Here is a 72089-nt window from a genome sequence, read left to right on the forward strand (position 1 = left end):
ACATCAGTCAGACAGGTCAGCAGTTTTCATGTGAAGGAAGACCAGTCTCTTCAGAGCTGATGCTGCCACATTCCAGTATTGGTAGAAAGCAGAAGATTGAGGAAGACTCCAGAATAATTGACATGTAAAGTACTAGGTAGTCTTGATCCATAGAAATTCACCTCTGCCTCTGTATTCTTACAATTACTCTCCAGGTGGGATGAAGATACTGTCTTTGAAACTTTTGACTTCAAGTGCAGCTGGAAATCAAGTTCCAGTTTCCTGAAGAGAATAAGCCTGAACTGTAAGTGCAAAGTAATCTGTGTGTATAAATTTGCTGGAGATAAAGTTCATACTGGAAACAAAACCAGTAATAACAACAACAAAGGAATTAATCCAGATTTCTGGTAATTAGTTATTTCCATAATTTTTTTTTATTTTAATTTTTCTAAACTAGCATTTTTCACCAACTGACAAAAATTTCAAAATCTCCTAAAGGTGTATGAAATTTCTTATACATTGCATACTAAAGATTCTACAAGCTAAATTTACCTGTTATGCAACCCTTTTGTTTCCAAAGTATTCCCTTATTTAGTTATGCAGTTAGTAGCTCTACTTTAAACATGACTGATTGCAACACTGTAAACAATTCTGTTGCTAAATCTCTCAGAGAGATGGAATCCCATTTACTCTCTCCTAGCTGCAATTTCAGAAAGAAAAAAAGAAAGAAAAAAACAAAACCTAAAGAAAAAACAACCAACCCAAAACAGGTAATGAAACTGTCTTTGCCCTCCATCCGAAAAGTTCAGGGACACAACTAGGAATAAATTATGATTATTAAAAAATCTGTTGAGTAAAGTGTTACATTTGTATGCCTTTTAAAAGGGAGCAACATCTTTAGACTTTTTGTAGGTGAAAACCTTTCTTTCTCAGCTTACACATCTATTTGAAACCAACCATCCAGTTTTGTTCCTGCTAACCCTTTTCATTTGTATACTCCTGTGTGAGCTCCAGCATAAACAAGACTTGTAAACAGCAGACTACAGATAAGCTTTCAAAATGTTGTGTGGCATTTTGCCCACATATCTGTCAAGTAAAAGGTTAGAATCTTCACTTTTTAAAGAAAAACATACCAATTAGCATCAAGGCAAGGCTGTCTAGAGCATGAGGTTTTCAAAGTTTGACACGTCTGTAGGTGCAACACAAGCCATTTATTTGTACGAAACTCCCTTTCATCTCCTGATGGCAAGAGAGAATCCAAGCAGGGGCCCACCTCTGAGGAATGTGCTCTCAGGAGTTACAGAATGAAGTCCCTTGGCCAATGTGTCCAGCATATCTACAACTGGGTAACGGGGTAGGAGATGATTGTTTTGCGTTGTTTGACTACCAAATTGGGTCTCAATACTGGTTTCGGTGGCATAATCACCAAATAGGATTGTCAAATAGTCTTATCCCCACTGTGGAGGAAAATAAGGGAGACTTGAGGGCTTGCTTCCTGGCATGGGCTAGTGTGACTTCAGGTCACAGCAAAAGCTGGAGAGTGATGACAGCAGCCTGTGAGGGGCCACTGGTCCCTGTCCTGATGGGGCATTGGCAGCTGGTGCTCAAGGCCATGCAGGACTTTGGCTTCATCCCCTCGACACATTGGCCATCTGAGATAAGCTGAACTGACAGTTGGCTGCCAGCACAGAGCAGTAGGGGTTTGTGCCCCCCTTAGAGCCAGAGGCAAGCAAGAGAGGAAATAATGTTTCTAAAAGTCATAATTCCCTTCTCTGTTTGCTCCTGGGATGGTGCTGCTATACATCCCCCTTTCTGCAGGCAAACTGTTGTCTTACAGTCTTGTCATAAGTGATTAGTCAGAAGCCAGTACTATAAAAAAGCCTGAACAGAATGTAATAACCAAGGTGCAAAATTAACATTTAAAAAATCCTATAACCTGCTGCAAAAACAAAAACAGATCCTAAAATTAAAATATGAATACTGTATCCTTGAGACCACTAAAAATGCATAGTGAATTTTTCTGTCTTTATGAAAGACATTGAACAGGCTTGATTTTTTTAAATTGTGAAGTGTCCATGTCCTGGAAATTAGGTCCTTTTAGGCATCTTAATAATAAGTACATAAAACAATTTTTTACTCTTTAAAAAAAAATGAGTATTTTGGATAAATGATGCAAAAAAATAAAGAGAAAAAAACAAATCTATGCAAATATAAATCTTAGATAGTATTTCTGTCATTAACATTGATGTGTTAGGTACCAAAACAGATTTAGTTTTATATAAGAAAGTGTATTCATCATGACTGCTGCCCTGAGGAATTTAGTGTCAGTAAATTAACATAAATGAATGGCTACAAATTTCTGTATTATTATAATTTCTAAAATTGTTAGCAGACTTAACGGTTCTACATACATCTAGAGATAACATCTGAATTGCAAATAAATCACTACAAAATATATGTTGCTGACAGTTTTATTTAATGTGCAGAGGCATTAAATATTTAAAGGGCTAACTTCTGCCATTTGCCTATTTCATTAAATGTGTCCACTGTGGTGTGTAAAGGAGGGTGTACTATATGGGGAGGAGTAATATTTTAAGGTAAGATTTGATTTACACTATGGGTATTTAATCTAGAGCTAACCAGTTGGTTATGTTACTAAAATAGCATAATTATTTTAAATACATTTATTTAGATGTAGAGAATATATATTCAGTTTTTTATCCATTTTTTTCTCTGTATTTCTTAATAGCTAGTTCCTGTTTAACATGTAGTAACTTGTATCAAACCTAAATGAAATGCTTTTTGGAGGATTGCTCTTTAAAGTTTTACTAAAGAAGTAAAAATGTGCTTTTTAAGTTAAAAACTTACCTGAAAAGACAAGTTAAGGGTATGTAAGCATCTCTGAGGCACAAGAACATGCCTTTTGGTTATGGTGAATGACGATCCAGGATCACTTATATCCTCTTTTGTGTAATGGTGAGGCCACGAAGCTTCACTGCCTGGGAAACTCTGTCTGCTGGGGTGCTTCAGTGCAGCCCCTCCGTAATGCTCGCTGCCACCTGATGTGCGAGGGCACAAAGCCTGTCTCAGAGCACACCAGTCAATTTCAACGTCTCACCCTTATTTGAAGGTGCTTAATGACTCAGAGTATGAAAAAGACTGAGTCCTTTGTGATGACTGGTTAACAGTTTTGGGTTTTTGTCCCATTAGAACAGTCTGGAATAAATACAGTTTATCTGGAGAGCGACTGACATCTTTGGTGGACAGTCTCAATACAATGGAATGAAATCCCACAAGAAACAATGACCATTTTACACCTCAGCAAGTTTCTGCTTCAGTTGCAAAGCTTTTCTCTTTACTTAGCTTGCTTTAACGGAAAGATATGCAAAATTTGTATGTAGGTAATTTAATTTATAAAGATGAAACAGGTCACACACCTCTCTTTCAAGAGAGGGTGCCACAACAAAATTAATGATTAATTTGTAGTGATTGGTACACTAATATTAGATGTTGTCATCATACAGTGACAAATGTCTATCAAAAACCCGATGTGTTGGACAAGAAAAGACCACATATGAGCAAAAGAAAGATAAAATAATTACTAATATGAGGTGTCAATCTGTATGAAATATATTAGGTCACAAAAATATCTGAATTCTGACATTATTGAGCTCTTATTCCAAGACATAATCATATAGAAAACTGCTCAAGAAATGCATTTTAAATTGCTTCGCTGTTTTCTTCTCTAAGAAAATGTGGTGTTCCTGATCATTGTCTCTGATCTTGAAAGGCTGTAGTCATGTTAGTATAGCATTTGCTTCTTCAGCAGACATAAATTGTCTCTATGGTATTATGACTGAAGTCCTGATCCTGCTCTCTTGCAGAACTTTACCAAGTAGCTGCTTGTTGCATTTTCCTACTAAAGGCTCATCAAAGCATAGCCAGATTTCAGCCTTCACCTACATGATCATGCAGTTATCATTTGGCCCATGTGATGCAAAAATCACAGAAGTCCCCATGCAATTGCATTTCTAAAGAAAAACAAATAATTAATTAACTTTTAATAACAGCTTCTTTCAGGGGATTTTCGTTTGGTTGGGTTTTTTTTTAACCAATGAGGAAAATTCTAAAGTTTTGCTTGTTACTTCTCTAAAGCATTTCATGTAGCAAGGTCGTTGGTTTACAGACTTTACGGGAAAACATTCACAAACAGGGGCCATTGTTTACTGTCTTGTAGTAAACAGCAATTCTCTCAAACAACTGGCTACAGTACCCTGGGAATTGGACCCAAACCTCTGAAAAGCCACTTATCATAGAATAAATGCATGAAAGAAAAATGTTAAAAATTCACAGGAGGATTTTGAAAGACCTCAAAGATCAAATTATTGTCTATGCTGTCTAGCTCAAAGAGTTTAAAATAAGATATAATACAAAATTACACCTGGCAGACCTAAACAATACATTACTAAGTGCCCACATACACAAGGTGTGTGGCCTCTACTAAAAAATGAAAGTAAATTTGAATAGTAGTACTTAATCTCTTTATTCTGTTTGGAGACATTATTCTTTTTCAGTATGTTCATTTAGAGTTGAAGCTGTGGATGCTCTCTGGTAGATTCTAATACATGTCCTCCTTCAAGTCAGTGTACCAAAAAAGAAAAATGACAATTAGTGCTCACACCTTATCTCATAAAGGGAACAAAGATAGTTAATACACAGTTAGGCAAATACCAATATGTTGGAGGATTTACTGTTGTGCATAAATGGCATGAATTTAAAATTACTAAATCATTTCATAGTTGGCTATAGTATAACCAAGGCCTAGCACTTACCCTTCTGAACAGAACAAATTCTCATTGGGTTTAACAGGTCTTTTCCAGTATTAAGCATATTTATGCAATTAATTAGGAAGAAAGAGATGATAAAAACATGACCTTTTTTCCTTCTGTGAAGTAAATATCAGGTGTCAATATTAACAGTAATGCAGCTAACATTTCTAATGTATCAGGAAAACTATTTGGAATATTGACCTATGGAATAAACAAGTATTGAGGTTTTGTCATCCCTTCTAAATGTCACAGCACTGAAAATCACACAGGGAGAAAACTGGAATGTTAAATGGAAAGATGCTGTGTTCCACAGCAACAAGGAAACTGACACCCATGGGCTTAACACCAGTGCTTGACTATTGTCATACCCTAAACAAAGACTCCCTTCCTTCCTGCCTTCCTTCCTTCCTGCCTTCATGTAATTTGCATTGAATAAATGTGTTCTGTTCATTAGGAAGGAAAGATTAGGACACATCCAGTTTCAAACATGGAGAATTATCTTCATCCTTCTGAAATCAGATAGAATTTTGCTATTCACTACCAAGGCAGCAAAAGTACACACTGTGGTACTGAAAATAGGGTGGATTTTTTTTTAGTCTTAGTATAGGTGAGCACAACAATGATTTTAATTTGGGGTTAATAATTTGGAAGATTTCTACCACGCCAGCCAGGGGAATACTATCCTATTAAAAGGTAATGTAAATTATTTAAAGTTAAGTATGTAAATATACTTGGCTACCACACTGAAATTGTGCTTTAATTTGGTTCAGAGATATACTGGAAAGGAACACATAGTCTGTTTGAGTAAAATTTGAATTTTTAATTTTTTTTCAAATACGGTATGTACAATCAAAATATTTAGATTTAGTCATTGTCAACACTAACTCACTAGCACCACAAAGTGGGAGTAGAGTCTCTGGTACATTTTTACTAAAACCAGGTCAATTACACCTGACATTAACAGGTATGGTTGAATTTAACGTTTTAATTATAGGTGTCAATATTTCTAGTATTGTTGGTGTATTTCAAAGAGAGAACAATAAGCAGACTTCTACCAACACTGTTAGAGCAGATGGATGAACGGCTGGCATGCGTCTCCAGATGTGTGGAGCATGTGTCACAAATGTGAAAGCATGTCTGAGTTTAAGCAGCTAGTGACCAGTATTGTATGTTGAGCTCTCAACCAGATTAATTCCTGTATCACTTTAAAATGACACATTTTTATCTCTTTTGCTGTTCAAATTTGATAATTTGGAGAGGGGGATTGTTTTCCCACAGTAGCATCAGATACAGAAATTTTAGTGGATTTTTTTGTTTCTCATTTATCTACATATAACAGTTTAAGAAGCATACTTCTAATTAATCAAGTTAATTGCATATCAAGATGCAAATCTTGTGTGGCCAGAATTTTTTTGTTATACTATTCCTTTTGTTAGTTCATTTCATAGCTGAACTACAAGAAATGTATCACATACACTGCATTTGCTTCAGAGTTACTGATTTGCTGCTGCAAGTTTTTCTTTCCATTTCCCACTGCTTCTATCAATAAAGCTGATAGCAGTTGCCCTTAGATACTTCTGGTATTATAATACCATCAGCAATAAAGATTTACAAACATTAATTTAACTGACAATAGATTATAGAATCTTGTTGCTTAATAGCTGAATTATGGGAAAGATTTGTATGATAAACAAGCTGAAATGCCCCTTGCCTGAGGAAACTCCTAGGAATAAAAGGTTCTGTTGTGTCTGTGGCTTTTTTCTTCTTCTTTTTTTTTTTGTTTGTTTATTTGGGTTTTTTTGTTTGCTTTTTTGTTTTTGTTTTTTTTAAGGAGAAGAGAAATAAAACTTCTGCCATAAACTTTTGCCCAGCAGTTTTAATTGTTGTATATAGGTTTTGCCTATGATTTCTTTACATTATCCGCTTTATTCTTTTTTTTTTTTCTGTTTTACAGATTTAGGTGTACCTGTCTTTTTTCAGTAGGAGCTGTTTTGTTGAAAAGCAGCATATATTAATCAAAATTAACCGTGGCTCAAGGCTCTTGTGAGAAAGTCACAGAACTCATATCATGCTGTCAGAGGTCATGTCTTAATGAGAATCAAACGTATACTTTACTCCACCATAAAGTCCAGGCTGTGGTTTAAATATGTATCAGCTGGTTGTGGTCAGCCATCAAAGGAAAAGCAATCTGGTGAAAGAATGAAGTTTGTCAAGTATATATTACTCACACATGGTAACCACTATTCCTTTCCCTTGCTGCACGATAGATCTGGAGAAGAAGAGAATTGGAGACATTTCTGTTGTTTACTTAGTATGAATATATTTAAATGCTACTTTGTATGTTTATTTACAGTGTGATGCAAGATGATGAAGTAAATTTCATAATTATTTTGTCAACTCATTGTTATACCTGCAACTTTGCAAACACTTCATATTTTCAAAAAAAAGCCTTTTGCTCCAAAGCACTCATAAACAGATTTACAGAGAATGCAGGAAGCAACATGAAAGAGGAGTGTTAAGTTGGTTGGCAGGTTAGAGAAGAGAGGATATTTTAGGCACTATAAACAGTTTTGGGAATAGAAAAAGGAAGTCATGCATTAGATATGGATACACACAGTAAGCAGGACTGTATCAGAGCCAGGAAAGACTAAGGGCTCAGACCACTGGTAGACTAAGGCAGACTCTTGCAAAGCCTCAAAATTGCAGAGGAGAAATTTGACCTTGTAGAGTAATGAGACAGAAAACCACCTGAGGGACTGAGAGAGGACTTGACATGATCAGAGTCGTGAACAAGAAAGATAACCTTGGCTGCAGTGTTTGGAGTGGACTGGAGGAGGGAGATTAGAGGGAAGAAGGTTACAGTGCCTAAGAGGTCACAGCAGGTGAGAGATAATGAAGGTATGAAGCAAGCAGGAACAGAAGATGAATAACTGAAGATACTGTAGATAGAGAAAAGAGATGATTTGTCCAAGGAGCCCAAATTCAGATATTTGAAAGTTGATTATGTAAAAAAAAATGTAGTCAAGACTCCTGCTGTGTTTATTTACTATTCTATTGACATGCTGCAGCCAGCTTACTAGAAAAAGTCACAAAGCTTTCTAGATAATCTATATTGTTATCTGTCTCTATACAGTTATGTGTATTGATAGCTATTTTTATATTTTGACTGTAGAGAAGAAATATGGAAATCAGGTGACAGAAGTTTATTTTGCTGACTCTGCCACTGATTAGGCTTATGATCTTGGACAGGTTATTTCTGTTTTCGGTGCTACAGTTTCTCTGTCTGTACAGCAGTGAAAGCAGTTCTTTCCTTTCTTTGTAAATTTATAGATGAAAAAGGATAGATACTTTTAAGAAGACTTAGAATTCTCTGTAGAACTCAAGTCAGTAAGAGGGTGCCATCAAGCCACTCCACAGGGACACTTTCACAGCCACCACTAGGGTAGCAATGGTCCCTTTGTAGTGGCAGCTTCCCAGTGCCTGATACTGGGGTGGGTCCAGATGTGTTTGTGTTGCAAGAAAGTTGAAAATGATTGTGCCCAAGTAGATAGTTTTGACTGGAGGTGTCACAGCTCACCGGTGTCTGAAGCCATCAGAACCAAAATGTATTTGCAGACACACTTCATCTACCAATTGGCTCTGTGGATTACATGTGGCTTTGAAACATGTGCTGTCAAAAGACAGTGATTGTATTCTTCTTCCCTGAGAATGCTTCATTCAACATGCCAAAGGACTTTTTAATATATTGGTAAAATAAGACATAAAGCAGACAAAATTCTTGTTGGGAATTTCAGCTGGGAGTACCAATATATTTTGAGTGTCACAATTCTAGTTCAGTAAAACTGCAGACAACAAATGATCATGCCATAGAAGACAGAAAGAAAAAAATATAGCTAGCAGATTAACCATAAGGCTCAAAAGAAAGAGCACCTCAGCAGTAAACACAGACATAATAGTGACTATAATTTTTGCTAAATCACAGTTAGACTCTGCACTGATGAGTAAAAGCAAAAAAGGGTAGAAGCTGGTAAAGAATATTCTTTCCTCTGAGGCACTTCTGCCTTAACAGTGTTCTTTGTACCGCTGGTGCTGAAGCTAAGATCTCAAGAGGACGAGAAAAAGGGGCAAGGTCCTTCACTGTAGTGCTGAATGTGGCTATAGCTGCCAGCTTTTCACCAGCTGAAATTCTGAATGCCAGAATTCCTGTGGAGGTAATTTCTGTGGCTTATTCCTCCTGCTTTTCTCCCTGTAAGCTATGAGTATAGAAACCTGTTTGCAGCATCTGCTGTTCAGATAAATCAATATTTAGAAAAAAAATTAAGAGATTAATAGCATTTAAACATTTACTGCACATTAAAAGAATCCTATCTTTTGTAAATAATATCTTTTGTTTTTACTATAGGAAATCATGTTGTTAGAGAGCAGAAGATTCTTAGAGGAATAAAGATCACTTAGGAAGAGATCTTTCTAATGTGGAAGGGAATATAATACAGAAAAAAAAATCTGTTGAACGTACAAGATAAACTTTTTGACTTTCTAAATTAAATTGTTGCCATTTGCTGCTGAGACAATTAGCAGGTGTCAGTTATAAGACACAATAGATTATGTACCCAATTACTTTCTCTTTTTAGACAACAGTTTGCAGTCACAAGAACGTGTGAGGAGTTTTAATCAAAGATTAGAACTTTTTAATTAAATACGACCGTATGTGACTAGTCATTTGACATTAATTACTGTTTTAGTTGGATTCCTTTTGATTTGTAAAAGGCCTTGAGCACTGCAAAAATTATGTCACATCATAGAAACTGCTGATTATTAAAACAAAAAGTTTTCTTCATCAGCCCATCACTCTCCTGAAAAAGAAATGTAATTTCAAAAGTAAAATGGTTGGCTTAGAGGAGACCAATGAGTTCTGAAAGCAAAATAGCAGATGGTACTTCAGCTGACTTCCCTTAGAAGGGACAGTCTAAAGGCACTTAATTGTAATGATAGATAAGGTCTTCTGTCAATGCTCAGCAAAACTTTCAAGGGGCTAAACAGCTGGCATGAGGTTCATTTGGAGTTTTAACTAGCTGACTACCCTTTGGGGTGTCTTAAAGCTAACTAGCACCACTGATATTAATAGAGGACATCAATCAAAATGAAATGCTCTTGCAGAAACTGATCTGAGACTTCAAGTAATATTTTAATTTGTTGGCCTACAGAGAGAAGGATAAATGTTAACAGTGTCCTTGTGAGATAACTTTAAATTCAAGTCCAATGGTGGCATCAGTATTTGCGAGTCCTTTTGTGATATTGGCTTTCTCATACACTCCACTTATTCAGACTAGAGTGGGAACAATGACAATGAAAATCCTTATCTGGACAGCCTGCAGAAAGAGAAGGAAAAAAAGGGGAGAGAAAGATATGAAAGGAGCAGGAACAATTCTTAGCTCATGTAAAGATTAGAGGTGAACTTCACACAAACACACACACACTCGGAGTCACTGTGCCTTTCGTGGTGAACTTTTAGAGGTTTGTCTGTCTGAAGGTGAATTAAGAAAGCCCCTAACCCACAGTGGCACAGTGCAGTTTCTGAACGTGGCTCTTGAGTGTGTGTGTCTGCAGCTCTTTTCTTGGCCTACTGAAATGGTGCTCAGTGCCGAGCTACTGGGTCTGTCCGCCATGGAGCTTGTTCCTGGGGATGACAGCTTGCCTGAAACTCAGAGTGGGCAATTAATATCTCATGGAGAAAGTTTGGAAATGTTCAAACTAGTGATAGCCTGATTGCCAGCAATGCCAAATACAAATCTGGACTTGTGTTTCTCTGTATTGCCACAGTCTATTCACACTCATAAGTTTTAAATTGTCAAAGCAATTAAAAGCCTGTTTCGGACACCAAATTAACAAAGCACAGTGCACTGAGACTCTTTTGTGGGCAGAAGTATTGACATGATAGAAAGAAATAATATTACTTGGAATTAGCTAATCTCCACAAATTGATACCTGATTTACATGCAAGTCTGCTCTTTCCGACCATCAGCACAGGAGGTTAATCTTCAGTTTGAGTAATAGTTAAATTGAGTTAATTTACTCAATGGAAAACTGAAATCTGGTTTATAACTCAACTGATCAGAGTTCATTTCTGTGGCAGTCTTCCTATATGACTGTGAAAGAAATGTCTTTTGATTTCTTTCTAACTCAATTTTCTAACTATAGAAAGATGGCAGTACCTTTCTGCTTCACTTAGTAGATGGTAGGACTCTGAAAAGTTATCTGTTACTGCCATTGGTGCAGTGCCTGGGACAAACAGATGCTCCTAAATACTGTCATTATTTCTAGCATAAATTGTATTTATGCCTATTTTTCTAGTTCAGCCTCCAGCCTGCTACAGTCTGAAAATCACTATGGAAACTGTGGTAGTAAATGTGGTATTTAGCAACCAGTCTTCATACCATGTCTAGGTTAAATCTTTTCCTAAAATGATCTGAATCATTGTGTATTTCCTATAGGAGTGCAACCTCTCCTGAAATGGACAGAAGGGTTCACTCTATTCAGATGAAAAGATTCCATTTAAAGTGAAAAAACTATCAGCTGTGTGTGAAGACAAGCACTGTAGGAAACTTAGTTCTAGAATGAATGAAAATATGTGCACTTTATTATTGAAGGGATACTGTTTTTCAAGGGAAAAAAAAACACTGAGGAGAAACACAGAATTATCATAGCATTTTGTATTCACTGCATCAGTTATTTCCCAAAGAAAGCCTATCAGTTAAAATGATGAATTTTAACCTTTACCGATTCTTCTAGAGAACATTCAATTTATATTCTTCAGGCACGTTGCTACTTGTTCACCATACTGATGCAAAATTATTGTTTTTGTAATATTTATACAGATCTAGTTACAAGTTTTCAAGGACATATTTCACATATTTTTCCAAATCTAAACCCTGTAGTATAAGTTAAGAAACAAATGGAACGAAAGTTAACATATGGTACACTTATATGCCTTAATACATTAATATTTAAATAAAGTATTGTATTGAATACAAGTATGGTGGTCAATAGAAAATACAAAGGTCATATTATCATAGAGTACAGAAAGCTTTAAGAAATGAATACCAATGAATAAACATTTCTGCATAAAATCTTTTTTCTCATTGCTCCTATGAGATCCAGTAATGCCTATATGAAATCAATGGTTTCAAACTCCTTTTATGAAACCAATCCTGTAACTGCTGTTGGCAAAACTACACTTGCAATAACAAACAAGCTAGCAAACAATGAAACAAACAAAAAATAACCCAGGTTGAATATAGGTTCAAATATTGAGCTTTGTTTAATTTGTGTCTTAAACAATTTCTGTAGCCATGGAGTCAATTTCTCTTTAGGGCTCTGGGCACCCTTTTAAGAGAGAAGTAGTGTTAGAAATTAGTATTGCAGCTCTTGATTACTGCCGCAGTGTTGCAGCATTAGATGCTATCCTTGCTCTGCAGTCTAAGGATGTATTGGGTGATAGGCCTGGGATGCAAAACTGCCTGCACACTGAACAAGGAGATGGTGTGTAAGAGGAAGAAATGGGATGACCTAGATGTTTACTTGCCTTCTGTTAAGATCATTTTTGTAGATTAAGGTTAACAGTTGTAAATTCTTCAGAGAATTTTCTTTTACTTTCTTTTTCTCCTTATTTTCTATTAATTCGCTTTTCAAAATTATGTTTCTGTTCCTTCAAAATGAGTGGGCCTTGTGGATCTCTGTAGGGGATTTTGGATCTTTTCTGGAGAGCATTCTGAGCAAGCACAGAGATAGGAAGTGCAGGGATTTGCCAAGGGTGAGAGAGAAGTAGGAAGCAGTGAGAGGTATAGCAGTGAATTGGTATCCTGCAGGTCAGGAATACTGAAAGCATTGTTAGAGGCTTCAGGGATGACAGAAGCAGTGTCCCTACTAACTACAGGGGACCATGCCATTTGCTCCAGCTGGGAAGCCTCCATAATGACTGAAATAAAGTGTAGAAGCAAGGACCTACCTTTAAGATCAGGGAGGAACTAAAATGGAGGAAAATGATTTAGTTTATAAGTTAATTATTAATTGAACTTTTTTTTATCCTCCCAGTGACTTTGAGTCTTTCTGTCCAAAAGTTTAGCTATCCTAGTTCAAAGAACTGATGAAGCCTGTATTTTCAGTTTTTTTTCAGAGAGATCACTCTAGCGAAAAAATCTAGACTAGTCTTCTTCAAAGATTTGGCTGATTTAGGGTCCTACCAAAGTTCTCGTAGATATTCCAGGATATCTGGAATACTCCAAATGTGTTTCAGGCTTTGCTATGAAGCACACTGGGTAGTCTCTGTTTTATGAAATTTTAATCTAATTTTCAAGACACCTACCAGTTTAATGCTGTGAGAAGTTTGATGTTAATATGCAAGGCCTCCGGCAAGAGCTTAGTTGTACGGGGATATTACCAGTGGAAATGTTAGTCACCTCCTAAGTGATATCAGAGATTTGCAAATGTCACTGGTACAAAACCTTCCCACATAGATACCTAAAGCAGTTGCTGTAGCCTAATAATAAACTCCAAAGGAAAGCTTGTGTGCCAATATATGTTATTTGCCTTATCCCGGGAACTGAATTTTGGTGAATTAGACACTTAAGAACAGAATATGTGGCTATTGGAGTATTAAACAGAGATATTTCAAGATCAGTCAACTTGAAATTATAAAAACAGGTGTCTGAACACCCATTCCCTTCAAACTTGAGAAGGTAACTCTGAGATACACTTAACTGCCTGCATGAGGCTGGACCTCACATAGGAGTTTGCCTTTCATATGAGTAACTCAGTGTTTAGAGCAATTGCTACAACAGCTGGAGATTTGGAATAAAACCTAATTCTTCTATTACAGAAGGCTCTGCACTGAGTAGAGAAGAGCCAGATTTGCATTCCGGTCCATACTCTTGCTGCCACTATAACTTTTTTATCTAATGGTGCTTTAATGTAAATTGGGTAGGGAAGTCAGTGCCCAGTTCTCCCTGCTATTGAGTACTTCAAGCACTGTGCTGTATTCTCCCACAGCTGTTGTACGTGAATGTAGTATTCTTGCTTGGCACCCACCTTTTGAATTCACTCCAAGCTCTTCTGAAGAAAAAGTCTGATTTAAGTATGTGCTCAGTTCTTTCCTAAAGTTAGTTTATATTAACTTTGAGAACCTTCCTTAGAATGAACAGTAGTTGATTTGACTATCAATCATTTAAATAAATTTTTGAAAAAAGCTAATGTGTATTTTCTCTACATTTCATTATTGTGCAGTGGGGAAAAAAACCCTTTCTGTGACAATGACAAAAGTGCACAGATTCATTTTAAGCTTGGCTAACTGACACAGGAAATATTCTATATCTGTAAGTAGATAGCCAGCAATTTATTCATCCACATTAGGAATGAACAAGAAAATGAAATAAAAATTCCCCTGCAGAATTAACAAAAGTCCTCAGTTTGACAGAGGGGATGAAACTGTAAAACAATAACATTGAACATAGGGATTTTCTACTGCATTTACCTCAGGCAATAGCACAGTCATATTTAAACAAGTTAGTAATTATATGAAAGATGTCAAATAAAAAGCATTCAAAATTCAAATTTATATAAGACTCTGTGAGATATGTTAGGGCTTCTAACTTGTATAAGTAGGTAGCACAAATCCAAAGACAATTCTTTTTCAAGATGTCATAAGAGTTGTGGGTGTTACTGGTATATGTTTGGTAAAAAATGAAGAGTTCTTAGACACAGATTTACTTTGATGTCTCTCATTACATATCAAAGTCACTACATAGTAAGTCACTTTATCTCTAGGGAGATGTTTCACCCTATATTTTTGCCAGTTTTTGTAATTATTAAAGGGATGGATGAAGAATACATTTTAATCCCTCATATGGGGTACATAGAAGACAGGTGAAGAATTGTGCTATAGTAGCACACCCCCTGCACTTCACGGGGTGCACGTAAGACAAGTCTGCAGCTTTTCTAAAGTACCCCATCTAAAATGTTTGCACTGCAGATTGCTTGAATTAATGGTTTCACTCCACAGATTGACCCTTACTGTGCTATACTGCTTCCTAATGTAGACATACCTTCTAATCCCTAAGTCTTCCATCAAACTATTATAAAGTCATTCAATTTATAAATATTGTTCATGGGCTGCTACTGCATTTGTAACTTTTATTTAAAAATAAGAAATTAAAAAAAGGTTATATTTTCTTCCTTTCTTTCTTCCTAATTTGTGTCAGGTACAACTAAATAAGCAGGATATCTCAGTGACATCCATGCAGTGGTGTATCAGAGCTCCACCTGTTTGCACATCGAAGACGGTTTTTTCCTCAAGACAGTCTCTTCTGCAATTTGGATCATTGTCTGAAAATACTTCTGTGAATCAAAACAACAGGGGTTCATTCTTTAGAGAAAAGGGTTTATGTTAGAAGGAAAAGTATTAAGATCCAGGACCATCACTGATGGGAAATTTATTGGTATTCCATTGAGGACCTTGATATAAACATCATAAACAGCATTGTGAGGGATCACCATTTCAATGAAAGATCATGATCTGAGAAAAATAGAATAACATGGATGACTACAGTGTTGAAAGGGAATGAAAAATAGTTGTATCAAGTACAGTGTCATTATCTTAGAGGGCAATAAAGTGGGAGCTAAATCAGATGCAAGTGAAAAAAAAAAGCAAGAACTAGCTGTAATAGTCTATCAGGGAACAACACTCCCTAATCAAGCAATTACAACCCTACTATGTATCAGGTAAAATTACTTCAGCAGAAACAGTAGAAACAGATAAATAATAATGTCTCCATACAAGGACTCCAAAGTCTGAAATTTTAGTTTGTATTTAAATCTTACAAACTGCTGAAAATATTCTTATATTCTAAGACAATTTTCAGGATTATTTTTTCTGAGAAGCGGATAATTCGGAGTCTTGAGATTCTTCTTTTCTTGAAGAAGTAGAATTTCCCATGGAAATACCAGTTGAATTCCTCTATTAGGGTAAAAGAACTAGGAACATAAATATTTGATCAGTAGATTGTTGAAGACAAATAAAAACCACAGATCGTGTGCTGGAGGCAAAGGGATAAGAAGAGAACTGCTGATAGAAATTATAACTATCCTCCTTTGCTTTCCATCTGCTGGCCCAAATAATTTAAAACTGTAATAAAAAGTAAACGCATATGTGCTGATTGCATGTAGGAGAAAATCACCAAAAATGAACATAAATAGTGGTTAGGTCTCCTGTCATTGTTTGTGTATCCTTCTCCCTTAGCCCTTAGACCAGAAAACCCCTGTATGCCAACGAGTAAACAAAAGACACAGTCAAAAATACCTGGTGTAAAAATTAATTATCAAATTAGAGCTCTCATTATTCATTTGTAAACAAAAGACTTGGAGTCAAAAAGAGCTAGTGTTTGAATTTCAGTAATGAAGACACATCTAGTAGGAGTGACATCTTCCACCTACACAGCCTTGTCAGCCTTGGTGCATCTAGAATATGCATAATTCAGAGCTCTGCAATAGCGTTTCTCTCCAATAGGTCTCTAGTTTGGTCTAACATCAAGCCGGTATCAAGAGGTTAGGAGCTACTGTCATGCATGAGGTGAGTCATTTGCTGCTGAGATCTTGAAAGTAAGATTAGTCATTAACACATGTATTTTTGGCAGTCCTGTATCACAACCCAGAACTCTAGGAGATAGAATCTCAGCTTATTCAGCAGAAACTTCACTGCTCCCTGCATACTCACTGTGGCATTCCTCACAAGACAGAATGAATTGTGTTTGTTTAACAGACCAAAGCCTTCAGGCCAGCCCAAATTGTCAGTGTCTCAGAGAAATTCTTTGGAGTCATCTTGCCATGAACATTTTATATTTTTTAGAGGTAGGGGACTTTTCCTCTTGTGAACAAGTCTTACTGTTCCCTGATTTGGAACAAGGGTCAAAAAGGGAATATGTTTCAAAGAGCTGCAGACTGTAGGCAAGTGGATAAGCAATAAAACCCTGCTTATTCCCACCCCAACATCTGTTAACACTCGTTGAAGTCAGGCAGACACCCTACCCTAAGTGATTTTTTTAGACTGCGTATTATGTTTCATGCAAAGATAGAGCATTGCTACAAAACTTGGAAATAGTTTTCACTGATAACTTGTGAATAGATGATCACAGAATCATAGAATGATTTGGATTGGAAGGGACCTTAAAGTTAATCTGGTTCCAACTCAGGGGAGTTGGAACCCCACCTTCCCCTAGACCAGTTGCTCAAAGCCCCATCCAACCTCCTGTGTTGCTCCTAATCAGTTTCTAAAACCAGTTGCCCTTTTATGTCTCTATTTACATTTCTTTCTCTTTCATGTTTTTTTTTTTTATCACAATTTTTTGTGGTGCTTATTTTCTCCTTCTTCCCAGAATTAAAATTTCACTAAGCAGTCCAGAGAAGGCCAGGGTAAGTGCCCACCAGAAATACTGTAAAGAAATATTTTCAATCCAAGCAAGTAAATATTTTCCAGCCTCGAGGTTATATGAATGTATATCTACTAAAAATACTTTGTCAAACATGGCATGGAGTAGAAAAAATTGCATGCAAGAAACATTTTATTTGGACTCAAGTGTTGCGATATTTAAGACATTCCGCATTTTAGTTTAGTTTGTTTTGTTCTAAAATTGTCTAATACATTATTTCACAAGCATTAACATAAAACTTTTATTGGAAGCTACTAATTACTCTTTTTGAATAACCACATGCAGCCTTAATTAAAAATTGTAATCCATTTCAAAATGTACATGCATATAATGAAAGCACAATTCAAATATGTTGTAAGATAACTGGGTTTTATTACTTAAGCTTAAAGAAATATATATATTTTCTAAAAAAAACCCTCAGAAAGCGGGATATTTCTTGATGTTGCAGTTGTTCTCTGCTACCCAGCAGTGAAAACAATAATTATTATCAGTTCTTCATGTTCTTAGGGTTGGCATTGGTATTTGTTTGCATGAAGAATGCAGCCATGCAAAAGCACAGTAGCACTTTAGAGGAAGAGAGGCTGCCAAAGTCTCTGGTGAGGCTTGCCAAAAAACCACTCACAGTAGGGTGTCTCTACTAGCTTTGTCTGTGTCTATGGGTCCTGCTCTTAAGGATAATCACCTGCTACTGAATAGAACTATTCATTGAGGCTGAAGGAGTGTCTGAAACAGTCTCAAACCTTTCAAAATTGCAAAGTTGCCAACACTCTCTTTTTCTCAGGAGTCTCCTGATTCCTGATTAACTTGGTCTTGGTGCCATGTTAATACTACCACCCAGCCTTGGAACTGGAGTCAACTTATAGCCAGACAGGTGAAATTTGGGATAGGTTGCCATAATCATCTTAACATCTATCTATGGAGGTATGTCCTCAGTCTTTCAATGAATCTTAAAAAAAAAAAAGTCTTCACAGAATATTCCATTCTGCTCATGCTGTCATCCTTCTTTTTCATTTTACATGAGACAAGGTTAATTGAGCCCAGAATGAAAAAGGTATGGGGAAGTCAGATATATGTCACTCAGCTGAGAGTAAGTAGCTGGTTCCCATGAATAAATTCTTGTTCTGGTGTGAAAGAATTCAGATGAAAAGAGAGAGATGCTGATTTTGAGAGCCTACACACCTTGGGGGAATAGACAGCAATGGGAATTATTTTGAAAAGTGATAAATTGCACTTCCTGTCTTTTGAACCATAGGCTGGCAGTTAAACCATTGGTAGTAAGGAGTTTTCCAAATCTTGAAGCAATTGATGTGTCCTCTATACAACAATGGCCTAAATCACCAAGCTCTGTGACCACCTGAGACACAATCAACAATTTGGTGAGGACAGTTCTGAAAAATGTTTGCTTTGGCTCTTGAAATTAAGTCATTGTAACCAGAAAAGACCATAGAAAGTGTTCTCTACCTGTCCTTTGAGTAGGACAGAAATTACATTATTTCTCTATGTCAGAATAGAAATGTATTGCCTCCGCTTTTTGCTTATAAGGACAATAGTTCTAGGAATAAAGACCTGAAAAAACATATTTACCTCTTCCTGCTAAATGCCATAACAATTAGGAGGGAGTCAGTCATAAACTTTCTATCTGTTCTAATACTGTACCTCTTGCTTCATGGAGGTCTCACGTCCTCAGACAGGTGGAACATGCCCTTTCCTGTGGCTGCTGTAAAATTTATGGCTAATGGTGGCTCAGGGCTGGTAGCAGGCCTCCAGCTTCTGTGAAGAACAGTTCTGAGAATTAGGTAGATGTAAAAAAAAAAAAAAAACAAAAAAAACCCCAAAAAACAAAAAAAAAACCCAAAAAAACCATAGCAATATTTTCAGACTTTTCTGGAGAAGTAGATAGCTCACTGACTTACTATCCCCTGATTAAGCCTGGAATTTGACTGGGCAATGGGCATATATCTTCAGTAGCCAGGGCTGAACAAGTATGGCCACTTTTAGCAGTAGTAAACTTTAAGCCTCACAGGAAGGCATTTTATAGATTCAGGTATTGTAAGGATTAACAAGTGCTGGAAAGAGATGGCCTAGAAAATGATCTGGCCTGTAGTCAAGTTTGGGCTTCTAAATCCTAATTTAGACTAACCTTAAGAGATCCCTAAATTCTCTTAGTTTCATTTTAGGCCTAAATGTTATATTGAATCTGGCCCATAAGTTCTTTCTTGGATCTGGTTTGTGATGTTAGGCACTTAAAAAGATTTTTTTCATTTGAATTGGAACTTTTTTTTTTAATAAAATGTTTCTGCATGGAAAACATGTATGATGATTTATATATTTTTGTAGTAATCCCCTAAATCATTAGGAGCTGTTTTTCCATTCAGAGGATTACTATGTAAATATATGTGCATAAATCTAGGGAAGTTTACTTTTAAAAGGGATAGACACTTGGATTTTAGAAGCATTTTTACTTGTAGTGTTGTTTCCAGCTATGATAAATAAAGGTCTGAATTGCAGCAGCAAATGCGGAAATCAAGACCCTGATCCTGCTCTGAATTCCAAGTGGGCAGGAGGTTTGCTGATGGTTCAGTGCAGGATCAGGGCCCTAAAATCTGAACTTACAAGGGCTGAATTTTTTTATTCTGCAGTGTTCAAATGGACTGCTTAAAACCCCTATAAATGCTTCATCTAGACAGCAGGGCACCATTTCAGGAACTGATTGCCCATTATAGTACTGACAATAAAACAGGAAAATACCCCCAGGGAGAAGGAGCAGGGCCTTATGACTTTCCCATTGAACTTAATGTGAAACTTATAATTTCCTGGCCCCACTTTGCAGAATGTGTCAGTTTTCAGTAGCCATTGCATTACGCTCCTAAGTCTCTGTCAAGGAAATCTGAAATGAGGGGACTTAATACAGTGGAAAATGAGACAAAATCATGGTATAAGTCTGAGTTCATATATAATAAGGAATATATATTTTTTCTTTATATTGTCTTCCCTCTTGCCCAGAATTAATCAGCTAGAAGTAATACTCCTTTAATTTACATTTTCTGTGCTAGATTGTGAAAATGTGCTTGCAATACAGAGAAGTGAGCATGTCTGTTTAAAAGATCTTTTAAGATTATTTTTTTCAGAGATATTTTTAAAGAATCTCTGAAACAATATATTCAGGGAGAACAAATCAGACTCACAGACTCACACATTCTCCTTTTATGCATCACAGCCAAGAAACCAATATATATACCATGCCTCCCCACACTGAATCTTCTCCATGAAACTTGCAAGACTTTGGTAGCAGAGAGCACCTGTCTGGATAATGTGAAGGGATAAGGGAGTATGTTAAACAAGGGCAGAGGGAATTGGGGAGGGATGCAGGAGACACAGATCTAATTGAAGCAAAGCATTTTATTAATCTAGAGTGCTGTCTCCAGGCATGCCTAAAATCTAAATAATGACACTGAACTTCAAAGGCCCTATTCTCCATTCCTTGTTCACTCACTACTCCTGTTTAAGTCAATGGAACTTCTAAGTGTATAAAAATGCAGAATCATACTGTGAATAAGCTGTTAAGAATCAATTAGCAACAAAATGATGCTTACAAGAAAAAAAAAAAAAAAAGACAAAACCTCAACCTCTATTTGGTCAATTCTTTCCTATCAGTAGCGTGAGTAGCTTGAACATCAAGGTGTGTGATTTTTACCCTCTGGAGAACCATCTAAAGCCTGGATTGCATTTGAGACTTTATTTTTTTCCAAATGATTTATTCCACTGGTCTACTCTGCTCCTGTTGGTCATTCAGCTTTCATAGCACATCAAGGATAGTGTAGAACCCGACTACAAAGTTGTGCAGCTTCTCAGGTGGGCTCAGGGATTTAGCTTGTGTGTTTTAAAGCTCCTCTGTTGTTTCAGCATCTTTGCATATTGAATTATGTTAATTTCACTAATTAAACATTAATTACTTGATAGTTTCATAGTGCTTTGAAGCTGTAAGATATTCTGAAAGTGATCATTATTAATTATAATATGTACTATTGTTATTTTATCTTTACTTTTTTAAAGTCAAAGAGCCTTTTATCCTCTCTTCCTTAAAGGCATGCACTTACAGAGAGCCACAGGACCCAGTTCTCTGTGTGCCTTTTCAGGGCTGCATGAGGCTGTCATTTACTGAAACGGGACATGGTGGGAAATGCTGTTGCACCCAAAGCCTAGTAATTATTACTTTCAGAAACCCAACCCCAAGGCATTTCTCATTTTTGCCTTCCTTTAGCAATATCATCAAAATAAACAACCTGGCACTTGGCTCTCTGAACAGCGGAAAAAAGGTTAATGTCTACTTCCATGAGTAATTTCATGTATTAATGTAGGTAGGATGTAATCACTGAATATACTACACGCCACCACACTGAGCATGATGCCATACAGTCTGGAATGTCCCTTTGGTCAGTTGGGGTTACCTGTCCTGGCTGTGTCTCCTCCCAACCTTCCAGGCACCCCCTGCCCCCTCCCCAGCATGGCAGTATGAACTGCAGAAAAGGCCTTGCCTCTGTGTAAGCTCTGCTCAGCAATAACAAAAAAATCTCTGTGTTATCAGCCCTGTGTTCAGCACAAATCCAAACATAACCCTATACCAGCCCACTGGGAAGGAAGTTAACTACTCCAGCTAAAACCAGCACAGTGTCTTTCTCAATTGCATGTAAATATTAAAATTCTCATGAAAATTCTTGTATTGATTTAAATTTTAAAATTTATGTGGCAGATTGTTTTATAAGCCTTTTCTGTTATTAAAGAAGCTTAGTTAGCCTGCAGAGATTGGCTTAATACATTACTAATAATTGGCTGGTTTTAATAAGAACAACATTTCAGGGAGAAATGGGAGTTCATCCAAATCTATAGAATTCTGAGAAAATGTCTCTTTTAATTAAATTGATTAGATTTTGTGATCGCAACATATAGCAGGAGAAAGTATTAAGATTTATTTGCTTTGTTTTATAACTAAACCAAATTAAACCAAAATTGCTTTCTATATGAATCAATGTATTTTGTGTCCAGGCACAGGCAGCAGGGGCTCCAGGGACCTCTGTGAGGAGTGTCCAGGGCTGCCCCAGGCCAGACACAGCTGGATCTGGGTTGCTCCAACCCACCCATGCAGGGCATGGCTGGGCCCTGCAGCCAAAGGCTCTGTGGCACCTTGGGGAAGACATGTTTAAGAAAGGGTAAAAAGTGTTGCACAGCAGCTGTGTGAAGGTGAGAACATGTGAGAGGAACAGCACTGCAGACACCCAGCTCAGTGCAGAAGGAGGAGAAGGAGCTGCTCCAGCCACTGGAGCTGAGATTCTCCTGAAGCCCCTGGTGAAGACCGTGGTGAGGCAGCTGTGCCCCTGCAGCCTGTGGAGGACCACAGGCAAGAGGAGATCTGCATTATAGCCAATGGAGGACTCCGTGGCAGAGCAGGTGGATGGGCTGTGGAGGAAGCTGAAACTGGTGGAGAGCCACACCAGAGCAGAAGAAAAGCAGGAGAAGGAAGGAGTGACACACAGGAGCTGCTATGGGCTGACCCCCCCCCTTCCATTCCCCATCCTCCTGCACTCCTCAGCATGAAGAGGAGGTCCAATAGTCAGGAATGAAGAAGGAAATTTGTACATGGAAAAAAAGGGGAGTGGAAGGGAGGGGGATTGGTTTTGGTTTTGTTTCTGAGGAACTGAGTCTATTTTTAATTGGCAATAAATTAAACTTCCTCAAGTAAAATCAATGTTGGCTGTGGTGGTAATAGGTGAATAATCTTGTCTTCATCTCAACCCATGAGATTTTTCATCTTATTTTCTCCCCAGTCCTGCTGAGAAGAGGAAGTCAGAAAGTGGTTGTGTGGGCACCTGGCAGCCAACCAAGGTAAACCCACAATAAAATTCAATATTTTTGTCTTAAAAAAACATTTGGGGATTTGTACTGATTTCTGTGATTCTATGAAAATTTTTCTTTAAATGTTGTCATAAAAAATAAATTGTCCTCTTTTTTTTCTTTTTTTCTTTTTTTTTCCTTTTTTTCCTAGATGTCTCTTCTTTAGTATTCTCTAAACAGATTGTTATTCAATTATTCATGTGCCTGCACTTGGGAATTTCACTCTGGTTTTAGACCTTTGTTGCCTCCTTCACATTAGAGAGCAGAGGATCATATCTCCAGTCTTCAAATTTCAGTGTTCTTCTGTATACCATTCCAAAGAATGAAAATTAAAAAAAAAAAATCTTTTCCCTTTGCTCTCAGTGACAAAAGAGCAGCTATTATTTCACCAACCTGTTTCTTCTTAGTGTAAAACACACTGGAAAGATATTGGAAAGTGTTTCTTTACCAAACACTCTTCTCTGCAAACTTTTTGTCAGGGGAGACAAGAGAAGTAAAGAAGCTGATAATGCTAAATTTCTGAAATATTTCTGTCAGCAAAACATATAAGAATAATACAGCAGTATTTGTTAGCCAAAAAGGCAATGTAGAACTAAAACAGCCCCCTGAACTGAATATACTATTTTACTATCACAGCTGACATTTTTATAGTTGATGCATTTTGGGTACAACCTGACCAAAAATTTTTATGCAGTAATTAATATAATTCGCACATTTAAACAACCCTGTGAAGCTAATGAGTCCATTTCAATGGATGAACACATACTTTGCTCTGTGCTGCAGCTGAAGCTTATTCAATAAAAAAGACACTTCTTCTTTATCTAAAGGTAACTTCAGCTCCACTGATGGACACTGATTATTATTATCATGTGGTAGAAAACTGGGGAGGAGGAAGCAAAAAAATGATCATTACAGTTTAAACTACAAAGAATATAGAAGGAATGGCAGCAGGGATGGGATGGAGCTAATGGCACACCTGGAACTAACCAGTGCATCCAAAACATTTTAGCAACAGTGATGTATTCCTTGGCTATGTGGAGATTACAGTACAGAGAGAAGTTCCCACCAGAGTAAACTGGAGAAGACTGTATGCTGGGAAAGAAACTCCATCAGAGAAAAGTTCCCTTTGGGAGGTGCAATGCATAAGCAGAGACTGGTGTACTGAAAAATTGTAGCTAAGGTCAGCAGTTGGATTTTTTTTTGAAAGGTGGTTGGAGTTTTTCTCATGCAGCAGCAGGTCACCAAAATTGAGAGCAAGGCTGCTGGAGTCTGGTGCTGGGGGATAAAGTGGTAAGAGATTTTCACTGGAAAATTCTTGTGACATCTTTCAGAGCCAGTAAGAATTGGAAACTTAATCATAGCTGTTATTAGGCTGAAAGATTCACTGCAGAAGGAAAAAAAAAAATCAGCCTATAACACAGTTCCATTCCAATGAAATTTCTCTGGTTTTGATAATGTTTGCTTAATGTCTACTGGCACAGTAGATGTGTTGTAGAGTAACAATTACTTCAATTATAAGACATAATAGAATGTCAGTAATAGATTTTTTTAATGATATTTTTACGTTATTTATATATATAAAGAAGTAATACTTATACAGTTACTTTTTGGACATCAGACTAAACTACAACAAGAAGAAAACTAACTAAAGCTGATGGTCTGTTGTTTTTGCTGTGCATTTTCCTATTCATTTTCCTCATTGAGTTCTGGCCCAGATCTCTTTTTTTCACAGATTACCAGTCCGAAACAAGCATCTGTTTGGGGAGAGCAAGAAGAAACTAGGTATCAAAAAGGAGGAAGGAATTTAAATGCACCCAGTGATATAGGGCACTAAGTGCCTTAGTCCATATTCACAATTCTTTAAATTCATGCAAATCTGCTTCACAGGTTCTTTGAGTAGTTGAAGGTGGGCATACCCTGGCTTTCTAGCACTGAGCGCATTGACACTGAGGTCAGGGCTGAACTTCCTTGTGACTGTTGCTTTTTTCCCGAAGTTTTTCATGCAAGATCCTTTTAGATACTCAGTCAAGAGGAGAGGAAATGACAGTATACCCTAGTACCAGGCTGGGTAAATTGACACATTATACAGGTGTGTACAATTAGTGCTGAATATTAGATGCAGACACTCTCTGGAATGGTCTGGGGGTTCTCACCTTGCAGCAGAACATCCTAGACATTTGGATACAGAAACATATTCTGGTCCAAAATAGCTTCTACTCTGTGTTATTTGGAAAAATGAAGAATTCATCTTTTCAGAAAGTATATTACAGAATCCTATTAGACAATGTTGTTCTATTTTCCTCCCTTCTATCTTATAAAGTTGTAAAATATTTAATCTAATATTTAATTTTTGTGGCATGTCTTTTTTGACTTATGAGTTGCACAAAATTCCTGAGATGATGAGTGCTATAAAGAATGTTTATTTACTCCTTATCCCAGCTCAGGCCCTGAGAGAGGGGAGCTCTGCATTTCTCTGTAACATGTTGAGACAATGTACAGCCAAAGGAGAATTCCAGACCCTGGAGTTTGAGCCATTTCAGTGGTTCACTCTGTCAGCTGTTTGAGCAGTTTGCCCAGATTTGTTAGATTTCTTTGCTGTAGAATCCTTTTACAGATGGAGTAACAGGTTCCTTAATCTTTTCACTGCAAAGAAGTAGCTCTTTTTTAGAAAGATAGAATTGTAATAGCTTGATCTTTTCAAAGGCAAAGTAGCAGCGAAAACTTGAGTTTAAATTATTGGCATTTCTACAACTGGAGGTAATGGTAAGATCAATCATGATAGTTGAACATCAGAATTTATGCAGTATGTTTGATGTTCTACACATAAGCATTGTGCACTGACAAATACTATGGAAACTACACATATGACATAAAGTGCTCTTTATAGGAAAGGGTTTCAATTTTTTTCTTTTGTGATACAAAATATAAAAAATTACCATTAATTTAATAATTTTTCAGCCTGCTTAAATGTCTTTCCCATTTACTATTAGACCTGCTATGAAAAAGAATTCTAGATGATAAAAACATGTGTTCTGTTTTTATAAGGAATTCGTAATTTAGAACAGCTTTTATTCTAACTAATGTTGAATTAATACAAGTTTTTTAAAAATTATCTGAAATATAATTTTTTCAAATCAGCAATAAATATTTGACTTTTTTTCTACCTTTTATTATTTTATTTCTTTACAAGCCCCAAAAGTTATTGAAGATCATCTGTAGTTGAAAACACAAGCAGAAGCTTCTCCCTTGTCCATGCACATCAACTTACTGCATAGGAGTTTATCCCCAGATGATTTTATGACTCCATAGATGATTCCATATGACTGTCATATATCCCTATTAAGTGTTGAACTACTTAATCTAGTTAGTATTATCAATAATTAGGAGTATTTTTATGTGAAGTCTTTCTCACATCCATCATGATATTGTTGAATTAACTTATTCATCTCCCATTCTGTTTTGTATCAGCTTTTCATATTTGCTGATTTATTTTCTGATTTTACTCTTCCCACTGCTCATCAAAAAATACAACACTACATTTTCAGTAATAGCAGTGTTTTGTCTGCATTTAAGTGTTACTATTTATTGTGTTTGCCATAATTACTGTTGGAAGATAATCTTCATTAAAGTTCTCATTCCAAAATTGCTAAACTTGCTTATACATTGAGGAGTGTAATTTTCCATGTATAATTTTTGTTAAATGACCATACCTGGATTTCCAGCAATTCAGTGAATACAAAGAAAATATGAACATTATATAAAAGTAAATTACTCAAAAGCTGGAAGAAAAGCAACTATAGTTTTAAGGAACTGCTCACTAGCAGAAATTTACTAGAAAAATTATATTCTTGATCCAATTTATTTTCAATAGAAATTGTAACATTATGAGACCTTTTTATTAATGATCATTTAGAAAAAGAAGAAACTAGCTTTGTAAGCACTGAAACCAATTGAAAAATAGAAAGTTTTCTGGGATATCACTGTATACTTGTTTTATTTCAGTAACCTGCTGTCATCAATTTATTTTTAAGACTTTTTTTTCTTTAGAATCACATTTACTTTTTTCCTTTTATAGCTCTCTTTTTCCTTGTTTGCCAACTTTTCTAAATTTAACTGAATCACAGAATCAGAGTGAACAAAAGAATTACCCTCTTCTGTCTCAGCTTGGACAGTATCTGCAGCTGATATTATAAATGTGAAAGTGAAGCTTGTAAAGAGGAACTGGTTTTGTTTCCTATATAAATAACAAGTAAGCTCACCAGTGGAATTAAAATCTTTAAGAGGAAAGTACAATTTTAAATCAACATCGTTCAATTGCAATAGACTTTTCAGTACCTTTCTATTATATTTTTGCCAATATTTTAAGCCATAAATCTTTCAGCTTTTGTTATTTGAATGTAAATCCTCCAATAGGAAAATAATATGAAAGCATATAAAAGAAGCAAGTGTCAATAACTGCACAAAATTAACAGAATTATAACTAAAGACTGTTTTCTCTAAAAACCTTTTTCTTTAGCAGACTTTCAGATTTCCAAGTGGAAAAAAAGAATATGCCTTAGGTGTTTGTTTGACATCAGTGAAATTTACTGTGGATAATTAATTAGAGATACCGCACTCTTGTCAAGAAAGATTCTAATAGTCATATTTGTTGTTTGCACAGAAAAATAAAGATATGTATTTTAAGATATTTTGGTTCTCCTTTCTAGTTATTAACAAAGAGTGAAAAAATATCTGGTAAATCAGTACTTAAAGTAGATTAAATAAGACGTGAAATACACATATTAATGAGGGAGTAGGATTTTTAACTTTCCTTGTTGCAGAGCTTTTTGTTGCTAATCTATCTTGTTTTCCAGTCTTGATAAAAACAAGTAAGGTAGAGCAAGGAGTAAAGGCCTTGATATGAAACAGTAACTTCAATTGCTGTTATAAACCAATTTCAATATTTCCTATGATTTTTTCTATAAAGCCTTGTTTTCTTGTTACAATTTCAAAATGATTAATCAGAGAAGAATTTACCAAAATTATCAGGCCATATCTACTCTCAATTAATTTAAGAATAAACAAGACATTAGTTTTATTGTATCTCAGTGCTGGTACCACAAGTAATATGAAATGAGAATATAGGATTGAAGGTGTTCAACTATAATGACATATACTCCAAAATTATGAACAAGTTATGGTGATTTATTTAATTTAAAAGTGTATTTGCAATTTAATTTTACCCTTTCCTTTACATTCTAGTTTAACTTCTGTTATCTTCACATTTACTCAGTCTTTAATTTTCAAAATGTCAAACCCAAGAATTCTTATTTGACTTAGAAATAACACTGGGTTGCAATTCTATGAGATTGCACACTGAAAATATTTCTATTAACACTACCATTCCAATTCAGAAAAGTGTTTTTTAAATACTTCGCTATTGAAGAGTTAATTAGTTGTTGTCCTTCACAGTTTTCCTGATTGGTGCATAAATAAAACGAGTTTTCTGATGGAGATCTAAAATTCAAACTGAGATTTGAAAATCTTTTTTTTTGGACCAGTGTCACTTCCCAATGAAAAAAAAATATTTCCTTAGTTATTTTTTCATTGTCTTCCTCCCAGTGTACCTGGATATGTCAACAGCCTAACTGAATTAAAGGGTTGGTTCATGTAGACATACAGCAGAGTTTGACCTTGAAATGGAATCTTAGATCACAAAATTGCTGATGACTTGCAGGTGGAAAAAAAAGGCATGGCATGTTGAGGAGGAAAAAGGAAGGGTGAGATGAAGTGCAGTGAAATGAAGTGAAGAGAGAATGTTCTTCATAGTTGTTTGAACTTTGAAGAAACAGTCAAGTGTTTCCTTAAGTGTGTGATTATACTTACATTAATATTTAATGTGTTTTCTTCCTTTTTTTTTCTGCCTATACATTCTACATTGTTTATTTTCTGATACTCTTTGAGAATGGAGCAACAGGACTACACTTAAAGAGTTGTAGTTTCACTTAAGTCAGAAAATAACCTCCAGATGGATTCAATTTTCCAAAATTTTCAATGATGACAGTTGAGCAGAAGCATAGAAAAAACCCAAATTTCTCCTATACTAATGGACACTGCACTCCCTGCCCCCAAGCCCCCACGCACGCAACACCTCATATCTATTTCTTACTTGTACCCTGGAGAGGATTTTACTTTTCAGGGCCTGGCCCTTCCACCACCATTTGCACATCATATTTAGCTGAGAGTCTAAATATTATCACCGTCTAAGGTTACTTGCATTTGCATGCCCAAGTTGTATTTTAAAATGACGTTTCGCAGCATTTACTTTTTTGGATGCCATTTCTTCTTCTTGAATAATACATTTTTCTTACATCACAAGATGAGGCCCAGGAAAATTTTAAAGTTGCAGTGCACCTGTGGGATGACAGTGTGATAGACATCTGTGAAATAAATGCAGACTTATGGTGAGCAGGTTCAGCTGCAACTCCTTAAAATGGCATTTTATAATACAGCAGGCTTAAATGGTAGACTGTTGAACAGCCACAGAAAAACATTACATCATGCAAAACTGTAGTACAAGGGGAAAAATGACAACAATGTGCAAAGCTGCAGCTGATCCTACTTGCCATATGGTATGTCACTCACTGTAATAACACTTACATTCCCTCCATAAGTGCCCTTAAATATCAAGGAGTGAATAAGGCATTACACAGATTGCTAAAGGAATTTGTAATCATATATGTTACAGACTTTGTACTTTCAGGAATAATTCTACTTTTACACTAACAGAATACTCTTTAAAATTGTATATATCTTAGAATATTCCCACAACTAAATAATTTAAATTTGCCTGTGTAAATGGTTAAAAGCAAGGCTTCCTTAGTCAATATAAAACAAAAAGAAGCCCCAAACCATGAAAAAACAGCTGCTATAATTTTCCTCCCTCTCTCCTTTCAAGATACTATGATTTTCATACAAATGCATTTTCCATATATTTATCTACTTTTTTGAGAGTATTCTGTTCTTAGAGAGCCTGATGAGAAACCAGATAACTCAAGTTGTTTGAAGAATGATAATTTGGTCTTTATCTCAGATGTATGGTAAACGGTTCAGCTGTTCATTATTTCTCACAATGCAAAATCTAGAGAGCCCTCAAAGCAAGTTTCATGCAGCAGTTTTGGAATAAACAAAGGAAATACTTTGTCATATCATGCCTGTAATTAAATTGTGGAACTCATTGCTGCAAGATGTTTCAGGAGCCAACAGTGTAATTAGAATCTTAAAAGGACTGTGGTCAGCCCCATTTTCTCTATTGAACACAGAAGTCTGGAACCTTCATCTCAGGTAGTCCCTTGGGCTCTTACTGCTGCAAGAGCATGCCAGGGGAAAGGACACTCTGGGCATGCCAGTCCCTCTTACTCATGACTGTTGAAAGAAGAATGCTGGACCTGGTGAATCCTTGTCCTGATATGATCTGCTGTTTTATGGTAGTTACATTGAACTGAATTCAGGTCCAGCATTGTGTTAATTACTTCCCCTGTCTTTCATTGGATACCAAAAAAAAAGGAAAATGAGAAGAAAAAAAAAAATTACCTGATTTTGGGGTGGTTTTGTTTTTGTTTTTGTTTTTTTTTTTTCTTTTTTTTTTCTGTCCCTGAAAAAATACAAAAGCAAGTTAAATGTGAGGCAAACATGTATCATGAGGTTTCTTATTCTTTTAAGAATGGGTGAGGATTTAGACATAAGCAAGTCACTTTCTATTCTAGCAGTCTATAAGGGACAAATTCAGTGCTTTATTCATTATGTGAAGAAAGGATTGTTTTGACATTGTTTTCTGATTTTAATATGTTCTTCATATACCCTGCACTTCATTTGTGTGCTGAAACTGACCTTGTCCTGTGGAATCACGAACAGAGATATGAAGTTAAATATATTTTTTTTTTCCATTTGTGCTTTCTAAGATCTTCCCTGATAGGAAAGTATTTTTCCATCAGTAACTTTGTGAGAAATCAACCCTTCTCCTAATTCTATAGGTAGTGTTTCTGGGTGTACACTGTTACTTGAGCAAAAATCTTACTGGTTTATCAGTAAAATTCTTTAGTACCTTTATGACATAGCTAGTGTGGTAAATCAGATAATATACACCACTAAGAAAAATCCTGCAGTGACAGAGAAAAAAGCAACTTGACTATACAAGTTTCTTCTATTTCTAGATTATACAAAATAATCATTCTCTAGGTGCCATTTAGGGAAGCAAAAGTGGGTTGAGGTTAGGATCTGAGTTCTTATGAGGTCCTACTGGGTAAGATATGTTCAGCACACGTCATCACTTCTGAGGTGGTTCCTATAGTATGATGTCTACTATATTTTTGTTTCAGCTCTTTGGTCGATTTTCCATTTTTGTTTTTTAACTTTGCAAGCTAGTGGAGTATACACCAATAAAAAGTAGATCTCAGTGTAGGAAATGTCAATCCTATACACATGAGTTGGGACACTGGGTTTTTTCCTACTGACTGACAGATCTAATTCTTTATGAGACTTCTCTTAGTCAGTAAATATCCTAATTTTTCTCTTCATAATTTTCATGTCCTTACCATGTGGCTTATGGGAACTCATTTAAGCTTCTTCCCACAGCCTTTAAGATGCTGAGAATTTTCTTTGATCAGTTTGTAGGATTATAGTTTTCTACAAGCTATTTCCTCTGAAATGACAGGTCTCTTCTGCCAACATTTCTGTCATCACTAATAAAGCATAGCATTGGAGAATGCCCTTTTCCACAGTTTAGTACAGTATCATTTGTTGCCTCTCTCTGTTCTTCCTCAGTAATACACTGACTGAACCAGAGCAACTGACCTGATGGTTTCATCATCTGGGATTGCAGACCTGTCTTTTCAGTCACAGTACTTGTAGTATCTGGGGATCAGGGTCAATATCAGTCCTTGGCAGAGTTTTTACATTTCAGGGTACTGTCTTGGCTGCCTGATTTACTGATAGTTTCTCAGGAGCTGACAAGAGTGAGCTTCAAGTACATTTTCTTCAGCTGTAACGTTGGAAGAAAATGTTAGTCGAAGCAAGCAGATTATCTAAACAGAGCCTGATGAGTCTGTGTCCCTGCTCATTGATCTTTCTTAATCCACGTTTGCTTAATTCATTCTAATCCATGACCTTTGCTCCCACTTTAGCTTTGCAGTGTCCCACATTCAGCAGCACATCAGGCCTCAGCAGAGTGTCAGTGCATTCTCCAGAAATTTGTCATCCTCGGCCGTTGTCAAAGAGAGGGGACCTGGGCAGCAGCCAGGTTAACTGGAGTTTCTTTACAGAAGATTAAAATAATAACAGCTGTAAAAGGATTATATCTTGTTAAGATTAGAGTTCTCTCCCTATGTAGGGATGCCAATGCTTTCTTGTATTTTAAAAATCATCTTTGAAACAATAAAATAAATGGCAATTGAATGGTAGAACATAGCTAATGCATCAGCTATTATAAATCAGTATCAGACAGTGGCCTTGAGATAATAATATCATCAGAAGTGAAAAATTCAGCTCATAGGTTGTAACGGAAAAGTTTGTGAAACATATAGGGAAAAGCTGAACTCTTTGATGAAACAAAAGCATACTTTTACTGAAAAAGTAAAAGACAGGGATGTATAACTTTGTATTTTTTTCTAGATTCCGCCAATTAACATAAAGTAGCTTTTTTATTACAATGTTTCTCCCATATTAGGACATTACAGTAAAATACTGTATTATATAAAAGCTTTTCAGCTGACCTCTCACCTTGTAAATGCAGATAATTTTCACTCCAGAGTAGAACTGCAAGTCACTATGTACAGATGACCTAAAACCAGAAGAGTTTTGTTGGGGTTTTTTGTTTGTTTGTTTGTTTTCATAGAGATGCTTTGTATTCTTTAACATCCATTTGGGATACACTCCTTGGAATCTCATTTATAAATGATATAGTCTTCTGCCTGCCTTCATTTACAGAGTGTATCATATACAAAATGACTGTGTGGCTTTGAGGCTCTCCAGTGTACTTTAAGTAGGTATTAACTTACGCATCTTTAAGCACACTGAACTTACTTAGAGCGAGACTGGGCCAACCTAAATTGAAATCGATAATTAAAAGAAACACAGGTAGAGCCGGAACAAAGGAGCAACAAATGTAGATAAAAATGTTAGACAAAATGGTTCTGAAAAGTTACATGCAACGACTCTGCAAGCCCTGGGGTTGTTGCACAGTAACTTGAACACATAGTACTTCATGTAGAAAATAGAAAATGACACTTGCCAGAATCTGACCTTGACAAAAATATTTGAGTAGTATTTGTAGTATGATCAAACAACTTCCTTATTATTTTAGGCAGTAAGAGGTTTTCTAGAAAGCTCTGTTGGCTAGTTTTTACTATGCTCTGTGTTTTCATAAATGAAAGGAGAGAAGTATTGGAAATAGACTGCATTTATTTTTTAACCTTTTTATCTAGGTTCTTGTTTGGTCTGCACCATATAAGTGTCTGAGCAGTTTACAAATATGAATTCCTTTACTTTTGCGGGGATACCTATTTATTGTTGTAAGACCGGAAACAGAAAACTAAGGCACAAAGAAACTGAAAGTAAGATCTTTAAAGGTATTTAGGAATCTTGAAGACAAACTGGGCAGAACTAAGATGGTTCAGTCTAAGAAAATGGCAGGTTGCCAGACTCAGAAATTTTCTCCATTGAAGATATTTTTTTTTTTTAACTTTAACGTCCTGTTACTACACACGCCAAGGAGATTGATTGTGCTGGGCAGAAAGGATATGCAAGATTTACAAGTAATATTTAGGCTGGCACAGATGTAGATTCTTCTGTATTTTATCCTATCAATTAAATCATTTTTCCAAGAAACAATTCCTCTGCCATGTTAGCCTAGAGGGCCACCAACCCTGTCTCTTGGAAAGGGAGGAGCTAGGTTATCAATCTGGGGGTCCCTTACCACTAAGCCTCTTTTGTGTTTAATGCTTAAGAACACAAGCATCATGGTACAAGAAGAAAAGTAAGGGAGAAAAAACTTGAGCATGCACTGAGTGTGCATTCTTATTTCTACTACCTACTACTATTGCCTTATTTCTTATTTCCGAGGCACTGTGAGGACAAGCCTGTCTTTTAGCTTCTTTCCCCTGGACTGCTTCAGCATTCAAATCTTTGAGATCTAATGTAAAGTTCATAAAAAACAACAAGATCAGGTTTTATAATTACTGTCTCTCAGGTCTATGCCCTGGCCTTTAAATTGCCATTTCAGATTTCCCCTTGACTCATTTCCTACCCCCATGATTCTCATAATCTTGGCTAAGTATTGGCTGTATCTCAGCAGCTGATGTGATGGGGTCCCTTTATTGTTTTGCATTCCCACATGGTCTGTAATCTGAAAGGTGTATGCCTAACAGGTGGGATCTCTATTGTTTGAATAAAAGTCATAGGACCCCTTTCCTCCATTTCCTTCTTGGCTCCTGCCTCACCTACTGACTCTGGTTTGGGATTTTTTTGGTTGGTTAGCTGGGTGGGGTTTTGTTTATTTTTCCCCCTGAAACACCTATCATTGCTATGAATTGCAATTGGCATGGTTACCCTTGAGCTATAAAGAGAAGCAAGAGTGAGAGTTGTAGCACATAATCACCTCACTTAGGTACCCAACCATCTATAGATATTTAAAATGAAGGACTTAATCATTAAGACTGGAGTTGCCTTAGGTTTTTCCATAGTTAGTACAGCAAAACAGACTTCTCCAGGGACAGTTTCTCTCACTGGGAGTGAAAGAGTCTCCAGAGAGATTCTATATTCAACTTCTTAAATCAGGTTTTAAAATTCTAAAAATGAAAAGATATTTTTATAATTTATTAGACATTTGAATCTAGGTGAGCTGAATTCTACTCATATTAAAAAAGGACTTGACATTTTTATATCTATTGTGTTTAATTATCCTACTGTTGATCCTTATAGAAATGTCTAATTCCAGTGGCTTTCTTGTAGTTCATTAGTGTTATTTAAGTATGAGGTAATTTGTTTCTCCTGCTCAGTTTTGGTCTTAGGGTGCTGACTGCCCATAGTTTAAAAATGTTTGTTCCCAAGTTCTCTTCTGACCCAAGCACTTCCTTCCTAAAGTAAATCCAAGCATGTTTCAATGGATTGCACACCCCAAAAAATGGTTTTTGTAGACTTTACAGATTAGAGAGGTTTTACTCCCCCTGCCCTGTCCAGTCCATTATTGTCTGCCAGGCTGGGGAACTTCCTACACTCCCATGTCCTTCATCACTGCCTCAAAATATGTGACATATAGAGACATTTTCATGCTGTAAAAAACCATTCAGCTGGGCTGAAACACAATTCTCTCATTATTTCTGACACATCAATTTAAACTTCTTTCCTCAACCCTCACACCAATAGTTATATATATATACATACACACACACTGACACAGCCAGATCAACAAAAATATAAATATGTATTTATATACACACTCCCTCTCTGTCTCTATTTAAAAATGGACTCTTGTATAGACTACACTAGGCCCAGAAAGGATCTAACGCCAAGAACTGCTCATGCAAATACAACTAATCTGCCCTAGAGGAGACTCTTTCTGAGGCTGGCTGCCAAGCTTCCCTCCCTGGGGTGGATGCAGTCAGAAGAGCAGATCTAGTCCGATTTACTACAAATTGTACCCACAACTTTTGTATAATAGAATATATTGCATGTCACCAGGCTTTTGTTTACTTCTTCTTCTTCTTCTTCTGTTTTTTATTTCATGTACCTTTCTCATCATTTTATTGTAAACTCTTTAGGGTAGTGCTTATTGTTACAAGAGGATTGTAGAGCCCCTTTCCATTAAGCAGGACCATCAAAGCAATTCATTAGCCCCAACTAAATTATCTGGAAACTGCTTGAATTTGTCAAAAAAAAAAAAAAATATATATATATATAGTGTACTATAAATAATTTATTTGAGGAAAAAAGTGCTTTAAAAGATAAAAAGGCTAGAAGATTTTTTGGGATATTTTTGTGTTGTTGGTTGCTTTTTTTTATAATCCCAGAAGTAAATTTATGTAATACTTCATTATACACAATCTAATTCATAATTATTTCCTTTAAAAGATCGTTATGGATATGTACATACTTTGAACATGAATGCCTGTAGGGCTGAGGAAGTCCAACTTCTTTATAATGGATTTCTTTTGAGCATACTGGAACCATAACTTAAATTTTCACATTCCTAGTGCAAGAAAAAATGAAGGCAAACAATGAAATTGGCAACAAAGTTAAAAATATGAGACACCTCTTGTGTCTGCACACCCTTTGGAAAATATTAGCTAATTATATTTAACATAGAATGAGAACGTAATTCCCACTGTTTTGACAAGTAACAAATTGCATATTATCACCTTGTAAATAATATTATTAAAAACACTTGCTCTTGTCTGTAGTCTATTCTTTGTAAGAGAAAAAAAATTAATTTGAGGCCCATCATTCACAAGATGTGCATTAGAATATCAAAGCAGCAGTCTGAAGATACTGAAAACTGAAAATCCTGTACACCCTCTGCACAGAGGGAGAAATTTGGTGCTGTAATAAGAAGATAAAAGTAAAGGTTTGTGAAGTCTGTGGTAGCAGCATGATCCCTTGTGATAATCAGATTTGCAGTCATGATTAATTTGACTCAGTTATTCTACTAATAATATTATCTTGATTATAATCTAAGCATAATATTGGTTTCCATTGAGAAATATAAATAATACATTATTAAGTATTTTTAATTTTTATCAGTTTACTAATTAAACTGTATAGCTCACCTTTTTTATTCTTAAAAAATTCCATGGAGAGATTAATTTTAATTCTTCATGTTTAAACACATCATCTTTCATCCAAAGATCCAAAGGTGCTTCACAGTACAAATACTAATTTGTACTCTAAGAATGATCTCACAGCAGTCCAATGAGATACATTACTAGCTGTTATTTTCTAAGGCTGTTTTTCAAAGTAAAATTTTCACATCCTTCAGCAGGATACAATAACATGTACATCTACATGTTTGCAGAGTCCCTTTCAAGTCAAGGGACAGCACTTGCTGGTAGCACAAAGATTTGACCCATGCAGTAACCTTACTGAAAGATAATAACTCACATTAAAAGTAGGAAGGCTTTTTTTCCATTAGCTTCAAAGGGGTCAGGTTTTCATTTAATAATACATAATTGTATGAGTGTCAGAGACAGATATAGAAAGGGAACAATCAAAATCATCAGGTATTCTGTACACCAGTGAGATGCAGAATGTACTCACACAGAAGTTTGATATGTAGGTTTAGTTGTTTCCCAACTGTATCCTTAATTTTTAAAAAGGTCTGTGTGTAAGAGCATTGCTTTCTTCAAATGGGAGGCCAGACCAAATGCTGGATCGGTTTGGATCCTTAAGGCTAAGACGCAACACAGCAGTAAGAACGGACTTTCGTGGAGATGATGCAGTGGAGACCTCTGTTGATGACATGTCATTGTTGTAACCACACTTCAGAATTGATGAGCAGTCAAATGAGTCCTGACAGCAAGTGTGACTACAGGAAGTTAATACACTGCTATCATACATGGCCTTTACCTTTTTATATTCAGGCGCTTAAAAAAAGCAGAGCTAGGTTTTACTTCTCTTTAAACAAAACTAAGTTCTGGAGTAATTTATTTTTCACTTTTTAATCCACATTTAAACCAAGATAACTGAAACCAAAATGTGGACCTTGTAGTTGAAAGTAAAACTATTTAAAAATGTGCTACAATTGTTAAAGATGTGGATAAACCAAACACAATGATCTTAGAAATACTATAACAAGACTTTGTGATAATCAGATCTGTGCACAGAGACAGAGCACACCTGCAGGCCTATGATTTATTGGCATCATGGATACATGGTAGGTGGCTCCTATGACTGAAGTGTTGGAATGGAAGGATACGGGCTCTTTAGGAATGAATGGCAGGTGAGACAAAGAGTGTTGCCCTCTATGTCAATATCCAGCTGGAGTGCATGGAGCTCTACCTGGAAATGGATGAGGAGCCGACTGAGAGCTTATGGATCTCTCAGCTTATGGACTGAGAGGATTAAGGGGAGGGGAGGGAGAGGTGGTATTATAATGGGGGTCTGCTACAGGCCATCTGAGCAAGACTGAGCAGAGGAGCCCCTCTATAGATAGGAGCGTTCACGATTTCTGGTCTGAATGGGGAACTTCAACCACCCCAATGTCTGTTGTAGGGACAACACAGCCAGGCATAAACGATCCAGAAGGTTCCTGAAATGCATTGATGACAACTTCCTTCTCCAGTTAATAGAGGGGCTATGAGGAGAGGTGCTGTGTGGTACCTTATTCCAACCAGCAAGGAGGAGCTGCTGGGTAATGTGAAGTTCAAGGAAAGCCTTGTCTGGAGTGACCATGGAATGGTGGAATTTGAGATCCTTAGGGCCGTGAGGAGGGTGTGCAGCAAGCTGACTGCCTATCAGCCTCCCTGCCACCCCTGGTAAGGTGATGGAACAACTCATCCCAGATGTTATCTCTAAACATGTAAAGGAAAAGGTTAGAGAAGTGGACAGAGAGGGGGATTGAGAACTGGCTGAATGGTAGGTCTCAGAGGGCTGTGATCAGTGACACAGAATCTAGTTGGGGGCCTGTAACTACCAGTGTTCCCCAGCATTCAGTACTGGGTCCAGTCTTGTTTCACTTACTCATCCAAGACTTGGATGAAGGGACAGAGCACACCCTCAGCAAGTTTGCAGATGATACAGAACTGGGAGGAGTGGCTGACACACCAGAAGGCTGTTCTGCCATTCAGTGGGACCTGGACAGTCTGGAGAGGAGCCCAATGAAGTCTACCAAAGGCAAATTCAGCCTTCAGTAGCACCTGGTTAGGAGCAACTCCATGCACCAGTAAAGGCTGGGGGCTGACCTGCTGGAAAGCAGTTCTGTGGAGAAGAACTGGGGGTCCTGGTGGACAAGATGTCTGTGAACCAGCAGTGTTCCCAGGTGGCCAAGAATGCCATTTTTTTCTGGGCTGCATTAGGAAGAGCATTGCCAGCAGGCCGAGGGAGGTGATTTTGCTCCTCTACTCAGCCCTGGTGAGGCCTCATCAGGATTGTTGTGTCCAGTTCTGTGCTCCCCAGTCCAAGAAAAGGAACTGTGGCAGAGGGCCCAGTAGAGGGTTCTGAAGATGATTAGGGGACTGGAGCATCTCCCTCAGGCTGAGGGAGTTGGGCCTGTTTAGCCTGGAGAAGAGACAACTGAGAAGGAATCATATCAATGCATATAAATGTCTCACCAGCAGACATCAAGAGGATGAAACCAAATTCTCTTCAGTGCTGCTCAGTGACACGACAAGGGGTAACAGGCACAAACTGAAACACTGGAAGTGTCATCTGAATATGAGGAAAAGTTTTTTACTGTGAGAGTGACAGACGTTCTCATGGAACATGCTGCCCAGCGTGGTTGTAAATTCTGCTCCTCTGGCGATATTCAAAACCAGCCTGGACACAATCCTGTGCAACCTGCTGTAGCTGGGAAGCTAAACTAGTTGATTACCAGAAGCCCCTTCCCATCCCAACCAGTCTGTATGAATCTGTGTAAAATACATGACAAAAAAAAAGAAGTGTGTGTACCTGAAACAAGGACCTTGGGTACAGGGCTTACCTTTGGGTATTGCTTGAGGCTCTCTCACTGGAATCAGAGATCAGGTTCTTGTAACTCAAAGGACTGAGTCAATTATGTTAAAAAAGGCAGTGGAATGCTCATAAAGTGCATGTAACAGCTGCATGAAATGGCAATATGCTCTTATTGCAAGGAAAATAAAATGGATCATTATAAATGAAACACGCAGAGGATTGTTAACAGCAGAACAATTGTTATGTATTGAGCCATCAGAAACACCCACTTGGAAATCCTTAACAAAATGCTTAACATTTTATAAATAGAATTTCCAGGGAATTTAGAGATCAATACAACTGTCTAGCCACCTTCCACCTGTCTGGAACTGCCTTCCAATAAGAGTAAAAGAGGGAAACAATTTAAGTCGCTTTAAAGTGGAGCTTAATACATTTTTGAATGGATTATAGGGAGCAGGAAATGCTGGTTAGAGCAGAAGATAGGAATCAATGGCCTGGGAGGCCTTTCAGTATCATATCTTGCGCTCCAGAAACTTTCTTTGCTGCATTTTCTCTTGTAAGCATAGATTCATCACAGAAGACAGGTTTTAACAAAACACCCTGTTGTTAAGAAGTTGTTCTAGCTGGTATTGTAGGAATGGTATTTCATGAACATTTAATCTTCAAGTAATTCTAATATTAACCCTGTCAGAGTGAAGTAGGAATCCATACTTCATGATTCACTATTTATAATCAGCAGCAGAAGTGTCTAAAATCAATAGCTAACATGCAACAGGGCCTTACAGGGAATTAGGAGCAGGGTGAAAACAGCAGTTGCTCTTCAATATGCTCCTGACAACTGAGACCAGATGAAATTTAAACTTTTTTTTCCTTTGGTCACAACTAGAATTTACTTATACACTCTCAGTAGGAAGGCCTATTAAAAGACAAATCATTTCTGGGGTTAAAACCGTGTTTATTCATCTGCCTTACATGCACCTCTGAGGAATATCTACACACAGAAAGAGGAGAAGAAGCCCTCAAGGTCAAGTGGGGATCCATGGGAATTCTTCCTATTCTAGCTGAAGAACAAGGAAAAAAACAATCAATGCAAATTCTTCTTGGCTGATGTGCCGCAAGTTTCTCATTATGGTAATTAGTGACGCATGAACACTGTTAGACTTTGCTGCATGTTATATCCCTTAATGCTCACTGTTTACTGTAGTGCCCAGAGGCCCTAATAGGAACACTGAGCCAGTGCAGCACAGCTGGGAGGCTGACAGGGCTGCAGGAAGAGGAAACGCTGCTGCTGGTTATATAAGGGGACCCAAGCATCTCTTGTTCCCTCCATCTCATCTAGTGGTTCCAGCTACTGAAATGAAGTGAGGGAGCAAAATTATTACCCCTCTTGGGTTCAAGAGCTATGTGCACATGATGCTGCACCTGGGGACTTTGATCTGTCCATGGCATGGGAGTCCTCTCCTTCCACTATCCATAATCAATAAGCACTCATTCTTGAAAAAGACCTTATAAAGGATGTGAGGAGTAATGTGAAAAGTATTCTTTTTTTCTTATCTGATTCTAAATGTTTCAGTTGTCATTCAGAAGCAGGTCACCCACATGTAGATGTGGCCCTTGTTATATTGCCAGGAACAAAGAGACTTTGGACAATCTGCTGTGTAAAGGCTGATTGCACAACTTTAAGCTGCCTGAGGGCTGCTTTAACTTATCTTACTGATTTTTCTGAAACTCGGGGAGAGAGGACTCTATTCTAAAACTGATTCATTCTATTTATCTTATTTTTCTCTTTGTGCCCTCTGAACAGCCACCAAATCCTCCGTCTGTTGTTGTTTGTTAGGTATTAAAAGTATTTTACCATGTTCCCCAAAATACTTTTCTGAAATAATTGATGTATACATCATATAGGTTAGACAAACTATGGATCAAATGCTTGGCTGAAGATTAAAAAACTGTTTTATCTCTTAGTCTTAGTTAATTAAGACTTCACTTCTAAGCTTATGCTTGCCACTCCAATACAAGTGTTAGAAGTTAATCTTTTAAGTCTAACTATTCACCTACTCTTTCCTTATGTCAAGGCATCATCAAAGATTTATCTCATTCTGTAACAGACATTTAAGACATTTCAGATAAACTATGCTCATGAGGTGCCTTTTTGTTCTTGTAGGTCTAGGCTCAATAGGTTACTATGTCTAATGTTAAAATATGTAGGATAGACAGTATAAAGAAGTGAAATGTGATTTACATGCTTCACTCAATAAGGGTGAAATAAAATTCTGGGATTTAAAGGAAAGATTTGCCTAGATGCTGTTAACCACAAGCAGATGGTTGGCACTTTAATGTAAATGGAATATAAAGAAATAGTAGCCAAAAATATTGGTGTGTAGCATGTGCAAATTATGTTTCAGCAGATAGACATAATGAGTCAGTAATAAGAAATTATGTAGCTGATAAAATGGTCAGCTTAATATATGAAATAAGGCAGAATGACAATTTTTGTGCATAAAAATTCCTATTTCTAGAATTATATGCTCCTGAAATGATGGAATAAATGTTATCAGAATGTTGGTTGCACAGCTGCTCTTTCTGCTATTTTAAACTTCGAAAAAAAACCCAAACAAAGCAACCAACCAACCAAAGAAAAACTCCACAAGAAAAGCCCTACAAAACCAAACACACCAAATAAACAAATATGTTATTACATAGTTAACACTTTATGTATTTACACTTTTATTTAAAATGTACTTGTTTTATCATCACATGCCTTTATGCTGTATCAATTCAGAACCAGTCATTCAAATCCAGAAAATCCTCTTTGAAATGTGCATGCCACACGGTAAACTTATCTGAACATATTTAATGAAGAAAAATGTTCCATTTTGAATATACACTATGAAGTTGGCAGCTTTTTCTATGTTATATAATAGCTTAAAAATGCACCTTAACGCTTCTATCTTATTAGTATGAATGATTCAATAAAAACACCTTAACTGCATAGAAACTGGAGATGATATAGCCTAACCCAGCTGTCATGCAATTTATAAATACAGAAGCAACTACCCACATCTGTTCTCCTATTTTCTTTTTCCAATTTAAGAGGGAAATTGACCTTACAATCTTCAACGTGACTTCAGGTCATTGTTATTAGTGATGAGAAAATGCTGTGCTCTTCTTTTGACTGAGCCTGGCAAACCTCCCAGATATTTTACAATCACAGTATAAAAGCTCTGAAAAGTTGTACAATATTTTATTTTTTTCAGGTTTAGGCACTTTTTGTAGTAGCCCGTACAGCTGGCAAATAAAAGTCTTTTTGCAGGAAGTCTGTGGGCTTTTTTTCTTTTAAAACGATGCTTCTCCTTTGAAACCCTGAATTCTAAAATAACTTGGCTGGAATGAATAAGTTACTAGGTGTTCCTTTTAGGCAAAGCAGTTAGTAATTTACATTTAGGGATCATGGGTAAGGGAACAGTATTATTTTTCAAGTTTCAGGAAGAACAAATATTTGTGTGTAAAATTAGAGTTGACTTGAGGCTCATTCTCAAGAAAGCAGAGATCTACAAACACAGAAGTATGGAGATTTCTATTCTCCCTGCATGAAGGAAAGAGTAAATCCAGCTTTTTGCAGTATAATTCCCATTAACTACAGTATTATTCATGCATAATCCTGTTTAAATTTTTTCATGTCTAAGTTAAAAAAAATCAACAGTTTAAGTACCCCAATAAAAGAAAGTTATCATAATTCAGCAGCATCCAACAGATCTCCATAGGAACTTGTTTGACTTCTTATCTTCTATCTGCAGGAATTCGGGATCCATGCATAAGTCTTGATGTTTAATATAATAACCAGCAGACTATAAGAACTGAAATAAAAATTGATGAATATGTTTATATTCAGATGGGATACAAGGATGCTGCTCTTGGGGGCTATGTTCTTATCTCCACTTTTTTAAACTGTTCTGTTTCACATGGTATTAAGAGAGAAAGATATTCTTCCTGTATTGGCTGGTTAATGTAGCACACACACATGATTTTTGAACTGGGACTGGGATTGAGGTTTCCACTTTTTCTCAACATTTACGCAAGAGAATCATACTTAGAAACTTTCTGGGGTAAAATGAATGTTTAACAATCCTTAAAGAAGACAAACAATACTGCAAGAAATACTCTTTATCTTTCCATTTAAACAGATTGTTGTTCAATGAGCAATTCTGATACATTTGAGCAGAAATATTAAAAGAAATTTTCATTCAGCAATAAAGATCAGAAATTAAACAATGCAAAACCAGCCTGCTTGCTTTTCTTTTTTTTTTTTTTTTTTTTTTTTTTTTTTTTTTTTTTTTTTTTTGTTAAGCAAATATGTCATATAAGCTGGTTATTTTACAAAGTCTTGACAATTTCTTTAGAAAACAACATAAGCTACTTCAGATGTCACAGCATTCCTGCATTCGTCCCTCAAGGAAGAGGGGAGGAAAGTAAGACGTACTGTAGATATTGAGGAAAGCAGATACATTTGCCATAGGCAAAATTTTATGGCATTTTAACCAACCTCCTCCTTGGAGAAAGGCTGGATAAACAGACAGGCTTTGTGGCACAATTTTAAGACTTAGCAAATACAGTGCTGTTGAACTCTAGGGGTAGCAAGACCAAGGATTCTTTGTTGAAAAAAATCTGCAAAGAGTTATCACAACTAGTCATCTCCCATTATAAAATAGGATAGCCACCTATCTTAAATATGGAGTTAATACAAGGAAGCAGAAAATTTCATGGTGTCATCCAGGAACTTAATCATATAAGCTTAGGTAGAGGTGGGAGAAAGAATAGTTATTATCCACTTTTTTACCAGGAAAGTTTTATTATAATCATGAAATGTAGTAGTAATGTATCAGTACAGACAACCCCTTAAAATTTAAAAGATCTTAAAACTCTAAAAAAAAGGGTTTGTTTTGTAAAATGAATAGATGACTGAATACGCACGGCACAGTACCTTTATTACTTTTCCCACCATTAGCTGTTATTTGATAACCCTGATGTTAATAAGTAAAGACAAGGTCTGACTTAAGCTCTACTTTGGTTTAACTGCCATAGCAATTGTTCTAGTTGACTGTCTGCAGCTAATTTGTTGTTGTTGTTTTTTTTTCTGTGTATAGTAAAACCATTGTTTTCTACAGGTAGAAGAAACAAGCAGTTCTATGCAGAATTAAATATTTATGGTACTAAGATAATGTCATGAGATAGAGAAATACAGTCCTGGCCATGAAATACAACAGCACAGGGCTTGAGAAATGGGGACACAGGATCTGGCATAGGGATGGTCATGAGATGACAGGGGATGGGTCACAGGATGGCACTTCATACCCCATGGCAATAACTCACTCATGGTCAATTACAGAGGTGTAAATCTAGGAAAAACTGGTTTTAGGGTTAAGAAAAAAAAAAAAAAAAGAAAGAGTATCTACCTATATGTTAAAAGTAGCACATAAAAAAAATTTGGAAGTAAGGTGGAGATGCGGTCCAACAAAAAACATGCAGAGGTGTAAAAAAAAAGTTAGCAAATGACCCTAAGTGAACCATAAGGTGAAGAAGAAGAAACCATGAACATAAATATCATATTGCTTCCTCTGAAGGACTCCAGATGCTGACAGTTCACCATAACAATGCCCCCACACATCCTCCAAGAAATTAAATGTGAAGTGTGAAGTAGAAGGAGGCAAAGCAACAAGTTAAAAAAGTCAGAACCAGACCTGTTCCATATGGTCTTCATTGTGCATATGCTTCATTGTGCACTGTTTTAGATAACCAGTTTGAATATTCAGAGTCAGAAATGTTTGTAAAATGCTTTAGTTGCATACTAATTTTTCCTTTTAACATTCTTGCACTGGGAAGCAATGGGAAAAAACCCACGCTAACATAAAAAGTGTGATGATATCACTTAACATTTTTCACAGAGTCATAGATATGTAAGTTTCAACTGTTTAGCCACAGAGAGCTGGTTGCTTGGGCAACACAATGGATTTGAAATTTAGATTCCTTGATTCTGCAACAAATATTCTGTGTAATCCAAGAATAGTCACAAGTATTTCATTGTCCATCTGTTAACTTTGTTTCATTCCACCTTTGTCTCTGGTATTTTTTTTTTTCCATCAGATCTATGGCAGTGGGATTTTTTTGTTTGGTTGGTGTGGGGGGGGTGTATTTTGTTTGTTTGTTTCTTTCTTTCTTTGGTTTTATTTTCTGTGGGTTTGGCTTTTTTTTCTTTTTTTTTGGTATGAGACTGATCAGGAGGACGATTTACTGTTGATTAGCTTTGGAAAGCGCACAGAAGAGTAGAGATCTATTAGATTATCAACAGGTATTCCAGTAATACCACTAAACATCCTGTTCAGCAATCATTCTTAAATATTTTTGCTATTGAACAAAGTATTTTTGAAAGTCAGGGTTTGAAGGCAACACCTCTATTTTTCTTACATCTTCCTTGACAAGGAACTATTTTGCCTTGAATCCAGACATGAGGTTGCTATTTCAATAATGATGGCAACAGTGGACTAATTATGATAAAATTTGCAACTAAAGTATTTAATAATGAACTATAGTAGGACAAAGAAGCAGGTTCTTAAAACAAATTAGGAAAAATAATGGTTCTTATTTTAACAAAATCTTCTAAGAAAATCAAAACAAAATAAACAGAATATCTTTATAATGCAGGTGTTCAATAGGATTTTTATAGCGTTTGAGATAATTGATGTCTACTTTTTATTACCCAAAAAGAAAATCAAATGCAATATGTTCAAAGGAACTAGAATGAAGGATCCATCATTAAGTGAATGAGACACTTTGATTATCCATGGGTCATTAGTTCAATATGCTTTAATGGCTCCTAAAGAGCTGCTGCACATTTTGAGAGTACTTACTGACTGCCTTAGCTTATAAATGCATCAATACAGAAGAAAAAAATATCAATATCAGAAAATCATCTTGGTAGATCTATAGCTGATTCAGAATATTTATGTCCACTTTTCAGTTATTATAGTCATAAAACACCTATGTTTTATTCATGGCACCAGCTATTGGTCATAGCAACATGACACAACCATTGTTTGAAATTGTTACTCTTTCTACATTTTTTGAAATTTATACCACATAAAATCCAAGTTGTCAACTCTCAGGAATTATATTGGCTCTTTTAATGTGCAGGTTAGGTGGATTTTAAACGGCCATGTGTAAGAAAATAGTCCAGAAAATTCCTGCTCACTAACCTGGGACCATTTAGGGGTCTTTGCTTTTCAATGTTTTAGAGGCGTCCCCCCATTTTCGGTGGGAGATTACTTAGACACTAGCATTGATACTGTGGGCAATACAAGCCAATTCTTTTCTGCAATCTTGTGCTGCTTTGCATTAATGTGGAACATATTTCAATCTGGAGCTTCACTCTACTTTATTAACTTCTTTTTCATCTGTTCTGACCCACCCCCAGATTCTTCTACAGTTTTTGCACTATGGTACATACAAGCTCACTGAAAAAAATTTTTTTTTTGCTTTCCATTTCCTTTTATAGACATTCCTGCCCTAAAAATTATTAAATAGGATATCTCATGACTGAAAACACCTTAGCTGGGGCAAACATGCATAGCTGCATGCCTTCATGATATAAAAAAGATAACATTAGCATATTTCTTAGGTAAAATAAGGCAGCAATTGCACACTGAAGTGGTGAAAATCTTTTCATGGGATTATATTATTGAATTTTGAAGGGGCCCCAAGAAGCCATTTATTTCAACCTCATACTTGGATCAGGATCAGCTCTTAGACCAGACAATGTTACTCAAAACTTTGCCTAGCTGAGCCTTGAAGATCTCCAAGAATGGATGCATGACTTCTTTGGACAACCTTCTTTCCCCACTTGACTGTCTTAATCATGAAAAAGCTTTTCCTAACGTGCAGCCTGAACCTCTCTTGTTTCAAATTATGCCTACTCTCTCTTGTCCTCCCATCTTGCACAGCTGTGAAGCGCCTGGCTCCATCCTCTTCATTAACTTTCTCATAAGAAAGGGAGGAATGCTGTTAGCTCTCCCCAAAGCCATCACTTCTCCAGGAGGAATGAGCACATTCCCTCACGCTATATTATTTTGATACTATTAACTATATTTCTAAAATTTGTAAATACGTTCAGTAAACCTTACTTTTAAAATCATTGGATTAACATGCAACAGCCTTAGGCTTAGATTCAACAAATGATTTATGAGCTTACCTGCTGTGAAAGCTATTACCATCTAATGTTAGCAGTTAGAAGTTGAAAGCATAAATATTTTGTTGGATCTGGGCCATGGCATTTTCCTTGCTTGTTCTCACTTTGCCCTTAGTCATACATCTATCCAATTACAGTTAATTTTGTATTATACGCTGTTCATGCAATCTTTTTCCCATATGTCCTTTTTATTCATACCAAGTAATGCACTGGCTCCTGAAAGCATGTGTAGCCTCGATCAGCAATACATATTTGGCTTAGCACAATAGGCACCCACAGGATATCTATAAATTCCTTATTATGTCTCTTCTGTTCAAGTTCTACCAACTTCTTCCTGTTCTTCTTCAGCAATTAATCAACTCCTTGTTCCTGTCTCAAAAGAGGTATTGTTTCAACATTTTTTTATCATTAACACTTCTCCAAGTCTCTTGTCTGTTACCCCTAAGACTATTTCCCTCAAATCTATCAGTCACAGAGCCATTATTCCTTCTACTTTCTACCTGTCTAGCCATAACTAGAGCTAGTTGGTTTCTCAATCCTGGATCTTCTTATACAGATTTCTCTAGGACAGCTTATCAGAAATCAGCAAGAATAAATGGCCTACATCAAGTCATCTTCTATGGCTGTCAAATGTCATGGCCTTTCAAGAAGTGCACTTTATGTCCTTCCTGTTTCCTGCTGGAGAAAAGGAACTTAATGGCTCCATTTATTAGCTGGACAAGAAAAAGGGATTGTCTGCAACAGCAGTGTGCAGTTGTTGTTACTAGGACCCTACCTTCTCTTTCCTTACAACTGAAATGAACGTGGTACTAGTTGGAAGAGGCAAGATAGAAATACACATATTGATATACATACAGTATAAATATCCTGGATTATTATGGTAAAGAAAGGGGGGAGCATAGAGGGGGGGAAAAGGTTATGGATTTGTTTGTTTTGAGCATGGAGGTTTTTGTAATTAGACAATGTACTTTTCATGTCTGAACATGAAAACACATTATAGTATCAGCAGTACATCCTCCCTTTTTGACATTAAAGCTGACTTCCTTTTTCTCACATTTCATCCCTGAACCTTCTCTTTCAGTTTTCACTTGCTTGTAACTTCTCTGTTCTGACCTATAAGAGGAAATTGTCCATGTTACTCTAGGTATCAGCTGAATCGATGTAGTAGTCCCTCTCTCTCCTACTACTCTGTACTCGTTGCTGATTACCACACTGAAGTTAGACGTGTGCCTTGGGATAGCTGGCCTTTTTCTCTTTCCCAACAAAATATATAACAGTTGTTGCCTGTGGCAGGAAGGATTGTGAGTTTCTCCTTTCCCTTAATTTATGACAGGGTTTCTCTGCACACAAAGAATGACCAGATCCATGAAGCCTCTTGCCCAGGTATTCAGGAGCAACTGAGAACGGACCAGAGATCAGAAGGATCCTCACTATCCCTAACTGGAAGACATATTTTTGTCTTAGGTTACAATGTAAGATGTAACCAAAAGTATGTTTCCTATCACCATCTGTTGAAACCAGGTGGGTCAGTGGTCTTTATCTCTTCCGTGACACATCCCTGGTAACTCTCTCTGGGAGATACCTTCTGTTAATGGACCATCTAACCTCACTGCCTGACTCACAAAGTTACATCATCCCATTGTGAGATGCTCCGCCCAGGGGGAGGAACCAAGCATTCCTACCTGGGTATAATCTGAAGTTTGGAATGCCACAGGCAGCCCTTACCTATTGGATTCTCAGAGGACAAGAGCTACATAACCACCACTGGACCTTCAGAAGAGGACCAGACCTTTCTACAGGATCACCGCTTCAACAGAACCACTTCAAAGAGGACTGCAGCCACCCCTTAACTGGACTGCTACCACCACCCTGCCCAGCAGGGTGTCAGGTCATATCCTGGCTCTGTCAGGTTAAGCCAGTGTTTCTGTGTTATTGCCTTGTTATATACACTAGTAAAGAACTGTTATTCCTATTTCTCATATCTTTGCCTGAAAGCCCCTTAATTTCAAAATTATAATAATTTGGAGGGAAGGGGGTTACATTTTCCATTCCAAGGGAGGCTCCTGCCTTCCTTAGCAGACACCTGTCTTTCAAAACCAAGACAATTTTGCACTAGCAAAGATTTAATGTCAGTTAAATTCTCCTTAGAAAAATGTGGAGACAAGGCAGAGTAATGAGGTATTATCCACGGAAAAGAACACAGGTTCAATTCACAAGTTAGCTTTTCAACTTTTTCACTCATTTTTCCCAGTGCATTTTTCATTTAATTTCAAACCTCTTAATTAAAAGTGCATGCTTTTTGTCACTCTGGCCTGTGTTTTCGTGCAGGCTTTGTATGGTACAGTTGATACGAGCCCAGTGTGAACTGCTGTTGGGTCTACTAAAGAGACACAGTGTAGTGCAGTGATGTTTGTTTCTGCTGAGATTTAATGGCTATTTGACTTGGCAGCTGCTTTCTAAGACATAGTTCTCACAGGGGATCTCTCCATTTCAGCAGCAACAGTATAGGCTTCCTCTCTGGTACCGAGTGTCAAACATCTGCTCTCCTCTTATCTTTCCCTTCCAGTTTTCTCTGTCTCTGGCATAGTTTACTGCAGGACAGAAATGTCCTGTTTACCTCTTCAGGATAGTGACAGCAGCTTTTTCTTGCTTAGGCCCAGTATGAATAGGAATTTGTAGATATTTCAGAAAACGTGGGGAACTACTGTGACATGCACTTTCCATCTTTGCCACTATTGCATTCCTACTATTGCATTCTACTCCACAGTGATCCTTCAAGTGCCAGGAGTGATCCTGACAGTGCCACAGGCACCATCACCTGCTGAAGAGATGAGTCAGCTCCAATATTCTAATAGTACTTATTTTTGCACCCATTTGGCTGCATTTTCACTCGAGTTCACTTCCCCATTTCCTAGGACATTGCATTGCTCTAATCTAATTCTACCTTCCTTTCCTATATAGCTTATTAAAATGGAGCCCAGGACAATTAGTTTTGTGTTTAGTTTTTAATTTTTGATAGTTCAACTGAGAATTTAATAGAAAGGCATTGTCAACTTAAACTTCTATTTCTTTTCTCTAAGGGTCTGTCTGCAGGATCCAATTAAAATTTTGCTTTACTTGGTCCCTACTTAGCTATTGACAATTTTCTCTCAACTTCTCTACCCTATTTTTGAGAAGGAATTTCATTCAATATACCTTAACTTTTGTGAGCAAACCTCTAAATGGAAATATGTCGGTGTATTTTATGAGGAGAAAAATAGGTTCAGCTGTATGTGGAGATTTTAGTTTCATGTTTCTTTAGGAGTTATTACAATTGCTTTTATAGCCCATACTTAATCTCCTTTTCAGCCAATTAAGTCATAAAAAGAACCTGTAAAGAAATGAAATACTGTATTTGCTTGCAATTTATGACAGTATTTGAGGGCTTGTACAAATGTATGTGACTCCATTATGTCCTACTAGCAGAAAGAACTCTGTCCTCCACTGGTTATGTTTAGGACTGGAATTTGGATCAATGGTTGTTGTCCAGTATACCAATACCTGTGAAGGTTCCCATCTTTGATGGGCTCAGGCATCTAAGCTTTCAGTGAAGCATAACAGGCAGACTTCCAGATCTTGAGTTTTCACAAATAAAAACTGAATTCTGGAAAAAAAAAAAAATTTGAGTAGGAGTTTAAGATACTTTAATGCTGCTATGCATGGTAAATCCAGTTATACAGTTCAACTGAGACACTGGAGGTAACGGTGAAATGCTGAGCAGATGGGAGAAGAGGACATATGTGCCTAAGTGGGTTGTGCAGAAAGGGTTTAAGAAGTGTGTCATGGGCCAAGAGTTGATTTGAGAATAGTGGGGCATCATGCCGGCTTATTGTTTCTTAATGTCAAATTATAGTCTTGACTGATGGATACAGCAACACCTTCCAGTGTTTGGTGTTTATTTTGATGACATTTTAGTGTGTAGATACAGAAAACTTTCCTTAGATCTAGTGTGTTGACGAGAAATGTCATAAATCTTCAGAAGAGTTCAGGAAAGGACCCCAGGTATTCTAAAGGAATCCACTTCAGATGAATCATTTTGAGATGCAACCTATTGGCTCTGTAGGAAAAAAAAGAAAAAACACACATTCTTTTCTCCTTTTTTTTTAGATTTCTTCCTTTTCTGTATTGGGTTCTCCTCCTGACTAAAAAAAGAGGTGCCAGGCCTCTCTGGTGACTGGTCACTCTTGCTCTCTGGCTTTCATGGGGAAGAGTTGGTGGAGAGTCCTTAATAAAATTCTGATGTTTCAAGTAGAGAAATTATAGTATAGGAAAATAATGCAGTGGAGCTATTCCTGTGCTAACTAACCAGAGCTGGGGTAAAAAAATATAGTTAGGTAATTAGTGTTTTAATTTTATGTCAGAAATTATATTCAATATTTTGTACGTTAAATTCATATGCATTTTTCTTGGATCAGCTCAAAGAGAAATTTACAGAGACTACTATTTGTTGGAGAAGTGTTTAAATGAAGACATAGAGAATGGTCACCATGATTACAAAAGGAAAGCATTTCCCAGATATTTTGGTTTCCCCTTTGATTGTGAAGAAAGATAATTATTAGAATAAATGCTGATGTGATATTAATCACGAGAAAAAGGACACACACAGGGACTGAACTCATCCATAGAATTTGCATGTACTTTTAAAACTCAGTTTTTCAATCTATTCTTTGCTGAAGACAGCAGAGCAAAAGGGTGGGTTCACTAACACTTTAAACTTGCTGGAAATGCTTTACAGCATCTTGCGCTGTGCTTGTTCAGAGACAAGGGCTAATTTTGGACTTAACTGGAGTCCTCTATAGTGTTTTTAGAGGCCAGCACATGGAATTTTTCTCTTTTATCTGATGAAGATGACACAGACATAATACTTACAACAAAATCTGTGGGAAGATCTGCCAATATCTGCTGGAGAAAGAATCTCAGCAAAGAACCAGACAACAGGGTAATGTCTGTCTGTACTTTTTCTGGCCAGATTGCATGTAAAATTCACATAGACACAGAATATAGATAAGGCAAGGAATGCACATTTACTGCAGAAGTTGGTTTGTCTATTGATGTTGCCTCTGTAGCAGTCTCATCCTGACCGTATGCCAAATAGCTCCTGGCAGATGCTCAGCTCAGTGAGCCTACATTGCTTAGCAGCTACAGTTTAGCAAATCCTTGTAAGAGACAGAGTCAGACTGTGAAGCCATTGGTTCAGAAGGGATCTAGCTTCAGAGGTAGATGATGATTCCATTAGGAAAGAAAATGACAGCTACAGGTTCAAATAAGCAAAGCCAGTCTTGTGCAAACCATGCTGAACTTTGGCACAAGAGACAAATAATTAGTCCCAAACGATGGTATGGCAATCAAAAATATGATCCCAAAGGGAATTCTAAAAGTTGTGTTTCAGAAGGAGAAGCAAGTTCTCTAAAACTGCTCAGATGCTTCTAAACCTTAGCTACACTGCAGGAATATTGCATGTTACAAACGGGATTTTGAAAAGTGATACAAAGTCATATTACGTGGAACTCTTGGTTCCAGTTGCTGCATGTGTAGCACATGGGTTATAATACCTTGTTAGTATATATGCCACAGGATAATTGTCCTGGTTCTGGCCAGGACAGGGTTAATTTTTGCAGTAGCCAGGAGGGCGCATGGCCAGGACCCTGGAGGTTATTCTGTACCACCTCCCATCATTTCTGGGGATAGGGGAAGGGCTCTCTTCAGAGCCAGGATATTGCTGGGCTCTGCAGCGAGCATTTGCATGTGAATCCCTTGCCTGTCCTGTACATTTTTCTTGCAATATTTTTGCTGTTATTGTCCATTTTCTTACCTCACTGCTGTTTATAGTAAATTGTTCTTACCTCAACATGTGATCTTTACCTTTTTCATCTCAAATTCTCCTCTCCAGCCCACTGCAGGGGGAAGGGGAGGAGCAGGGTGAAGTGAGCAAGCAGCACATGGTTTGGAGTGGTTTCAGTGGGAACACTAACTTGGAGAATATCATTCCTAAACCATCACAATATTTTTACACACAGTTCAGGATTTTTTTAAAGTAGACAGCTGATTTTTGGCAATGATGCCAGGCTGTTCTGCAGGATGTCAATTACTGTTTTTGGAAACTTCCACTGATAGAAATCCCATAATATTCTAAGACAAGTTTCACCCTCTGTACAGATCAAAAGTTGTGCCTAAACTAAATATAGCTTTCTATAATTTAGGAGGAGTATTTTTTGTCTTTGCTACACAGACAAGGAATTTAGTCTTCATTTGCAACCTTTCCTATATTTTGGGATTGAAATTTTTTTGTATAACAAGTTTCCCTAGATTCTTCTTTCCTTATACATTTGCTTGGTCCTGATGAGATAGCCAAATGGAGTCTTTACAAGCTGTCAGGGTGGAATTCTTCTCAACTGCATAAACCAAGTCTCTGACACACACTCACACACACAGCTGAAATGCTGTATTTATAGACAATACAAAGTCATGGCAATCTATAAGAGTCACTGGAAATGTAAGGCCTGATTTAGCTGCCCACACATTGGTGCCTAATGTCATCTGAAACACCCCATGTGTCCAACAGATCCAGATGGGACTGCCAGGTATGACATAACACCAGTGCGAAACCTGGGCATTCTTGAAGTGGGATCTGGATGTCACTGAATGCAGCCCAGTGTAGCTGTTCATCTGACAGTGTGTATACGCCGAATTTCAGGTGAGCTGAGCAGCCCTCTGGGCTCCACTGGCTGCAGTTATTTAAGACTCTGTCCCCTTGCCCACACACAGATGCCAACAGCCATTTGAGATGCTGTAGCACACCCGAGCTACACAGATGTGACCTCAGGGCATGACACAGGCCCATGGTGACATGTTTTTCTGGAGGGCAGGCACCGTACTATGGGGTATATCAAACTGTGCTAGACACCCACCATGAGTGGGTGGACAGGTACTTTGGTGTTTTTCAGCAGCACTGCTGTATAACTCACCGATTTCAATGTTGTACATGTGATCATTTATATCTACTTTAAAGTGTTATTTTGTTCTTGTCCCATTTTGAATTGCACTCCATTTGCTTTTTACTATTTTCTCCTCTTCAAAACATTTTGAATTCCAGCTCTGTGTTTCAATGTGCTTTGATCTGTTGTTCTGAGTTTGGTATAATTTGTAAATTTAATAAACATTGCCTCTATTTCACTGTCCATATAATTAATGAAAATATTAAATTATGCCAGTTTCAGAACAGACCTCTTTGGAACACCACTTGACACAACCTTCTGTTTTGACTCCACTGCACCACAATACGTATTTTTTCAGTATGAATCTCTAGCTAATTGTACATGCAACTCACAATATTTTGATAGAGTTTAATTTTCACTAATCTGTAGTAAGAATATGATGTGGCAGTGTTGCACACACTAGTTACATCATGGTATATGACAACAAATCTTTTTTCTCCCTTACTACAGATTGAAGTTGCTTTGAAATTGCATGATTAGTTCTTAAATCTGTTTTGGATGCTACTTAGCCTCTTGGTCTCTTCTATATCCTTACCAACAGACAGTCTGTCCCAGAAGTTTTCTGAGTCTGAAAATATAATGATAGCCCTCTGAAATTCTCAATATTCCTTCTTCTGGGTAATCTTTGTATTTGTCCTGTTAATAATCTGGAAACTTAAATGTACTGCACTAATATTTTTTATTGCTTCACCAAGCTGAAGTCTCTCAGCTTAAATTTTACCAGGTCTAGATGAATAATTTACAAACTAGGAGGATATGACTTTAATTTCTCAAATATTTGAACTTCATTTGAGTGTTGGTTTGTTGGGGTTTTTTTTAGCTAAGGGGTTTTAAAAGGCTTTTTTGTTTGTTTTTCCCAGTGCAAATACTGTCATTGCACAAATAACAAGCAAAGATTGACTAAAATAAGTCTGAAAGGATGGTTTATGATTTATCCTTAACTATTTTTTGACAGATGTTAACAAACTTGATTAGCAGTATTAATACTGTTACAGATTTGTGAACAGGTTTGGTTTGTTCGGTTTTAAACATAAAACAAGGGTCCTTATATATTACAAGGGAGGTACTGGAGGAAATAACTAAGCTAAAAGTATTCTCTGTAGCAACATTCTAAAATAACAAGCTTGTAAATAGTAAGAAGCATTGCATACATAACACTAAAGTAATGTTAAGGCTGGGCCAGGCTTCCTTTAGTTTTTGTGGAACAAAGAGAGAAAGCATAAGAAGAAACTAACACAGAAATGCCAAGCAGTAATAAAATGGTTTTATCAAAACAGAGCTGTCTGGTGCATACCAGATTCTCCTAAAGATGAAATACAAATAAACAAACAACTGCAGATAACACTACATCATCTAAGCAGACTGGAAAACAAACTGTTGTATGGCCTGGACAGTCTGTTATACAGACTCAAGGCAGATCATAAACAAAAACAAGCTTCTGCAATTTCAAAGGAAAAGCTGAGCTATGATTATATATGCTTTAGAATTTCAATATGCAGGAAAGAAGAAATAGCTTATTAACTCTTGCTGCATAAATACCTTGGGAAGCATCTTGATAAAAAGAAATCCTTCTGTCCCACTTGTATATGAATTAAGAGAAAAGAAAATCAAACAAACTTTCTATAACATATAAATATTGGGTAATTTGAAAATGCTGCCTTTCCAAGTGAACCTTGGGAAACCGATGTCATGGAGATATTCCTTTCATAAGGAAGGAATCATCCATAGCTGATTTAAGTTCAGGAGTGAATCAAGGGATTTTCATATTATATTGTCAAAAACAAGCTGCTGAAGTTACTCCAAAACTTCTGTGTAAATGCAAAAGACTGTACATAAATTACCATAAGGTGTTGGAAGAGCTTGTTTCCCATTCTCTATGAGCCCTATCTGTTGTAATATTTAAGATCTTATTCAGATAAACTACTCAGTATGTCTCAAGTTTTTAATCTCTTGGGAAAAAGGGAAGAAAAGTAATGTGTAATGTTGTCCTGAATGAAATCTGAAATACATATCGGAATGACAAGGTACTGTGAATATTAAGGGAATTGGAAAATTCACTGGAAGGTTCACCAAATGAATTTTTTCAGTGAATAATATCAAGGAACTTCTCTTTTTTGCACTATGTGATCATTTGGTTATTTTACATTAAATGCTTTTGAGAGAGTTGTTTTTGAACTTGAAACTCTATAAATTATTTGAAAGCTTAGTGAAGAAACTTTTTATTGTTTACATGGTTTATTTCGTTGTAAGACACAGAGATTATAACCAGTACTCAGAATATTTTCACCTCAATTTCTCTCTTTATAACACATTCTGTCGTTTGAGTTGTAACATAGGTAGGGAAAAAAGAGTGTCGGAAAGTTTTAATAATGAGATCCTCAGTTCCCAAGCTTTCCAGTCATTTATGACAAAGTGATGAGGAAAAGAGAGAAACCCAGCTCATGGAATAGAGGGAGAAAACCAGAAGGATGTAAAGCTAAACTGATTCCTTATCAGTATCCTTTAAAAACATGTAGTTGGGCACATTTTTGTTTAAAAACAAACAAACAAAGTATCTAGTTTCTAGTCCATTGTTAAATATTAAAAATATTTGTAAAAGAGAATTGTTGTTTTCCACCTTGCTCTATTACTGAGATCAGAAAACTTATTCAACTGCTGTAACTGTAATATGAACCTGTGCTCTAAGAGAGAATGCAGGTATGCCAAGAATAATGTTTTTCAGATAATGAGTTCTTTTTTGCAGCCCACAAGATAAAGACTTTCACAGAGAATCTTAAAATAACCTGTATGTATTATTTAATATGTATGATGTACAATTATTATTATTGTTTTATAATTTTCCTTGGTTAACATAAAAACTGATTGTAAATCAAAAGATGATCAAACATTATATGTGTTTATGCCATCAGTATTTCAGTAAATTTCAGTAAAAATTAGAATAAGTTTAGTTTTAAGCATATGCTTTTTCTTTCATTTTTCTTTTTTTTTTTTAATTGTTTTCCTGTGATATTTAGTGTCTCCATAAGGAATAAATGAAAAGAGTTTAACAGTATAGTGTCAACATATTGGAAAACAACTTTTAATATAATTGACATTTAAGTAGTTCAATAGCTGCTTATATACCTATCTTCTTGATGGTTGAACTCTGCTGGACTTCTGATTGAAGTTTTGTGATTGTTTTGATCAGCAGAAACCCAGACTTGATTAACAAAGATATACAAATGAAGCACAATTTCCTGTTGGGGTTCAAGATTTACTGCACTAGAAAATTAGAATAAATGTAGCACCTTATAATATGAATTGGATTAATTAATATTTGATTTATTATTTCTTGGTATATTTTAGCATCATATGATAAATCCATCAATTAACCTTTGCTAGGCCTAATAGGCTTCATTTAAATGTTGTAATTTCATATTTGTCTTGAAATTGCATGCTCATAAATATGTTGAAGTTTGTGATTTATCTAAACAACCTGAAATTAATGTTTGCATAAGATGCATGCTACAGTTAACTGATGAATTACCTTTATTTAGAATATGTATTTTATACTTTACTCAGTCTACTGTTCACAGACCTTGCAGTGTTTTCACACTACCAAGGTTTATCTGCTTTATTTGACTGCAGACAAAGTATGGAATTTTAATCTGTTATTGTAACAGTTTGAAATGAAGAGAAATTTGTGTCGTACTTTTATTGCTGCCTAAGTTGGTGCCAGAAAATCTGATTGATTGAAAGTACTGAGAAAGCAGCCATGAAGAGGAAAGTGCAAGCAGTCTTCCATTCTCTGCATTATGGCCCGACACATATTAGATCAGTGTCTTTTTGTGCAACAGACAGTCTGCCATAATGAACACCAATTTCATGCATGTTACGCATAGGCAGGTCTTATTGCTCACCTTTTTCCTACAGTTTTCTTAAAAATCAAACTGGATTATGAAGTCTACTTCAGTTGCCACATTCTTAGCATGAAGTAAAAAGACATTTTGCTCAAACCTTCCCTGGAAAAAGCTCAAATTTAGAAATATAGTTCTTTGAAAAAATTAGCAATTTCTTTTATGGAAAGGAAACTCAGGTGTGCAGACTGAAAAGCCGCCACTTTGCACTGCTAACAGGTCTCTGACTTGAATGATAAGGGGATCAGGACTTGCCAGCCTGCCACAGAGACACTTACCAAGCAATTTAGATGCAGCCTTACTAACTGAACTCCACATTAAATGTAGATAGATTTTTTTGCTCCATATATTTTGACTGCATGTTCTCCAGGGCTGTGCACAGAAATATGACAAGCAATTCAGGTGCCTAACATGGGTAACTGGTGTCTTTTTAGATGCCACACAGCGTATAAAATATTCACACAGGAGTGGCAGGTACGACACGGGGCCTAACAGTGATTCCCATCTTTTGGAGGGACATCAGCAGGCCAGATAAAATTTTTAGGGTGTCTGTAAGAGCATAGAGTACCTCTGTTCAGGGTCCTGTATCTTCTCACCCATGAAAAATATTAGATAACATTTTCCCTTGGTAGATGTGACTGCTTCTGCTTTTCCTGGTTCTAACTACTTACATTTGTGATGTATTTTTTTGCTGTAGAGGTGATCATAGTGTCACATTAGGTCACACTGTGATCCCACTGTGATCAGTAGTCACACAACATGTAAGTGGGGTTGCATTAACTAAAGTCCACACATTTTTATGAAAATTTGTCTATTGACAAAGAATTTGAGTACGAGAATGGAAGAAACAGAATTCCCCCCTCCCTGCCCCCACTCCCAAGAAAAAAATAGCAAGTACTTTGTAGCTAAGAGCCTTACTGCTGAGGTAGAGCAGCTTTTTCCACAGAAATATTTTCATTCCAAGATGCCTAGTACACGGCACAAAAGTCTGATCTGAAGCTGATCTGGGCTAAGCTTTCTCCCCATGGTTTTAAATAGATGCATATTTATGGCGCTGTTCAGAAAAAGCAATATGTGTTGCACATATATTCTGATTCTCATGTTTCTCCTTGCAAAGGAGAAGTCCCAGTCTGACTCACTATGTTTTCCACATATTTTGCCTAAGTGACACAGAATATATACAAGCATAGTAGCTTGTATATATAAGCATAGTAACTGCTGACTTACTTTGCAAAACAAAGACTTTTAAATAGTTACCTTAACACCTTCTTCATAGACCATGAAACTACCTCTAGGAACGTAATTTTAACTTTTCTTGTCTGGTGTTTATACCCATTCCTGTGTAACTCTATTGCACTGAAGAGCAATAAAGTAATATTTCTTTACAAATGTCTACTTTCCAACACAGGGTTGAGATTTCATGTTCAATAGGACCAGCTGTCAGACAACTTTATCTTCTGATCAAAGACGACTGTAAGTGCATATCCCAGAGGAACTGTACCCAGGTGGCCTAACCTCTAGGAACATTCCTGATGTTGGTCTGTCAGGTTACCTTGGCAAGTCATTTCTCCATTAGTTAAAAGCAGGACACACACTTTCGTTGAAAGCTTTGACAAAGATTTTGTTCTGCAAACCAGTAGCATGTCAAGACCAGCCTTTCATGCACCAGAGAAAGGTACTAAGCATTTTTTTAAAGATCTGTACAGCCTGTTATATTGAAATTTGCAAAATTACAAAAAAATGGTGATCACTGTTTTTCTCTTTTACCCCGAAGGTGGTAAAAATAACTTATTTTTCAGCAGTGAGAGAAAAAGCAAAGCTAATTAACAGGAATGGTTATAAATTTGACAGCTTGAAAGAGAGCCTCAATTAAAAGGATAAATTAACTGGATTTCTAGAATCTGACTTTCAACATAACCTAATCAAAGAGAAACTGTGTGGAAATCCTACCTTTCAGTACCAGCTCAGTTTTGAGATTTTTGCATGTTATCAACACAGCATTTTTATGCTGCTATTGCCTTTGGCATATTTATAAGAAATCCCAGGAAATCATGGTTTTATAATGAGTGCAAGACAAAAATGTGCATAGGCCCCAAATCCTTCCTGTTTTACATGTCTTCTCCATAGCAACTTTGCATTTTACTGTTTTTCTACAAGTTTTACATAAAAGTCTAAATTTAAGACATAAAAGTTAAGTAAACTAAAATTAAAACAATTTCTCTTTTAACATTTTTTTGTAAGTAATATAGTGCAATTTTCAAGGAAAAATAATCTACTCTGTTATTCTCAATAATGTGTTTAACTGTCTCACCCATAACTAAATTTAGATGTCACTGCTAAGATTGGTTATTCTAGTTCACAGTCACTGTGCAAAGGAGTGATTTTAGTACTGCCTTCACCTAATGTTTTAGGAGAAGCTTCCTCCACAGGACATGTAACCAGCTGCATTAAATTATAGTTCACACAGGATACAAATAATTCCTTCCTGTCTGCAGCATGGTATCAGAGTATACCCCGCAAAGAGAGATCTGATTAGCCTTATCGTTATCTCAGCTACTAGAGTTAAAAATATTATTAGTGGGTTTAAAATTATCTGTATGTTCTTTTAAGACCTAATTGAAACCAATTCTTTCATGATTTTCTGCAGTACTAATTACTAATTATCTTTGCTAAGACTGGTGTAGATACATATTTTATAAAGCAATGCATATTTATCTTCTATTTTCTTTATATTATGATGTTGTGGTGTTTTAACATACTGCGAGACAAGCCAGATTACAGTAACTGGTTTTTTTTTCTTTTTTTTCACTTATGTTTTATGTTGTATTGATAACCTGATTGTTTCCTTTCAATATTCCTCTTTCCCTGACCAAATAATTTAACCATTTCCATGGTTTTATTACATGTAAATTCTGCTATACATCTCAGACACCTTTACTGATCCTAGCTGGACCTATTTCACTCCCAAATGTGTCTTAATGTCTTTATATGTAAACTAGTTTAGCATAAAGGGCGTAATGATTTATGAGTGGCTGTTGCAGGCCATGCAGCCAATGGTTTGTGAACTTAAGTTTCTCTAAGTAAACCACAAACAGTTAGGTCATAGAAGCTGTGAAATAAAATATTGGAACATTTGAATTGTAACAGTACTCTAATTGTCTATTTATTCCTTTCATTAAACCCACGTTGAGCTTTTAAACTTTTGTATTACTTCCTGTGAGGTCTCTTCCTGTGTGTCAACATCCATGATTTGCACATAATAAATTTAAAAGTGAGTACTGGCTTGGTAGCTGCTAAAGCCTCCTTTCTTCAGCACTGTTTGGAGAGGAGCGTAATTCAGAGCATCTTGCAAATGAAAAGCAGTATGCCTTTAATCAAAGATGCAAGAGTGCCTCCACAAAATGCATTGCTTTGGGATAGTGAAATCAGTTGTGCCTTGTCTAGCACTTAAAGATCAGCTTTATGGTTTCTGTGATCAGGTTTTTTGGGAGCATATAAAAGGCACACAGAGTGACTTTTGTAACTAAAATGAGAGTTGGGTAATCTGAGGTCTCCTAACTCAGAAACCATGAACTGTTAGAAACCATCTAGGTCAGCTACTGCTGGAGTTGTGCAGGTACCTCTAGGCTTGATTCCTCAATTGCTAGAGCATTTCTGCACACACTCAAATCTGGGTACTTGGCATCCTTCAGCCAAAGAACCAGCTCCAGAAGCCAGGGCTGGAGGATTTCCTATTTACAGATGTAGGCATGGACACTGTAAAGATGCGCAGAGAAGCCTGTGATATGTGGCTTCTTTAAAATAACATGAGGGAGAAAAAAAACCACAACAAACCAAGACCAGTTTTAGGATGTGTTTAGGCTGAGTTACCAAGCTAATCTAGGTGTCTACCTTAGAATGTCATGAATTAGGACTTAGAAGTGCCCATTTCTTCCAAAAGGCTAAATAACGGAGCTTTTGAAGGTCAATTAAGATAAACATCTCTTCCTTTGACCAAATCAGTCCTATGTACTAGATACACATGTGGCTCACTAGAATTTTTTGGTATACATTCTGGCACCGTGTGTCTCAGGTAGCATAAGTAAATATATTAACTATATTTAGTCAAATTACAGATATGGGCATGCCCAAGAAATTTAGCAGAAGCCATATTTTAAAAAGCAAAGAAAACATAACTGTGGTGGTTGCTTCCCATCTCCCATGTAATGGATTAATATTTTCTTCAGCCCAAATGCCTATAAAAATGTATCCTCCAGCCACATGGAAAGTTTCCTCAGTATCAAACATAGGACAGTATGCATCAGAAAGTGCTGAAAAAGGAAGAGGTAAAAGTGATAAAATAATGCCACTCTGAAAAATGCAGAGACATTTTGAAAGATTCATTGCACTAGTTATGAAAAGTAACAGAATGACAACAATCATGAGCAAACACAGCATAAAGCTTTAAAACATGTCCTTATAGTACTGGGTTTATTTTTGAATATTAAAGAAATAAAAAAAAAAATCCTGAGGCAGGATATAGAAATTAAAGAGAGTACCATTTCCTAAACAGGCGCTTTTAATAGGCCTCTAGGTTAATTTTTTGCTCTAGTCATGGTATGGCAACTTCTGAAAAGGCTTCTAGGCTTAGCATCAAAGTTATTTCCAGAAAGAAGTAGAATGATAGATCTTACTCTTGTTCTGGCCTTCATGATTTTCTTTTGGCGAGCAGGTAGCTCAGAAGGTCAGTTTTGGACTGCCCTTCTCATGTTCCTGATGCTGATGTTCAACCATATAGGCAGAGCAGATGAATTCCAAGTACCTTGAAAATACATACGACAATTGAAAAATCTGGCCCCAGAGTGACACCTCAGCAATACTCCTGCCTTCTGAAAATAGTTGCATAATTAGAATGTCTTAATACTTTTCTGTGCAGGATTATAAAAGGAATGGGTTTATTTTCTTGTTCAGTACTGAAGCTGGAAAGGTCTCACATAGATATTCATAAATTTCAACTAATTTGCTTAGATTGTTTTTGAATTAAAAAAAAAGTATCAGTCTTGAGAAAAGATTGAAAAAATTCTTTGAGGGGATTTAATTCTGTCTTCCCTAGCTTGTATGTTTGTACAGCAGTCTGTGCAAAATAAGAAATATTAAGGTAAAAAAGTTCATTATTTAAGTTGTACCACTGAAATGACAGTTGTAAGAATGAGAGACAGAGAGAAAGAGAGGGAGAGACCTAATGCTGTAATTATTATTACTAGTTAGACTGCCTTACATTCTGAGAGATTACAAAGAAACAAAGAAATAAATGATGTCTATAGAAATAATTACTACTAATTCATAAGAGGAGGAACTCACAAGGTGAAGACAGTTATAAGGCTGATCTTCCGCATTTTTCTTACAGACAACATACCAAGAAATCCCTTTCTACCATTTCCAAGGCTGCCAAATACTTTTTCTTTGCTCTACTTCGGAACCATATTCATACTTGATGGACCATGTTTGGCTATCACAGTCTATTTTGGGTAGTCTATGTACTCCAGAATATTTTCCAAACTAATTGTGCCACATTGCTCATTGGAAAGATTCATACTCTCTGTTCAGATAATTTCATCTGACCCAGAGTGTCACAGCCCGCTAGTGAATCAAAGCAGTACATGAGTGTTCTCTGGAAAAAAGGGACAAGTGCCTTGGAAATGCTCAAGTCAGAACTGCTAAGCTCTTGCTCTCTAAATGGAGGGAAAATGGCCACTGCTTTTTAGGAATGACCCTGGGTCTCTTCTAACTTCCAAATATAGATCTCACATAAATGTCCCAGACTACACCATTCAAGGGACAACGTGCTCACTTTCAATAGAAGATTGAATTCCAGAGCAGGGATGACTCGTGTGGATTCTTTTAATTCATTAGGATAGACAGAATTGCCACTGATTCTCCCTACTGTTCAGCTCAGTACTTTGTGAAAAACCAACAGACACAGTTAGTTCTAAAGAACCATATAAAAGAAATAATGATCTTTCTCAAGGCACCAAATTTTTTCATGGTGCCATGGAGTCTGGGAGACTGCAAAAGGGGAACCTCCTTAGAGAGTTGTACATTAAAGACTGTTGTCTAGTTCAAAATGTGAGCAAACTACGTTATTTGTGCAAATTTCTATTGAACTAAGAGTTCTGGTTGCCTTTGTTGAACTCAGGGACATGAGCTACTACTTTTGAACTAAATTCTAATATATGCTCTCTTCCTCTTCTCATTGTAAAGATGAGAGCAGAGAGGAGGAATTAGATATACTTTTCTTCTTTTTGGAGTAGATGGTGTCACTGAAGTTAACTTCTCAGTCAAATTCCTGGTATATGAAGACAAAAAATTAACATTATGCCACACAATGCAGTGACTCACCTCCTTTGCCCCGCTTTAGTTCATCTTGAACATCCCTTCCAGACAGGCTAGGGAAGTTCTCTGTTTTCATACATATGAAATCATCAGGAAGGGTTTTGTTTGTACTATTTTTCCTTGTATGTTTGTTTGTTTTCCCAGTAAGAATGGAGCAGAGAAAAATAAGTCGTAAAGGACTATGATCCTTGATTTAGGCATCATTATGAGTTGGTGAATGGAAAGAGGGCAGCTGGAATTAAATAAATTAGACTGACAGAAAAGGCATGGAAAAAATAAAAACTCCTAAATCTTAAAAACTCTTAAAATATACTTTAAAACTCAGTGCAATTGAAATTCAAAGATACAGGGAAACACGAACACAAATATACTGTTGACTTACAGGTGATTTATTCTTTGTTTTTTCTGTAGATGGCTTTGAAAATCCTAGAATTTCCAGATTTGGGAGTAGAACAGAAGTATTCTTAAATATTATATAATGACCAAAAAACCTTTTGACAAGTATATGTAGTTCTGAATTTCAGTGACCTTCACATGTTCTAAGTGAACCTTCAGCATTCATAATAGCAAGCTCTCAATTGCCCTATTAAAAATTCAGGTTCTTATGCCTTGGGAGATCTTAAGTTTGGAAATTTAAATTATGTCTAACTGATTGTCTCACAATCATTAAGTATTTCCTGTTGAAGGAGTATACAGCAACACCTTGAATTACCCTCTATACCTGAACATTTAGTGAATATTGAACTTGAGTATGATTTAGATTTCCTGGCATTATGTGTGTCATGCTCTTGTAAATAAATACCTGCTTTAACTTTACTAGTGCACAAAGTTGAATGTCAGAAAACCATATTTGCATTTATACACAGAATAATTACATGCTGATCAGAACAGTGTAACTAGGGATACTAATGTAAAATGTTAACCAAGAGCTCATGTGTTTGCAGAAATAAAAAAGAAATCAATAGGAGCAAACAGTGAAAAAGATGCTGAATATTTATTGTCTGTTGTGTAAAGTGAAAAACTGAAAAAACTTACAAAATATCTGTAATACTCTTCAACAAGGTGTTCAAATTAATTCTTATCTTACCTGCTAAAAATATAATATATTCTCTTTTGTTTTTTTTAGATCTCTAACAACAAAATGAAGACCTGGCGATCTTCACTGACTTAATGTATTTAAATTTCCCTTATGGAGAACTGGATTTGAAGTGCTTGGGATTACAATCAAAATGAATTTGATGGTTCTGCTCAGCTTCTAATGGATTACAGTATGAAAGTCATCAACTTCATATTACAGTAAAAACTGCCATCTTCCTCCATATTTAGAAGAGGCTGAATTTTGATCCCAGAAAGAATGCAGAAAAGGAATTAATATCAGCCTTCATTCAGTAGAGTCTGTTTTGTGAGCACCCACTGAAGAAACATGAAAAAAAATCATCTTTACAAGATGCAAATCATAATTTTACAATTCTGAAGTGAAATGTTGATACGCAAGATGTTAGAAAAAATGTTTCTGCTGTTGCTTGTCCCTTTTTCTCCTTTTATTTCCAGATGCTTTTTGAATCCTGCCTCTGTAACTGGAACTGTGTGAAGTATGGGTTATACTACAGACTTTGAGACAGTAACAGATACCAGTTTTAAGAAGCAGATTGGCTTCAGCTGTGCCTATGTTTTTCCTTTGTAATATGTCTTTGCTATCTATAGGTATGACATTTTCTGGCAGGAGTTTTTTGTGGAAATAGATAATACTAAGCTAATAGAAGAGGACAGTCATGTAAAGTGAGTTCACTAACATAATTCACATTTTCAATCAGGCAAGAACAGCAGTGTCAACATAACTTCAATTCAGTATGATTCCTGTTTTGAATTTCAAGTACTCAACAAATGGCTCACAAGTAACTATTCTTAGAAACTGTATGTCACATCACTACATAAAGATATATAGGGAAAAACAGTTACAGCTCTTAATTAACTCATAAAAAGAAACTGAAGCAAAACCCTTCTAATGGAATTATTTGATAGGAACTGTGACTTCAGCTTTAATTTTTAGAAACTGGACTTTTCTGATTTGCTGTGATACCTACATCTCAGTTTCTGTGTTTTGAATGGTAGCAAGCTGACCAAAATACGAGTTTAGCCTATATATTCAGCAACTCAGCCTTTTAGCTGCTTGCATCAAAGCAGGAAGCTTGATATCAGAAATCCTGGGAAACTTAGATCTGTGCATTTTTGCTTTAAACATTTGTTTTGGTTTTAACCAGGGACTAATAAGTAACATATTGTAGATGAATATCTCTGTGTACTGAAGAAAATGTTTGCATCAACCCTTACACTGTGAAACTGCAGAATGATGTACAGCTCGAGATGATTTGACTTAGGCTCACTTAGGTGAATCCGCCATGAAAGCTCAAAATCACTTAGGAGGGTTAAACACAAATAAAATGTCATTTTACTAGTCTCTCTAATCCTCAAAAGATTCCTAGGATGTTTTCAATTTTCTCTGAAGACATTTGCTTACTGCTCTACCACAGCAAGTATCTGATTCGAATAAATAAGGTAGAAACTGCAGAATCAGAGGGAGGGTATTCCCAGTATCTGCTGATGAACTAGGGATTAGGCATGCCAAAGATCAGCCTCATTAACCACATTTATAAATGCAGGTGAGGGAAAAGAATCACAGAATGGGTAAGGTCATGTCCCTGCTCAAGCAGGGTCATCCTGGAGCATATGGCACATGATTGCATTCAGACAGTTCTTGAATATCTCCAGTGAGGGAGGCTCCACAACCTCTCTGTTCCGGTGCTCAGTCACTGCACCGTAAGGAAGTTCATCATATCCAGGTGGAACTTCCTGTGCATCCGTTTCTGCCCATTGCCTCTTGTCCTATTGCCTGGCACCATGGAGAAGATACTGGCATCATCCTCTTGACACCTTCCCTTCAGTTACTTGGGGACATTGATGAGGTCCCCTCTCAGTCATCTCTTCTCAAGACTGAACTGGCCCAACTCCCTCAGCCTTTCCTCATATGAAGATGAAGATGGGACCTCTTCAGTTACGTCATTTCTAAACACTAGGACTTTACTGAGTCATAGAATGATGACAAATTGTGTTCCAGCGGACAGCACAGAGCTGTGATGGGCCACACGTACATTTTTTCTTTATACACCCATCCTGATAGATATAGAAAATGAGAATATTAACTGCAGCCACAAAAAATGGCCAGGGAGATTATTGTTGTATTACATGAATGCATGACCTGGTCTCTTCTAAATCCTGGAAAAATTTTCTGGTTTTTGCATGAACTCAGTATGTTTTCCAGAGAAGGACAGTCTGGAAAAGGCATGTGAAAGTTAATATGTAATTTCCTCAGGTTTGTGACTGGATATTTTTAGTTACTGTATTTACCTCTGATTAAAGACCTTGTATTTGAAGTCAGTTCCAGTCATCACCAGCTACAACACAATCAGATTTATGGATAGGCAGATACTACTGGTCTTAATGTCAGTCTCTTAATCAGAGTACCTTCCAAAATGAACTTTCATGGCTTTTGTTCCTGATTTTAAGACAAGCATCAGAATGACCAATTTTTATTCACCAGCAGCCACAAGTAAGCCTACATTTATAGGCTGCATTTTAGTATTCAGTGTTTCTCAGAACACAGACAACTTCCTAGTAAGAAAATCTGAGGTAGATTTGTTACTAAATGAACCTAGAGGACATCTTCAGTAAAAAATATAGTGACAAATAAAACATGCTGTCAGCTAAACCTTGATTTTATGGGATGGGAAGAGATTATCTGTCTAGGCCCTCTGACAATGGCATTCTGTAGAAGCCCTTAGGCTCAAACGGTGGACTTGTGATTGCCATAGACTTTTATAGCCACTGTAGCAGTTCAGACAGGACACAAGAATACATTGACATGAACTCCATGAACATGTTTGAATGATGTGAAAACCTTTTGATGTTTTTTGCAAGCCCAAGAGATAGAGTCAGATTTCTCTCTCCTTGCTCTGTCATAATGTGCATTTCCAAAACTTTATATCATTTTCCTATTGTATAACGTATCCAGGTTGATGTCTGCTCTCAGAACATATTAACACTCTTATTCTGAAACAGTTTTCATGAAAACATTTTCTGACAAGCAGCTATTTTTAAACTGATGTGTTATTTCCTTCATTTACCTCCACTACAATGGACCATATTATACATTTTTGCTTCCAGCCTGAGCTTCTACAAGCCATCTCCACATCATTCACAGACTTTCAGTGAAAGTAGCCAAATCTTTCTGACATCTGTAGTTCAGATCTTCCATGGAATAACAAATATACCTTTACCCACACATCAATACAAAATTCAAGACAGACAATGGAAGACTGCTAACAAATTCAGTGTTGTACAATACTGGATCCTAAGGACAAAATTATCATACATTTAAATTATACTTACTTATAGCACTGATGACCACATGAATTTTGTATTAGGTCTGTCTGAGATGGAGTTAATGTTCCTCACAGGAGACCTCACAGTGCCATGCTTTGTACTGGTAGCCAGAAAGGTGCTGGTAACACACCAGTGTTCTGGCTGCTGCTGAGCAGTGCTGGTACAGCATCAGTGCTGTCTCTCCAACATTTCACCTTCCCACCAGTAGGTTGTGCTTGGCAAGATCTTGGGAGGGAAAATGGACAGGACAGCTGATCCAAACTGACTGAAGGGATATTCCATACCATATGATGTTTATTCAGCAGCCAAATCTAAGAGAAAAGGGTAGGAGGGGGAAGCTTTTGATGTTTTAATGTCTGTCTTCCAGAGCAACTTCCATGTCTACTGAAGCCCTGTTTCCTAGGAAATGTCTGGACATTGCCTGTTGGGAAATAGAAAATCAATCTTTTATTTTTGTCTGCTTTTGCTTTATTAAACTGCCTCTATCTTGACCCATTAGGGTATTTTTCTATCTTATTCTCTCCCTCTCCTGTCCTGCTGAGGAGAGGACCAATAGAGCAGCTTGGAGAGCAGCTGGCATCCAGCCAAGGTCAACCCACTACAAGCATGGACAAATTTTCATCTCATTTGTTACTGTAATATGACATTATGTAATAATTCTGTACATGAAGATATTTCAAACAGTCTCTTAATGTCATTGGATGCCGGCTTTGCAATAAAGAGCTGTTGATTTCTTGTAAAATTAATCTTCTCCTTATATTGCCAGCAAAATAAACAAAATTAATTGTCTATTGAAGCTTGAGACTTTGTGAAAGACCTTCATATAATAGTTGAATTCAGAGCCTTTTCAGAGGCAAAACTCTACACTGTAAAGAAGATATATTTAAATGAAAAAAGTATTACTTTTGATAAGCCTTCAAGGGAGTTCATTTCAGAATACATCTGTGCACAGCTATACCTATTACCTGCCTAAAGTTCTGTCTCTCAAAAACCTGATGCATGGTAATTTTCTTGTATTGTATGCTACATAGTAAAATGTGCATTCTTCTTAACACATAATTAGTTCTCTTGGGGCTTACACAAATTGCAGTTCTTATACACCTGTGGCTAACACAAAGTAAATTTGAGTATTGAAAGCCTTAGGATCATGTCAATCTCTACAAGCTGCCCACTTGTGATAAGCATAGACTTGCCCTTTGAATGTTTTATTGAACTACTAAATAAATAAATTAATAAATCATCCTACCCTGCAACTCAAGATCCAAAGATGTATTAATTCTATGTCTAAGATAAAACATGCAACCCATTGCAAACCATTTTATACAAATATGTCCATGTTTAAGATATTAATGCTGAGTTTGGAGCTGGAAACTGCGGAATTGGGAAGTGTGATCTCTTGGGAGATTCATAAAAGATGCAGAGAAAATTCTTATTTATACTCACCTGTTCACCCCTTAAGAGGAAGGCTTCTATATGTTTCCCCTGCCTGATAGGTATGAGATATTAAAGTAATTACAGAATCAATATCAGAAGTTTGGCTAAAGTTGTTTATCTGAACAGTAGAAAAACATTAAGAATAGTGACATTTCTTTGGTTGAACGAGACCTACTGTACATGACATTTAATTACTACACAGGGACCTTGTAATCACTACTCAGTCAAGCCAGAAAAGATGAAATGCTGTCAAGATCTTCAAATCAGAGTATGACTAATTAATGAAAATCTGTTGTCAGTTTTGAGGTTTAATCCCCAGGTTGGATGACTGTTTTGTTCTATCTCAATGAATGATTGTTCTTGGCTAGATCTAACAATTTCGTGAAAAAGTTCTTCTGTGCCTTCTGCAGTATCAGAGTGAGCTATAGGATCCTTCTTTTCTAGATGACTGCTTCAAACCAGACCTCAGAGTGGACTGAATTGCTTTGGTCTATGTGAAACAAGCCTTGTGATATATGGCTGTTGACTCAGGAGAAGAAACATTAGAGCTACTGGTGTTTGCCGTATCTTTTGGAAATTGCAGCCAACTAATCTAGCATAGCTACACTCAAATGTTGAACTATTATCTTTATGGTAAGCTTAATTTTGTCTGATTTTTAAATGCTGTGGTTTTATGTGAATTAAGAGAGGGCATCACAGGGCGGTAAATTGTCATTTTATTAAGGACTACATTTGCTTTTGAAAATCTACATTTCTTACACACATTTTAAAAGTCGATTTATTAACTAATAATTCAAAATACACTTCTATGTGTATATCTTCCCCATCTTACATCATTACTATGTGAACAGTGGCACACTGGG

At 36.6% G+C, this 72089-nt stretch overlaps 1 long non-coding RNA gene across 1 annotated transcript; it reads left to right on the plus strand.

Annotated features, from left to right (window-relative positions):
• Nucleotides 1–200: 200 nt before the first annotated feature.
• LOC138118743 (uncharacterized) lies at nucleotides 201–23407 on the plus strand. The gene is made up of 3 exons (XR_011155274.1): nucleotides 201–283; nucleotides 23107–23164; nucleotides 23325–23407. It is a non-coding gene; the product is annotated as an uncharacterized lncRNA (long non-coding RNA).
• The last annotated feature ends 48682 nt before the right edge of the window (nucleotides 23408–72089 follow it).

Source organism: Aphelocoma coerulescens, chromosome 1, assembly GCF_041296385.1.
Source record: "Aphelocoma coerulescens isolate FSJ_1873_10779 chromosome 1, UR_Acoe_1.0, whole genome shotgun sequence".
Classification (NCBI taxonomy): domain Eukaryota; kingdom Metazoa; phylum Chordata; class Aves; order Passeriformes; family Corvidae; genus Aphelocoma; species Aphelocoma coerulescens.